The 60948-nt window shown below is 41.3% G+C and overlaps 2 protein-coding genes across 4 annotated transcripts; one reads left to right on the top strand and one right to left on the bottom strand.

Moving 5' to 3' along the window:
- Nucleotides 1-1185: 1185 nt before the first annotated feature.
- Nucleotides 1186-44856, bottom strand: TAMM41 (TAM41 mitochondrial translocator assembly and maintenance homolog). 2 transcript variants are annotated; one of them, XM_074959829.1, is made up of 9 exons: nucleotides 44680-44856; nucleotides 43073-43252; nucleotides 35714-35806; nucleotides 21811-21961; nucleotides 17996-18141; nucleotides 16172-16337; nucleotides 14403-14465; nucleotides 3632-3737; nucleotides 1186-3106 (listed from the first exon to the last, which is right to left on the bottom strand). In XM_074959829.1, exons 1-8 carry the CDS (start codon nucleotides 44815-44817, stop codon nucleotides 3661-3663), a joined length of 1014 nt encoding a protein of 337 aa, XP_074815930.1. In that variant the 5' UTR covers nucleotides 44818-44856; the 3' UTR covers nucleotides 1186-3106; nucleotides 3632-3660. The 2 variants fall into 2 exon arrangements, with proteins under 2 accessions (XP_074815930.1, XP_074815929.1); XM_074959828.1 differs by having other exon boundaries at nucleotides 1186-3737.
- On the top strand, nucleotides 28689-32765 carry LOC141991509 (endogenous retrovirus group K member 9 Gag polyprotein-like). 2 transcript variants are annotated; one of them, XM_074959826.1, is made up of 3 exons: nucleotides 28689-29539; nucleotides 30861-30927; nucleotides 31690-32765. In XM_074959826.1, the coding sequence occupies exons 1-3, from the start codon at nucleotides 28738-28740 to the stop codon at nucleotides 31847-31849; spliced, it is 1029 nt and encodes a 342-aa protein (XP_074815927.1). In that variant the 5' UTR covers nucleotides 28689-28737; the 3' UTR covers nucleotides 31850-32765. The 2 variants fall into 2 exon arrangements, with proteins under 2 accessions (XP_074815927.1, XP_074815928.1); XM_074959827.1 differs by lacking the exon at nucleotides 30861-30927.
- Nucleotides 44857-60948: the final 16092 nt, after the last annotated feature.

Here is a 60948-nt window from a genome sequence, read left to right as displayed (position 1 = left end):
TCTGAGACAGTCGTTGAAGCAACGGGAGCCAAAGCATTTAAGACTTTACTGATCAAAATCGGATATTGCTGACAAGGCACTGGACTGGGAATTAGGAGAGTTGGATTCAGTTCTCAGCTCTTCAACAGACATCTTCTTTTACCTTGGACATGTCACTTAATCCTTCTTCACTTCATAATGAATTAGGGGATACAGATATTCCTTTTGTCCACCCTTTGTTTTGTCTGTTTAGAATGTACGCTCTTCACATTTGTAAAACGTTTGCGTGTTTGTATGACGCCTAGCACAGTGGAACCCTGATCTTTGTTGAGGCCTCTAGATGTAATAGAATTATAAACACCCTCAGGTAAGAAAAATTGGTACATCCTATATGAAATATGAAGAGGATACAACAAATGGGTTAATTTGCTGGAGCAATTTTTTAGTTCTCTACTTGAATTATCTGGTAATATACATTTGGTTTGTACATTCTTGTGACTGTGATTCTTTCAGTCTTCACTCCCATGTTCAGTGAAAGGCACCTTATGAACCTAAATTATTTTTTCACACAAAACAACTGTGGATATTTTCCTGATATAAAATATTTTTATTTTTTCAAAGTTTGATTACAAAAACAGAAGACACATACACACAGGAAAATACAATTCTACAGAGAAATACATTCCTCTCAATTATTTTATCATGGACTAAATCCTGCAGGCTGGTGCACTTCCCCCACTTTAATGGGAATGCAGGATGGCTCATCAGCACACTGTCAAATTGGGACATAACTTTCCAGTGGGGTGATTACGCTCATCTGGCCCTCCAACATCACACTTCAGGATATTTGAACAGCACAGGAAGTAGGCTTGTGTTTGTCTTGTCATTATCTCCTATTCCTGCCTTTGTCATTCTGAATGGTGTCCAACATTCTTAAGAATTTGCTGCTGAATAAGCCTCATTTTTAAATCAGCAACTGATTTCAGAGAATTTTTACTCATTTTACTACAAAATACATCATTTGTGGGATTATTCAAGTATTTGTTCCATATCTATTTTTGGTTAAGATAAGTGGTATTTTGTACACAAGACTAGCAGGCAATCAAGCAGACCCTTTATTTTTATTCTCTCCCCCCCCCCCCCCAAAAAAAATCCAACCAAAACCTGAGGAACTAACTAGTTATGTGCCCCAGCTCCACTAGTCTGTCTTTTTTTTAACTCTCAACCCCCATCCTCCTTGTGTATGCCACTTAGATTATGAACTCTTCAGAGAGGGGACTTTGTCCTCTTACTACCTGACACACAATGCTAGAGCTACATATACAACTGTTTCCTAACCTGAATAACTTTTGTTGCAGAATATGCCACAGTTAAAAGTAGTGCCAATTATTTTCTATTTAAAGGTGATGCAAGGATGACACTACCTTTCACCTGTTACGTGGGGATGATATTCTTTTTCTTTGTGCTTGAAGACTAACCTGTTTGCCCAGTTTCACTTTTCTCTTGCATTTCTGAATATCCTAGGCTTACTGATTCATGGTCTCTTTCCACAGGGTACAGAAGCAGCTGCAAACCAACTTTCTGAGCCTCTCTAACATACCTAATAGTATGAGGCAGAGACTTACTATTATAATATTGGCAACTCATGGAAGGAATGGGTTTTCAGCCGTTCTCCAATATAAATTCCCTTGCCATCTTTTTACTTTTTTTTCTCTGAAACAATCAATATGGAAATTTTAGCCAAACATATTGTATTCCTGGAAGTTTGGAAACGTAAAGCCTACCACTACCAGAAAGTGCACACTACACAGAAATGTTTGTCCGGTTTCTTTGACCCTATTCCAAGATTTGTAACCAACTACTGATGGGTGACAAAATGACAGGAATATACATATAGGAAAGACAGTTAATAGGAACAATGGCTTTAGGAGGATATTCAATGTTCTGTATTATCAGTCTTATTCCAATAAAGTTTTAAATGGAACAATCTAGTTTTATCTACTGACTCTAGATTTAAATTTAACCACTTTAAGCTCTTCAGGATTTTAAAATCATAGATTGTTACATCTGTTCAATGGTGATGAAAGCAGAACTGAATTAATGAGCCATGTTACACTATGTTATTTCCTCAGCTTCCCACTCAAATTTCCAAGCTGCATGATATACTTAAATTACTCCTTGGAAATAGGTAACAGCTGGTTTTGCACCCTCAATTCCTTTTGTAATTTAAGATTTTCCTAAAACTTCCAATTAAATGAAATCAAATGATAAATCTGAGTAATTAAGGTTATGCAACAAAAAATGTAGTCTGTGGGAAAGTTGCTTTTAAATTCCTAACCTCTTTATATTATTGTTTTTCCCTTATTGCGACTGCCACTGGCTTTAAAACCAGATCAAACAGTGAGAAAAAGGATGCCCCTGTCAAGTCCCTTCATATGGAGAACACCTGTTAAGAAAAGCCATTTCTGAATAAACAATGAAGTAAAGCCACTTGATCCAAAGAGAAAAAGGAATTCTCAAACATTCCCATTATTTTCAGCAGCTACTCCTAATACACCATATCAAAGATTCTCTTTACATTAAAAGGTCAATGCCTCCACTGACCGCATCTTTAATAACTTATTGAAAAGTAATAGGAATATGGTAGTTGAATCTCTTTTGTAAAGCTGATCTGATTAATTGGAGGAAAATAGGTTCTATCCTTATGGCCAGTATTTTCACACACATTTTACAATTTACATTAATCAAGTAGTGTATACTGTAACTAATAACAATGTCCATGATTTTAACCAGGCTGATTTTAAAGCACTTTGTGAGTTGGTAGTGCAGAACACTTAAAATATATTGCGTAACTTACACATTACTTACACAGAAGCTTAATGAAAATTGACCTTGTTTTGAAATATAACCTCCCAGCCACTATTTAGTTGTGAGTTATGTTGCTGTCAACTAAAAGGATTGCCAAGAATTGCTGGCCTTTAAGATACCTTACCGGCTCGTAACTCTTCAGTTACCTATGCTCCCAGACATGGCACAGACAGTGAAATATATCCTCCAAAATGCTTCTCTCTCATTAAGTATTTTCTGGGTTGTGTGTGAGAAAAATGTATTCTTGATGGATCCCACTCTGCAGAAGGGTTATAGAGTAATATTGCACTCTTAAAATACATGTGCTCAAATGGATTTAACGTAAAAAAATAAAGAAAGAAAGAAAGAATTGTATGGGGAAAGTTTTAATATCTAGTTAAAACTCAACTGGACCCCACAATTCTATAAACTCCTCAGAAGAGACTGGAGATGAGAACAGGAGAAAGCTTGAGAAGAAAGAATCTGGACTATTTTGGAAAGGAAAGCTATCAAACATATAGGAATTTTATTTTTTTGCTTTCAGATGTGCAAACAAGCATTTCTGGCAAATGTATTTGAGAGTCAAATCATTAATATATGCAGGAAAACCTTAAGTATAATTGCAAAATAATTCCCTCTGCCATTAGCAAATTATCTGCACCAAATGAGATCCGCACCCCATGTGAGCAAGTATTTGTATATACATAGTATAATTGTTGCTACCGATCCACAGTTTACATAGGCAGTTACGCAACAGGTACCAATTGCACAATATTTGCAGAGAAAAAGAAGTCTGTTTATTTACCTATACATAGTATGTACACAACTTGGACATCAGGAAGCCTTCCTTAGGCATCCTTTTGTCATTTTATACATTTTCTTCATACTGTAAGTCACTGATTTCTTCAACCCTAAGAAAAAAACAAGACAGGCAGAACTTAGGAAGAGAAACAACTATTTAGTTCTTGAGAAAGCCTTAAACAAATCTTCAAATAAAATACTTCCCTGGAAAGGTGATCAAAGGCTATTTGTATAGCAACAGCAGATAGCTAACTTTTCCTTTTCTTGACAGATTCATGATATAGTAGCTAATAGAGGCTGATGGCACGTGAGAGATAGACAAAATTGACAAATTCCATGGATAGCAACCGCTAAGAATGATAATGCATGATTCAAAACAGGGTAGGCACTGTTCACCCTGAAGTGCTTCTGGTGACAATAAGAGTCAAAATGAGTAAAGGACTGTGAAGTTATAATTGTATACATGTATGCAGACATATCTGCCTGTTACTCTTAACACTGCTGAAGATACCTGCAGTGACAACTCAGGAGGCATTTGCATTGCATATCCTTGTGGAACAGCTTGTCAAGCATTGCTGTGTCCCTGCTCTCCACCACCCACTGCGTGTGTTCTGCTAAGTGGGAGAGCATGATGACATGGGAGTGAATGCCAAAAAGTTGATAGAGACCATAAGTAATGCAACAGAACATGCTGGCCCAGCAGAGGCAGAGCCGAATACTAGAAGGACTGTCTGGAGAAGTCAGGAAGCCGAGGGGCCGGGCCACCACTAGATGACATCTGTGAGCGGATCCTGAGTCCAACCAGCAAGGATTATCAGCTATTGGAGCAGAGGTCAAGATGATGATTAGGACCTGAATGAAAAAATTACGCTTCTCCCATTATAAAGAAATTCTTGAACATTTCTCTTAAAACAGTCCTGCAATTGAAAGAGCCATAAAGTGAAAGATGAAATTTGGCAAGGTAAAAGCTCTCAGAGGAAAAGTGCCTCTGAGTATTGTGGTGAAAATTTGTTCTGATTTGAGCTTTTTGGAGTAGAATGCTGCATATCACTTCTTCATTAAGTGTGTAAGGAAGGACATTGCACATGCATGCATGGCTAGTTTTCATGAAGGTATGCAAGGGCTGAGCCTGAGATCTAAAGCAGCCATTGCCTCCGTACTTGTGCACATTCTAGGTGTGAAAGGCTGAGGGTCTATTTCTGTGTACTTTGCAAGATGCACCTTTAGTGACTCAGTTCCTAAAGTTTGCAGGAGAGGGATCCTCTCTTGTGGGCCTAATGCGAAAGGGACATGATGTTCTGCTGTGTTTAACCATAGTGTACCAAATTATGAAATTTAAAACGAAGTATTGCTCATTTTTGGCAAGCCAGCAAAGCTTTGAGGCCCTGGAGAGTGACACTTTTTATGTATTTCTTACCTCCTCCCCCCAGTTTTTAATTTAAAAAAATACTATGAAATTCCCTACATTAAGATAAGAACATTGAAGTTACAGGGTTAAGCACTCAGAAGTCTGAAAATCAAGATTTTAAGGCTGCACAGTTATAGTTCTGCCCCCTTGTACGTATGCATCAAAATGTACTCTAAACTATATACTAGCTTTTCTACAACCTTATGTATGCATATCAGCTTGCAGAACTGTGCATTACTCTGTATGCCAGACTAAGAAAGTACATTGAAGTAATTTAACCATATTTGCTAAACATACTTCAGTATAACGGAACAGTGACAGCTTGCTGACACAGACAGGCAACTTAGATTCAGAGTTAAGTGTATCATCCACTGAATAGCATCTTTGGAAGGGTGGAAAGAAGATGATGTACATCTCATTCAATTATTAAAATATACCTTAAGCAGTAATCAATTTCATATAAAAAGTATTTTAAATAATATTTTAAGTCAAAGAAATACTGGACAATTAACATAATGAAAGAAGTGCAAGTGTATATACAAAGTTACAAGATATTACTTGAGTACTGAGCACTGTAGAGAAAGTATTATAAATTGCAGAAACAATGGGATTATGTCATTAAAAACTAAATAATGGACATGCAGGAAAAGGTTGAGTTAAGGATGTGCATGCAATCTTAATTTTTGCATTTATTCACTTGAGTACCTAACTGTTCAACCCAAGCATTAACAGAGAACTTTGTTTGGAATATGTATCATATGTACCATACACAATACTTTTCAAATTAAAATTTATATAGTTGCATGCATATGGACTCTAGAATACTGCAGTGAAGAAAAGTAAATGACAAATCTGTTATTTGCATTACGGTACCATCTAGGAGCTTTGGTCATGGACTAGGACTCCATTGCACTACGCACAGTAAAACAGAAAAAAGGATAGTTCCTGTCCCAAATAATATTATTTATAATATTATATATAATATATATATATATATATTATATATAATATAATAATAATATATTGCCTAAAAAAATATGACCCTGTTGACTACTGCCCAAGCTACCAGGGTACTGTACACCAAGAAAACACAAACCTGTAATACTGAAGTTGCTGTACGTAAAAATTATGTTCTGCCATTCCAATGAAATCAATGTACTCTCGCTATAACAACAGTATGGCAGATGGAATATCAGCAGTAAAGCAGTTAATATATCCCTGCAGGGCTCCTTTGCTGTATTGGCACTGCAGTCAGAAAAGCCAGCCAGTTTTATCTGCTTGCCAACCAGTACAGCCTCTTGCAGCTGTTGAACATTAAGAGATTTTCTTAATATCCTCCCTGCAGTGAGCACTCTACTGAACCCCACCCACTTCAGCCTTGAGACTGGAATCTTATGTAATAAGAGGTTTTATATATTCCTATGCCAACCCATCATGCTACAAAAAAATGCAGGTTCTTGCATATAGCCAATTGCTTATAACAGCCCTCTGGGTGATGAGTCACATCTGTAGTAAAAGTTAATGGTCACAATTCTACACCCGTTTCAGAATCTGTTTGAAGACATACTCGTGAGCACTTGGACAACAACTATCTTTCAGCTTTTACTATGAATCCATGATTACTTGGAGGGTGGGTCTCCTCCTCTCCCTCCTTCCCCCCACTTAAATTTTTCCACCAGACAATGCAGAACAAAGACTTAAAATAATGCACAACTGCAAACGTTTTTGGGGATTGAGCCATAAGAGGTTATAAGTGCTTCTGGCCATTAAGGGTCCCAAATCAATTTTTTTTGTAAGAGCAAGGGGTTAGCCCAAATATCCTGGAATGTTGAAATTCAGCCATTTTCCCAAACTTCCCCTGTAGCTACAGTAGAGGGGGTATTCTTCACTTCCTGTCACGTACTCATGTTCAGGATTAACATATGCACTATCACAGTGGCTCTCAACCTTTCTGGACTACTGTACCCCTTTCAGGAGTCTGATTTGTCTTGCGTATGCCCAAGTTTCACCTCACTTAAAAACTACTTGCTTACAAAATCAAACATACAAATACAAAAACGTGTAACAGCACACTTACTGAAAAAATTTTTACTTTCTTTTTTTACTATATAATTATAAAATAAATAAACTGGAATATAAATATCGTACTTACATTTCAGTGTATAGTGCATAGAGCAGTATAACCAAGTCATCGTCTGTATGACATTTTAGCTTGTACAGACTTTGCTAGTGCTTTTTATGTGGCCTGTTGTAAAACTATGTAAATATCTATATGAGTTGATGTATCCCCGTAAGACTATTGTGTACCCCCAAGGGTACACACACCCCTGGATGAGAACCACTGCACTATTAAACAGCTGCATTTACAGTGAAGTGGAGCAGTGGTTAATATTTGCTGTTGGCTGGTTAACAGCCACTGCACCAAACAATGGATGTCAACATATAAAGGCTGCTTGCCCATAATTACAGCAAAGTGTCCATAAAACATAAGGCAAATTTAGTTTCCAATTCTCAAAAAACATCTCTTATTTAGGACAACACTCAAGCATGTGTGTGGACTTCAATGGAACTTCAGCAACAGAGATTATTTAGTTTGCAATATTTTACCCATTAACTCAGTCCCTTAGATAAATAAATAAATAAATAAAATGAAGAGTAGAAGCAGAAAAGTCCCTTGGTATATCTGACACATGTATTTGTCAACATTCAATGGAATGTATGTTTGTCTCACAGAAACCTGTAGCTCAATGGTTCATTCCTGTCAATATAATGAAGTATGATTTTATTTTAAATAAAGTTTCCAAACTCAAAAATATCAACATACAATCACTCCTTAAGAGTAACTAAACATAAAATGTCAAAGTTTTCAGTTCTACAAGACTATACAGACTCCAGCGAGGAGGAAAAATAAATCAAACGATGGTGCCATCTCTAATAGAAAACAGACCAGAAATCTCCCCACAGACTTCAGAAATTATACAGGCACATTTTCAAAAGCTAAATAGGGCATTTAACAACAAACAAAAATACAGAGCTCAAGCTCTATTTGAAAACCACACTGGCAGAGAAAGATGAAGGATAGTCCTGTTAGATGGGTTGAAATTCTTTGTTATGTCTGTGTACTCTGCCAAATAATGTTAGCAAACAAACAGTGTGCCCGCTAAGTAATGACCACCACCCTGGATATGAATTACTGTACTCTCACTTTAACAGCATGGTATAGATTAGCTTGTTAAAGGCTGGATTGTAGGTGTTTTAGGATCCACAGTTTTTTTTTTTTAAAGCAGCAAGGCTATTACAAAAAGCAACAAATATCCTTTACTAGTTGTACTAATTAAACATCATTTAGTGATTATCTGGAAGCTTCTGGAGTATTGATATATTATCTCCTTTTCTAAAGTCAGAACTACCAATCACTGGCTTTCAGCTAGAATGATGGTAGGGAAAATTAACATCAACGTTGCACAAATGTACTAGGGATGAGATTCCAGACATCAGGCCTTGCCAACACAGTTGCCAGGAATAGAAGGAAAATGGACAAAGAGCTTCAAACCACTGATTCAATGGCTGGCATTGCCACTTATCTATATGCTTGCCAGTATCACCTGAATAGGACTGTGTGAGAAAGAAGGGTGTAAGGGACAGTTGGATACATAAGTGAAGATCCATAACACTTTTTCACATCTTTACTAGTTCAAAGTCGTCTTAGGAGAATTAGAGTTAAAAGAGAGGTATCTTTGTTAAGGAAAAAAGAGTAACAAAATCAGTATCTTTAGGTGTAACTGAATTAAAATGAACTCAGCTCTTTAAGGCCTGTTCCTAGAACAGATTTGTGGTACTGTACTATTAAAACAACTGCACCACTATGGATCTGCCACATATTTGTGTCCTGTATCTCAATAAATAAGAAAATGAACTGGTTGGAACTAAAAACAAACAGACGTTACTACTCTTTAAATATTAATTAAGCAGTACAGATTAGACATTCTGAAGTACATGTATTAGTGACAGTCCCCTAGCAGCAAATATCTGAAGTATTGATGAAACTTCAATCGAAATTGGTTCAAGGTCTCCTTTAAAACATACTACAAGCCTTTAAATTGATGGAACAATCACAAAGATTTTATGAGCCTCACACTTGGAGGAAAATATAAAGCAGTAGTAATAAGCAAAATAATTCTATTAATAATTAATTTCTAAGCAAACGAAAAAACATTCTTTCCTGAACTCCAGGAGAGATCTAGCATGATACAAATGTAAACTAAATATTTATTACATCCACAAACTTATGTTGCGAAGTCAAGCACTCTGAAGTTATGAAATATCCAGTGGCAACCTTAATCAGGTCCCCTGGTAAACCTTTAATTCCATGCTTATGTATGACTTTTTCCTCTACAGAACCCCTGCCTCAGTTCAGTGCACAAGATGGATGGGTTTCTGGGGATGAATCTGGACTTTGTAGTGAAAGAAACTTGTCTGTAGGACCCCTGCCCTTTACTGCAGAATTTGGAAGGGATGGAATGAGTTAGATAGAGGACTGCAGGAAGATACAGGAGTCTCAAGGTTTAGGCAGTTGAATACCATCCTTGAGAATCGAATTCTACTTCTGCGCTGCCACAGAGTTCCTGTGTGAAGGCACTTAAGCCAACACTTTCATAAGTGACCTCGAATTGGACATTCCAGACAGTGAGGAGGAACACAATGTGAGACACCCAGTGTCAGACCTGCAGAAGTGCTTAGTGCTCACAACTGCAACTGAAGCTGACTGAAGCTTTGCTCAAACATATAAAGTGCTATAAAAATGCTAAGTATTCTGGAAATTCAGGCTCTTGAGTTGGGCACCCAAAATTAGGAAACAATTTTGGCCTTCCTCTCTTCCTGCCTCCATTCTGAAGCTGTAAAAGGGGAATACCCCCACCTCATCTCTGAGGGATGTTATAAAGATAAAGTAATTGTGAAGCACAAAGACACTATGATGAGAACACCACAGAAACAAATGCCTAGGAGGAATTAATAATTATGTATGCAGTGCGGGTTTTGGCCTGGAGCTACACATTGCATGAAGATACAAAGAAAAATTGAGTAACTACACACTCACTGAATGATGCAGGGGTCCTGTGGGAAAAAACCCAGCAGCAACCTTAATTGGAATTTCCTGACTTTTAACGCTTATCTTTGCAACCTTAGCATTCTTTTAATTTTTTTTTTAAAAATTTAATTTCCTAAATGCTTTTAATAAACAAACAACAACAAAAAAATCATTATGTGGAACCACATTGGCCCCAACTTGGGTCGGCAGCAGGGCTCAGATCTTTACATCCATATCACTTAAGCTCACGGAGTAACTGAGAGGATAACAGCCTACTCCTGCTACGTGGACCAGCTCGAGAAGGGGATGAGACACTTTGCCATTGGGTTTGACAACTATTTGCAGACAGGAAAGGAATGTAGAGACTCACAATTCCTGGGTTCATTTTCAGGTTCTGGAAGGGAGTAGCTGTAATGGTCACTTATCCTTTTGTTCCTATGTCCCCCAGCTTCTGCCCTCCTCCCCCTGTGCTTCTATCCAACCCTACCTCCTTCACACACCACAGGCTCCTGCCTCCCTCCCACTCTGCTTCTATATACTACCCACCCTTCTCCCTCTCTGCTACTTCCCAACCTCTGGTTCCAGCAACCCCCTGCTCTTATTCTTCCCATGCCTCCCCACCCCTCTGCACTTAAATCAGGTAGCTTCCTCACTGCCTGGGCAAAGGCAGGAGGAGCTCTGAAAGCACAAGAGAGTCTCCCTACTCAGCCTCTGCAGCCCCAAGATGGAGCAGGCTCAGTGCAGACAATCTTCCAAGCATTTAGAAGTCGCCATTAAGTATGCGCAAATGCACATTTTACAGAGGTTCATAACCAGGCAAATTTGGTGGAATCTTCCTGGGGAGGGGAAAAGGCAAATCCCTGACCCTATCGCAACCCCCTCTGATAAATTTCAAGTCTCTGGATCAATGCATGGCAGCACTAGAGCCCCGCAACTCAGTGGGTGAAAGAATTTTTGTAAAAGGGGCAAAAACAACCTTTTTTCCTCAGAAACGGCTGAAACCACTGAAGCTGAAACCTTTCAAATACTGTTACCTGAGACAGACACTCAGCCTGGGAGATTTCAGCCCCAACAGTTAAACTCTGGCAGTCATAAGCCAGTGAAAACAGAGTCTTCCATTGAGAAATGTCACACAACCATAGCTATACAGACAGCTCTTCCAGCTCTGCCTATAAGAAGAAAAAAAGGATTCTGTGCTTCTTCCATATTGCAACACAGTTTAGAAAAGCTTCTCAGAAGCAGACTTCGCAGAGATATGGCAGTTTTTCTGATGCATGCTTTTTATAGAAGGGCAGGTTTGAGACTTCAAATTGTTCCATTCACTCCAATGTTAAAATTAGCAATAACCACACCTCAAGAGGTGTGGCTTTGGTAGTCATCCAGAAGTTCAGATCCTTATCCAAACTTCCTTGGTCTGGAGGGCTCATCTCCGCGCACTTTAAGGCAGGCCAGTAATCCTAATAGATCTATCCCTGTCTATTTCGGTGCTTCTGCTTTTGGCAAGAAGTAGGTAAGAGGTGTATGAAAAAGGGGAGGGAGGAAAGAAAAGAGAAGCAAACCTTTCAAGACTCACTGGGGTTTGGGTTTGCCTCAAGTTTGAGGCAAAGTTTCGTGCCCATTTTTATTTGGCCTGAACCAGCACACCCAACCCTTCGTTTCCAAAAGTAACATGGAAATGTGGAGAGGGTTACCAACTTTTTCAGGGATAAATGTAATCCCACATGACTGGCTACTTAAAAGGCAAAAATGTTGTTTATGGTAAGGTACAAAGTTAATGATACTGTGTATCTAGGCACAAAACCAACATTAGAGAAGAAGGTGAGAAAACAGATCTCAGGATGGCTCTGTTTCAAGCGCACAAAACTGAAAGCGTTGTAGAGACAAGTCGTCATAATGTGTTTTTTAGGGTCCCAAAACACAGGTAGCCACATCTTAGAAATCTCTGTAAGCAGCCTGAATAGGCATTGAAAAGGAGCCACCAATGGACTGTCCGAGGTGGGTCCTTCCCGGTGAGAGTTCAGATACTCATGTGGAGCAATGTGGGGAAGCTTGCACTGCTGTGGCTCATACTGTAGCAGTTTGTATACGAACAGTCTCATTCTCCCAGGCAGTCAGCTAACTTTCACAAGCACTGAATTCATAGACATTTTTGAAGATTTAAAAACCAATATTTTGTTTTAACCAATATTTTGCACTTCTATAGCACCTGCTATCTGTGGATCTCAAAGTACTTTATGAAGATGAATGGATCAAATGCTACATGAGGTAGTTAAATGTTATCCTTACTTTTACAGAAAGGCAAACTGAAGCACAGAAGGGTTTAAGTGACTTACTCTAAAATCACACAGAAGCCTACGTCAGAGGCAGGAATTAGACTCCAGATCTTTCAACTTCTATTCCTGTGCTACAACAACAAGCCCATCTTTCCTCAGCTTCAGATGCATTTCCTTCTTTTGACATATTTGAACTTCACAAGCCAGTTTTGTATGTCTAAAAATACCACCATATTAATCAGTAGTGAGAGCGAGAGAGATTCAGCCACTACCAGGCTCCCGTGATACCAAACCATGAAGCAACAACAGCTTCACGAATTGCAATAAAGACCCTATACACACAAGTAACATGTCCAACTCATTACAAAGGACACCTCTCCTTCAATCCAGAGTTGCTTTCATTTTTTCAGTCTCCTCAAAGTACTGAGAAAGATTAGGCAACAGGTTGGCTATTTTCTTTCTACATAATACAACTGGACTGTAAAACATCATGATTTACAAAAAACAAAAACAAAACACATCAACCCACAAAGTACAATCATCCCTATTATATAATTATTTTAGCCAAAATAAGCCAGTAATGGTCCTGAACATTTGAAATAGCCACAAGATTGAATATGAAATGTAAATTCAAGATAGGAGTGGCAGAAGCTCCCTAAAAGTGGGGGGCCATCAGTGCCCAAACCATGCCCCCACTCTGTCCCTTCTCCACGAGGCCCTGCTCCACCTCTTCCCCTTTTACGACTGGTAAAAAGTCATGGGGGTATGGCTCCCCTGTTACAGAGCCCCTGATTCAAGATGGATAACAGCTCTGGAAAGTCAGTCCTTCACTGTGTGGTACGGAGAATAACTTCTTAAACCATAATTTTTATCTAACCTACATTTGGGAGGTAGGGAACATGTACATGAGCTACAACCTACATCTAGTCATTGCTTTATGCAATTTAACGAATTTTCTTGAAGTGAAAGGTAGAGCAAACTCCAATGTGCCTACCAGTGACCCTGGCTTAATGAGGGTCCAACTCACCCGACTATTTTGATGGCTCAGGAACAGCTCAGGCTCTAATATATTTCACTCTAAATTAGCTGTGAGGTAAATATTTTTTAAACTAGAAGGCTCAGGACATCTTCATATTAGATCCACTGTAGGAGGCAGACAGGTAGCACACCAGGATGGGGTATCAACTATGGAGAAGGTGATGAGTTTTTTTTGATGAAGGAGGAAAAGTCACCCAATCTTCACCTGTTTCCCCACAGCCAACCAATTATTTTCCCTCCATCAGCTGGCCTTTCCCAGTCCAATGTATATCTTTTTAATTTGAATATTAAACAAAGTTAAGCCTTTTCTCAGGTGGCTTTTATCACTGAACTCTTTTTCTAAGACAGTTCACTTTTTTTTTTCTCCTTTAAGAACATGAAAGTATTGGTCTCTTAACTGAGGCTCACCCAGCTACAGAGCTGTTTTGACTACTGGGTGGATCTAATATTTGTTTCTGTCAGAGGGATTGGTCAGAAGCATATGATATGGCAAAATATTTATTTTACATGTAGTCTGAAACTTCTGTCAGTAAGTGCTTAGCTTAGTATAATTTTTAGGGCAAAAATTCTAGTCTCTGGTCTACACTGCAAATCTCTACACTAATTCTGCTCTCCCTGCATGTGTAGAAATCCTGAGGGAATTCTAAAGTTTCATGAACACAAGAAGAGCAAAATATCAGTACAAATTAGCCAAGCGCTCGACAGAGCAGAACTCTAAAGTAATATATATATACACCACATCCCCATCACACCCCGTTTCAGATTTCCTTTGCCTTTTGATGATTTCCCAATAATTATAGAAAATAGAGAGGCGATTACTAGTGAAAGTTTCCAGTGGCTTCTCTCTGTTTCCCAAGACCAAAAAGTCTATAATTTGAAGTTCTGTAACAAAGAGAGCTTGAGGTTTTAAGATTTGTACTTTCTGAAACCGAAAGGCCTATTTGTATATAATGGCATTTGTTCTTACCAGCTGTTAGTATGGTTTTAGAACTCTGTATTAGACTGGAAGTTCTCACAATTCCTGAAATGCCTGTGTATAGAGAAAGGATATAAACACACAGATGTTATCCATCTTAGTCTTAAAAAAAAGTTTAAAAAAATTGCAAGTTAAATATTTTTCCAGTTATACAATAAAGCAGCCTGTAAGTAAAACTTATAATTATCTTAACAAAAACTTTCTATTTTGCTTTGTCATGCTCATTCAAGAATTTGTTCCAAATGCTCTTTTAAAATTTTTTTTATACAACATGGCATTGTTTATATGAAAAAAGAATACTGAAGACTTGGTAGTAATTAATAGAGTTTGATTCCATTAATTCAATCTTCCCCATTATATTTCTGCACCCAGTTGCCCAGTCATGGGTGATTCAAATCAATCACGTTTCCTCAGCATGCACAGTTTCAGCAGGGTTTTGTCATTTTATATTTCCCTGCCTGGGCTTGTTAAAGAATTGAACAAACTATTTCAATATGAAATTGTGTTTTCACATTCTGTTTTACACCCTTTTCCCCACGTCCCGTGTCAGTCTTATCTATTTAGATTATAAACTCTTTGGGGAAAGGCCTGTCTACTTCTCTCTTTTGACACAGTGCCAAGCACAATGGATCTTCATTCTTGGCTAGTCCTTAGACACAGCTGTAAAAAAATTTTCAAAATTGTTTAGTCTATTTTAAAACAGCATTTAAGTTGTATTATGCAAATATACTGTCTAAATTATAATGCACACTTATTTGCATGAACTTTTGTGTGCAACACAGCCTTTGTACACTATCACATACTGAAGAATAGAAGAGTATTGGTCTCAATTATAATGTTTCCATCTTCATGTGCATTACTTTGCTGCATTACAAAGTAAGAAGTGAGATTTTTCAGATACAGTTTTTATTAAAACTGTATAATTAAAGTTTATTCTCCTTGACTGGAGAAATATGTGGGGAAATACCTGCACATAAAGAAGAAAAACGATCACTGCTCTGACAGACTCTCTATGGGGTCCTGGACAAATCATAACTGTGCTTGTTTCATTATTTTCTATGTCACAGTGTTGCAGCAAGGATTAGTTAGAGCTTGTCAAGTACTCTGAAGATATAAAGAACTGTACAAATCCTAAATATTTTCATTTATCTACAGAACAAGAACAGCATTGGCGGCAGCAGCACAAGCATCTATACCTGCTAACATGACTCAACAGTTTTTTTTGCCCAAAGTTTGATGTCTCTCCCAAGACATCCCACACGTGTGCTAGTTATAACATGAGGATTTTGCAGTTTGTTGGAGTTATTCTTCCAAATTCAAATGAACTGAGTAGCACAATACACATTTGCATACCACTGAAGCTCAATATCTGATTGAAACTATGCCTTTGTTCTGACAGGCAAGACAGCCCTGTCAGGCAACCAGAAAATTAAATGTTCTAATTAAATCAAGTTCTTGTTTAAAATGATTTCTTTTAGGATTTGAAACAGGAACTTAATATTTTTCCATGTTAATTTGGACAAGTGAAAGTTGATATACAAACATGAAGATTTTTGAGAACGTTTGCATCTATTGTATCCTAAAATTAAGCATTTGGGTACAATGCAACATCTCCGAATTGTAATTTCTCTCTTCTGCCTCTACCCCTCTAAACTGATGGGCTGAATTCTCTTAAGCTGCTTCCGTGTAGAACACCACCACTAATTCTTAAATATATCACTTCCAATCAGAGACTGCCTCTCATGCACCTACAGACCTACCCTGATGTACCACTAATCCACAGTCAGGGTCATGGGCCACTTTCAGTAAAACCTCTTCCACATCTCTGTTCTTCCCAGGAGGGTCCACAAAAGAAGTTATCTTTTGTTGAAGAGTCCTCGGCAAAGCCATTAACTGCATGAATTGACCTTCTGGACTTTTATCGATCTGAACATTACAAACACAAAAAACAAGGAAAATTGTGAACTCAATCACATGTAGTAAAGATGGTTAACACAAAATCCACATGTTTCCAAAGTGAGCACAGAAGGGTTTTGGCTATCTTTGATCCCTGCTAAAGCTGTGTTGATCATAAAGCTACAAAGTTGCATATATATGCAGAAAGATAATGCAGTCTATTACATGTGCACATACACAGAGCCATGGGCAACAGAAGTGAGAGCTCCCACTGCTTTTCCAGAGCATAATCTCAACCATGACCTTGAAAGGCAACCTAAGTGCAAGATTCAATTTTTAGGTAGCCATCCAATTTGCACATGCTATCTTGCTGATAGTGCAAGCAAGTCAGGACCACAATTGCTTATATGCATTTTTAATTTACTCAAATTATTCTTAAATAAACTACATGCAGAAAACAAGGAAAACAAATATAATCTCAAAGACCATGGAACTGTGCTGAATATTCCATGTGCTGAATATGTTCCATGTGCTGAATAAGTTCAAGCATTGAGCAAAATTATTAATGTCATATATAGGGATTCGCACTATTTTACGATTAGTTTTCATCAAAACTGTTTGAAAAATCTCTCTCTCATGTGCATTAAACTTTGCATCATGTCAGGTTTATGTAATTTGCAGGAAATGTTTTGGTCAACACCCTTTGCTCCACATTTTTAATTTTTTTAATTTCTGAACTTACTACTAAGTCTTTTTTTTAAAAAAAAAACCTCTCATCCAAATAAGAGATTCCATTCTTCAAAGCAACAGTTCACTTAAAATATTTATTCTATTGCAAAGTTCCTCCATGCACTGAATTAAGAGGAGGTAACTGTTATTGGGCTGCAACTTATGGTTTTGATCACTATATTTCAACAATCTTTAGAATGTACACAAGAACGTGCACACTAGGGCTGAGTGAACAGATTGGACAGGACAACACACTCCAGTGTTGTGATGCAAGTCCACAATCACCTGCAACATGGGATGAGGGGTAATTCAAAAGGGCCGGCATTTTCATCTGGTACTTTCTGCTCTGATGATGCACTTTCAAACCAAAGTGTTATTCTTGGTCATCCACTTCCTCCACGGCATTCTCGGGCTACCTGAATTCCAGGGATGGACTTCTGAGGTATGGGCTATGGTGGGATGATGCCAGGACTCAGTTTGGGTTTGGTTCATTGAACTGCGTGGCTAGAACTCAAACTTCTTTGGGTTCACTGAAACCTAGGCTAATTTGGTCGCAGATAGTAATACTTAGAATTGGACAATAAATCACTTACTTGTTGCAAACCACCTGTTTTTGGCCATCATACTCCATAATCTGCTGCTTCTGAATGGCAGTCATCAAGCCACCTGTTTTAAACCAGCCTCCTCCCCCTTGCCAAGACTCCCTCATTCAGCAGCCATACCCAATGAGAGGTTGAACGGCAGTTTACTGTGCATGAGAGCTAAACCTCATTCTTATAGATTGGTATTTGTGCCAAGTTTGCTAATTGCTGGAAGTAGTTGAGTAACAGAAGCATAATAAATGTAAACGAGAAAAACTAGAGAAATTCAGACTGGTGCATTGTGCGATTCTTGCTCTCTGTCTAAGTAATAAAGCAATTCCACTTGTGGGTTTAAAACGTACAATGTAAACCATTTACCTCTAGCCTGCCCAGCTGGTGCTTATACACCACTTGAGGGCACTCCTGTAATATGTTACTGTAGAGCTTCTGAAAATGGGGCACATTTTGTTTCACTATGTTTAGCACCTTTGATCTGTCTTCTCCAATTATCATTCTGAAATCACCTAAACCAAGGAAAGAAAAATAGTTAACTGACAAAAAATCAGAAACAGAGAACACGAAGCCATGGAACACACAGGGGATTATCATGGCATAGAATTAGATACCAATCATCTGAAGCTGTTTATGCTCTGATTATTCCAAAACCACATGCACTCCTCAATGAGGATTGTCTTCTAATAATGAAGTACTTTTCATACACCTGCCAGCTCAAGGAGAATAGCCTAGAGATGGCATCTGGTTCACACCATACTGTGCTTCCACTAGCCCACTGTGCTGACATTTTTACTGAATTAAAAAAAAAACAAAAAACACACAACACCATTAAGTCAATCCCATCTCTCTAAAATGGTTGAAAAGCCCAAATCCTTAACAAATGAAGTTCTTAGCACTCACATGACAATTTTAACAGACAGCCAAGTGTAAAGTTATACTGAGTAGTGCTGGTGCTTTAGATCCTAAAATAAGCACTTTAGAAATACCATAGGAAGAGAGCAAATGCTTTGCACAGAAGTCAATGGCAAGTGCATGCATATATCTGAGGGCTGAATTTAGACCATAGTCAGCAGCAGTGTTAGATCACATGACTAGGGTCACATTTCTCTAGGAATGAAATGCTTTGTAACGTATCTTAACACAACAAAGGACTGAATATCTGTAATTTACACTTTTACTCATTTCCATCACCCCCCCAATTTCCTTTTTCAATACATACTGGATAGTCAGTCCATGTAGTTCCTAATCCAATCAGTGGGTTTCAATGCATAGCAGACCCACTTGGCTAGCTCTGCAGCTCCTTCCCCTGCTTGCTGATGCTTCTAATCATCACATCTGTCCTGTCTCTTGTCCTCCCCCTCCTCCATTTATAGGAGGATAAAATTTTCTCCTGCTACATCCCTGAGGTGCAAAGTTCTGGGCTTCTCTCTTGGAAGGCCCTGCTGCGCCACATGCCATGTACGCCCTCTGACCCTCACACCCCACCCCTCTTGCTCCCACTCCCAACCCTGCACACTGCTTCATCTTTCAGCTACCATTTTTCTCTTCTATCCTCCTCTCAGAAATGAAGACACTACTAAGTATATCTTAGACATGGTAATTTTTCTTCCCTTAGGCAACATTTCATGCCTTTGTGATCATAACCACTAATATATATGCTCACCCGCTCTGATCAAACATTTGCCCTGCCCCCTAACCCCACTGCTCTTTTTCACTGGTAAGATTCTTCTGTTAAGCACTACGCACCACTTCTTAGCTTTTTCTACTGCAAGACTGACATTACTTGTAATCTGGAAGTGCCTAGAGCAGTGGCTCTCAACCTTTCTGGACTACTTTTCTGTACCCCTTCAGGAGTCTGATTTACCTTGTGCACCTGCAAGTTTCACCTCACTTAAAAACTACTTGCTTATAAAATCAGACATAAAAATACAAAAAAAGTGTCACAGCACACCATTACTGAAAAATTGCTTACTTTCTTATTTTTACTATATAATAGAATATAAATATTATACTTAAATTTCAGTGTATAGTATAATAAGCAGTATAAACAAGTCATTGTCTGTATGAAGTTCTAGTTTGTAATGACTTTGCTAGTGCTTTTTACGTAGCCTGTTGTAAAATTAGGCAGACATCTAGATGAGTTCATGTACCCCCCTGGAAGACCTCTGTGTACCCTCAGGGGTACACGTACCCTGGTTAAGAACCTCTGGCCTAGAGGGTCCAAACGGAAACAACCTCATCATGCTAGATACTGCACTCAGTCTCCAAAACAACCATCCAGGAGACAGAGCTCACTCTAATTTGAATTACTGCACAGCTAATAGTATTATGTGAACAGCAACAAAATCTTGAATCAATTTTTGTTTCCCCACACTCAAGAGCTGAATATCTCAAGGCAGCAATTTAGTTTTATTATTTAGTTTAATGGATACTATGCACTCCCTTAGCCTGTTCTCCCACAGCCTCCAAAGAAATAGTCCAAACAAACAGCTCTAGCTGAGAGCAAAACAAAGCTCCGTCATGCCAAGCACAGCAGAACTTATAATCACTGTCTGCCCAAGATGCAGTGTGTCTCAGTGGTTTAAAAAGTAACTCCATAAAGCTCATGAACAACTTTATTAGGTAAAGAAATACAAAGAATCAGTGTCAAATGTACCATGTAAGATACTGGTTGTCTCAAAGGGATTGAGCAGGCAATATATAAAACAAGTTTCATTTACTGGGATTGTGAAAATAGTCAAGATTTAATACAACAGCAACAAAGCAAATAATAGAATCATAGAATACCAGGGTTGGAAGGGACCTCAGGAGGTCATCTAGTCCAACCCCCTACTCAAAGCAGGACCAATCCCCAATTTTTGCCCCAGATCCCAAATGGCCCCCTCAAGGATTGAACTCACAACCCTGGGTTTAGCAGGCCAATGCTCAAACCACTGAGCTATCCCTCCCCACCTCATCAACATTCACCTAATTTCTCAAATATCCCAAAATTGAAATTTTACCACTTCAATTTTATTCAGGCAGTAAAGCCAGTTCCAACATTTTTTAGTCAAATAAATGATCTCCTACTTTTGTATTAATTGTATCATTACTTACGATAGTCAAGAATTATCCTGACCGCCTGTGGTCATTGCAAATCCCACAGCACTTTTCAGAGAAGACTCAATCAGATTCCAACTGGGGTGATTATGTAACCCACTAGTAAGTGTGCCTAGCTAAAACACCCTTTACCACTTCACTTAGATACAGTATCCTTTTTTCACTTCGTGATGGTTCAATGCGTAATACTTTTCACCCCAGAGGGTGCTGCATTTCAGTGGTGGGTGAAGTGATTCATATATAACTTGTGGAGTGCTTTGAAGTCTTTTAAATGAAAACTTCTCTTATGAATAAACTCTTTTCTAATATTTTGGAAGAATGGAATAGAGGATTGCAAGAGGGAATATAAAATTACATGAGGATGGATTGTTTTAAAAACCGATAACTGCAAACTTGAATAGGATCTCCATAATTAAAATGGCAACTACATCTTTAGAAAAAGCTGTTGATAAAAAATAAGATGCTGAAGAATTTGATCACAAAACATAATATTTGACAAACAATAAATCTCTTTAGCATCTGTCAGAATACTGACTAGATAGACCTTACACAGCGGAGAAGGACACCACGTGTATTTTCAGGCCTTTGAAATATTAAAATCTAAAGTTTGCTGAGGTAGCACATAGTAACATAAGAACAAGCTCATCCCCTTATTATCTTCAGGCACAAACTAAATTCTCAAGTGTGTTTTCAAGGTCTCCTGAAACACAGCAACTATCACTCAGCCTTACCTGAAGGGCATCCCAATATCTCCTTTGGAACCAAACTCTCATGAAGTTACTGGAGCATGAAATATTGTAGGCACAATGCAGTACGGTGGAACCTTGTTCCAGTTGAAATTGATAGAAAAACTCACACTGCATTCAAATGCAGGATCAGACCTTACACATCCTTCCTTAGCTCAACAAATGTATGAACAGTCACAGACTCACTGAGCCACTTCTATACTAGAGCTTACCATATATTAGACTTCCTATTATTTGTGGTATTATTTATGCAGTATTACAACTTAAACTACAAGGTATGACATCTTACCAAAGACTTTTTTCTCAAGAGAAACTTTAAATACATATACTAACCAGAGTAGGAGAGTCCTGCAATCTGCATATAGAGGTCTTCTTCAGAGAAACTTTCTGGCAACATGAGAAAGGCTGCTGTGACTGCACTCTTCAGATTGCTAAGCAGGGCAGCCTGCAGCTTGCCATTTTCATTCTGTGTCAGTATTTTCACCTGAAAAAAATCAAAATATTTGGGAGCAAGATTTCATCAGGAAAATACCATTGAAGATAGACCAATAATTATTACTCAATCCAGTATGTAAAAATAAACTACATTTATTTAAAACCATTCACATCATTATGATGTAATTAATTAACCCTAGAGCAGGGGTGGGCAAACTTTTTGGCCCAAGGGCCACATCGGGGTTGCAAAACAGTATTGAGGGCTGGGTAGGGAAGGCTGTGCCCCCGCAAACAGCCTGGCCCCTGTCTGACCCCTCGCACTTCCCACCCCCAGTGCCCCACTCAGAACCCCCGACCCATCCAACCCCCCCATCCCCTGACCACCCGCTCCCGGGACCCCCGTCCCTAACCGCCCCCCAGGACCCCACCCCCTATCCAACCCCCCCCGCCCTGTCTCCAGACCGCCTCCCCACTGAACCTCTGCCCCATCCAACCACCCCCTGTCTGCCCCCTGCGACCTCCTGCCCCTTACCCAACCCAACCCCTCCCTCCCCCTGCCCCCTTACCTTGCCACTCAGAGCGGCAGGACAGGCTTATTTGAAAGCCTGGGAGGTAGGCGGGCACAAGCCATGCTGCCTACGCAGGGGCATAGCTGCAGGAGAGGGGAGACAGCGGGGGGGTGAGAGGGGCAGCGGAGACTAGCCTACCCGGCCGGGAGCTCAGGGGCCAGGCAGGATTGACCGGTAAGCCGGATGTGGCCCGCGGGCCCCAGTTTGCCCACCTCTGACCTAGAGAGTGTCCATTTTCTATGTAAACGTTCCCTTTGCAGTACTAATACCGTATAGTCACAAGACAGCAATGACTGAAAGCTATTAGCTCTTCTCTTGTTTCTACAGAGCTCTTTGCCTTCCCCTCTTTTAGAATCAAATCCTGGGGTTAATCAAAATAACAATTCTGAGCGAGTGTTAAAAAGACACATCTGGTGAGGAAACAAGAAGTGACAGAAAACCTACTAGACTAGTGTGAGAGAGAAGGAAGGAGTGAATAACGTGATAAGAGTGGAGCTCTCTCCCTGGTAACCAGGAAACTCATTCTCCCTTTATCCTTAACAGGCACCCTTGTGGTTTTTTTGGTCATCTATCATATGACAGGTTAGGAAATCCATGAAGTAGACCCTTACACAAATGAGTTCTCCTCTTAGGGCTGGTCTTCACTACTGGGGTAAGTTGACCAAAGTTACGCTACTCCAGCTACGGGAATAACTTCGGTCGACTTACCCTGGTGTCTTCACTGCGCTGAGTCGACAGGAGACGCTCTCCAATCGACTTCCCTTACTCTTCTTAGAGAGCTGGAGTACCAGGGAAGACCAGAGAGCGCTCTGCCATCGATTTAGCGGGTCTTCACTAGATAGTGATCATCAGATAGAGATTAAGGGAGAGTCACACATGCAAGCAGCGTGGAACACGGTAGTCAAGTACATCTATACACCTGAGAGAAGTTTGCTCTTCCAAGGCAAAGCAGTGTTATTTCAAATGATTTGACTTAACTATAGACCCTAACACCCTGAATAGAAAATGCATGTATTGGGACACAGGAGGCTGGTTGTTACCAGGATAAAACAAATCTTAATACAGAACCTTATGTCAACAAAGCTACTTTGGGCTACAGGAGAATAAACTTTCTTACTGTGGTTTCTAAATGCTCCTGTTGTTTCTGTTAGGCAACGCTGAATTGCTTTGCTTATAAGAAACAGATTTTTTAACAAGTGAGAGTGCTCCTGCAAAGCTACATGCATATTTGCAAGGGGTGACTATGGGTACAAGTCCCACTGAAAGTTAATGGGCTTGTGTGCCCAAGTTACTTAGGCGCTTTTGCAAATCCCACCTTGTGTCCACAAAAACCTGTCATTGGAGTGTACAATTTAGCAGCTAAGCATCTGTGTGATTATTTGCCATAACTCTGGTTTGTTTAAAGAAAAGTGGAGTTAGGAGGTGTGACTGGTGCATTGTGCATTGTGCATTTTTGCAAACACAGGCATTGTGCTATCCTTTGAACATCTTGCCCCAAATACGGTACAAAGAAATCCAAGGCCTCCTCCACCTTAATCACCTGTTTCTAATGGAACTTCCATATGATTTAAGAATGGAAAAGAAAGAATGAAAAAACACCCAAAATCAGATTCTGTAAATGAAATTAACAAAGGAACCATCTAGTTAAAATATTTAATGCCTTATGTAGTTAGGATGTGGACAAAGAAAGGCCTGACAAACAGATTACGGCTGAAACTCCACTTTAAAACAGGGCTGAAATCAGAACGAAGTCCCAATACACTATGGCAAATGTGACAACATATGCTTTTTTTTTTTTAATTTCCCCCTGCATTTGAAGTGTGATGTAAAATCTAGACAATTGTTTTGAGGGTAAACTGGTTCACAGACGTTTAAGACAAATGTTTTTTATTTACCGTGCTTAATACTTTAGAGATATTGGCTTTACAAGCAAATATTTTAGGGTATTATTCTTCTCCCACAAACTACTGTATTTTTTCCTAGCATTAAAAGTGATCTGAGAAGACAATGATGAAGTGTTAGACTACACCGGAAGAGTTACTGGTGAGCCTAAAATGAAGCTGAAAACATTTAAAACCATAGAACAAATTTTCTGAACACCTGCAGACTTATTCAAATGTGATCCACCAAACAACAACATGGGCTAGTCAAGGTGACAAACTGACTTATTGGCAATGCCCTAATGTTAGGGATTTTTGATCAAGCACTTTGGAAACTCACACTGACCAACTCAGAAATATATACTTTGCTCATCAATGCATGGAACTTCAGAATCTTTAAAAATGGATTGGAATATTGGTCTGGGCTGTGCAAAGAAACTACTCACAAAAAAATAAGTCACCAGAACTTTAATTAATGGGCAGAGAATGAGACTGATTCACATGAGCATCTCATATATAAGTTTAGAGACAAAGTTAAAGAATTTCAGGTGACCTAGTCTGAATCTTTCATGTGAAGAAAGCAGATTCATTGAGAGGTTAATTGAGGGATAGTCTAGGGCAGTGGTGGGCAACCTGCGGCTCCCAGTAGCTGCGGTTCACCGTTCCTGGCCAATGGGACCTATGGGAAGTGGCGCGGGCCGCAGGGACATGCTGGTCGCAGCTCCCCACAGCTCCCATTGGCCAAGAACATTGAACTGGGAGCTGCAGGCGGCTATGCCTGTGGACAGTCAACGTAAACAAACTGTCTCACGCCAGCAGATTACCCGGATAGGCCGCGTGTGGCCCACGAGCCGCAGGTTGCCCACCACTGGTCTAGGGCTCCTAGGTTCCACAGTATACAAATACATGTTAGGTTATCCTTTTACCTTCCAGGATTCTAGGGGCCTGAAAATTAGGTCTATTGCACACAAAAGACCATGTTAACAAACCATCAAGGTTGCAAAGTCAAGTGCTCGAAAGTGAGGAAATGCAAAATTAAGGTTGATAGTGCAACCTGAAATTTGGCTCCCTTCCATGTATGCCATGATGTGCATATTTTTCCCACAGGACCCCTGCCTCATTCATTGCACAGAATGGACAGTGCTCACTTAATGAGTAGCTATTCAATGTTTTGTTTTCTCCTCGTTCAGTGGATGGTCCTAGACATTATTTATTCTTCTTATGTAATGTCTCCATCACTGGAGTTGTGCAACCATGGCAGCCCATTCTGTATGATCCTCTGCCAATTTCTTTGTGGATGAATAGTCCTTTTGATATACCCCACCCAGGATATCACATTGTACATCCAAGGTCTTTTTCTGCCTTGGGTTCTGCCATCAACCTGCCTTTCCAGTGCCTATAGACATAAATCTCCCACTAAACCCCTTAAAATGTGCCCTACAAATCATATCTTTGTCATAAGACCCAGTGTTTGTTGAGTTCCAGTCACCCCAATGCTTTTTCGTTGGTTTCACAGTCTATCCACAATATTTTTAGAACCCTTTACACCACTATAATTTGAAGAATGATACTTCCTGTATTATCTATTGTTTCAGTGTTTGTGTTTCACAATCATGATTTACCATACACCAAATATAAGTTTTTAGGATCAGAATTTAGTCTTCAGATTTATGTGCCTTTTGCTCTCGCTATTCTGGTGCTGACTTTGGTATCTGAACTTCCATCTTCTGTAATGACGCATCCTAAGCAGCAATAATTTCTACGTTCAACTCTACACCATATTCTTTGCCTCAGACCTTCTTCTGAATCAGGCAACAGCACATAGTGAATGTTATTCACTCATTTTCCATACACCTTAATACCATCTTCTGTTTCTTCAATTAATTGAACACTCAGTATAAATGCTGAATAAAGCTGGTGACATTACACAATCTTGTCTCATTCCTCTTTTGAGGTCTAATAAAGATCCTCAACCACAGATTAATCAAGTAAACCTGCTAATAATAGATGAAGACATCATGGCAGCAATAAAGAGACTTCCAAATAGAAAAGGACCAGGTTGCGATGGAATAACGGCTGAATTGTTAAACAGCATAGAGAATGAAGGCTTGAAAGCCCTGTCAGAGGTAATTAAGAGTATGTTTGAGACAGGTGAATTGCCAGAAGACTTTACAACCTCACTGTGTAGCCTAATACTCAAAAAGAACAATGCTAAGGATTATAAAGAATACAGAACTATCAGCCTAATATCACATGCCTCTAAGTTGCTTTTGCAAGCTGTTCAAGACCTAATGCAAGGGAAGACTAATAAGGAAATAAACAAAAAGAAAAAAAAACACTTCAAACGGAAAGGGCATGATAAACACCATTATGAACATGAAGCTAATATTAGAAAGATCAACCATTTCTGTAGAAATGCATGCTGCTTTGATTGTTACATGTATAAGCTGTGCTTGGTTGTTACTGTAAGTTTTCTCTATATATACACAATGACACTGCAATATATATACACACACACACACACGTAACATGAAAATGACCAATGTCAGAATGATACTTAATGAAGCTTTTATTCATCTCAGAAAATTCACTGAAATGCCACTTGTTCTAAGTAACATTATCTGGTTAGGTAGTACTGGAATTTTTTATTTTTTTTTTTAAATCTAGCATAATTACTTGAAGAAAACAAGCCAGTTATGAAGAAGCTAGTATTGTGTTTATCTGTTTCTTCAACATACGGCTAAATAGGAAGTTGGCTAAACACCACTATATGTTGTGTTCAGAGTGAAAAGTCAATAGACTCTTGAGACACAGCCAAAGAGGCCTGGGAAAGAGAGAGTCAGCATTTCTAAATAGCCATTTGTACCCTATTAGAGATGTCCTTATTTGAACTTAATGGATATCATTAACACTACAGTAAGAATATTCAGTCGAGGCAACTTATTTTTAAGAAAAAAATACTTGTAGCAAGAGTCAAGCAAAAAAGGTTCAAGCCACAGCAAATGCTTCTGAGCACAGAGGTGTACTTGTGAAAAGGTTGGGTAGTTCTGAATCAGTACAGGCAACCTCCTTACAGCACAACACTAGAAACATGTTATTCTTTTGTAAGATTTGCCCCTCTACAAGAGAGGGGATGGGGAAGTTCATATAAATAGTTTAAGTCACGATTAATACGCCACCAGCCTTGTATCCAGAGAACTTGCTTTTGACACACTACTTTGCAACCAGTGCTGTCTTGTAATATAAACAATCCAGGTTACTGTATCACCAACAAATTTAGAAGTAAAAATAGCATCCTTATGTAGGATTCATAAAGGTTTATGCGCTTGGCAACATTCAGGGCACACCCGGAGTGTTGTGTAGGAGTAGTGCACACACTGCTCCATCCAAGGGCATCAACCTTGGAATCTCGCCAAGATGATATGAATCGTGGGAAGCCTCTCAGGACTGGGCTCAAGGCCCGAGAGCAAGGAATGCGGTAGACAGAAATTGGTAAATAAGAATGTTAAACAAAGCCAGTGTATTCCTTTTATCTGTTGGAGAATGTAATGCGCGGGGGGAGAGAGAGAGAATAAAGGGGAAGGTGAAAAGCTGACAGGGGAAGCCCGTTAGCAGAGACCAGCCTGCTTGCTTGCTAAAAGCTGTGTTCTGTCTTGTCATTGAACCGCCACAACTGGCGCCCAAACGTGGGGCCCTCAGCACTCACCTCGCCCGGCAAGGGTTTCAGACGCGTCACTCATCCGCCTCGTGGATCCCGGTGAGTATTTTTCGTTGTGGTAAGTATGGGAAGCTCCCTCTCTGCTTTGCAAGTGCAACACCGCAATGAGCTACAGTATTTGCTGCGTAAGGCTCAGCATGACTGCCCCACTCGAGAACTCACTCTCCTGCTACAGGAGGTGAGTGCCCAATGCCCGTGGTACCCTGAAGCCGGAACCCTTAAGCTAGCGGACTGGGAGCGGTTGGGCCAGACATTGCACAAAGAGCCTCGGGCGTCCGTGCAGGCTTTACATGCCTGGCACCTCTGCCACGACGCGATACAGCGTGTCGCCTCGGACAGGCCCTCCCTCGCGAGGCTGGTGATCTCGCCACGCCCGTCCGCTCCTGCAGCCACCCCCACTCCTACCGATGCAACACGGTGTGTCACCTCAGAAAGACCCTCTCCCGCGCCAACAGAGGGGCTGCCGATCCCACCACCCCTGTCCGCTCCTGCAACCATCCCTCCCCCTGCTTCGCCCCCAGTGCCTCTATTACCACTGCCTCCCTGGCCTTCCCCACCGGAGCCGGTGTGTGATCGCCCTCCGCCCGTGGGGCCCCATGCTCCGGGGCCCCCCGGGGGGTCGTCTGCGTCTGCTCAGAGGCTTTCGCTGGTGCAACAAATGGTTCACGCAGCGAAGACTCGCTCAGATCTTACAGCAGAGGAGCTGGCTGATCTGGTCTCAGTTTGTCCTGTGACCTGGCAGGATGATGGCCAGGGCAACCAGGTTGCAGACTGGGTCAGTTTGCCTTACTCGGTGATCAGAGAGGTAAAGAAAGCGATTCGCGAGTTCGGCCTGACTAGCACGTATGTGCGTGGTCTCATTGAAGGGCTAGGTTCTGGGTACACCCTGATCCCTGAAGATTGGAAGGCGCTGTTGCGCATGATGCTGACACCCAGTCAGTATGTTATTTGGCTTAGTGAGTATCGGCAGATGGCGGAACGCCAAGCCCAGGTATATAGAGAGCAAGGTGTCATTTATGAGCAGTTGGCAGGGGAGGGCCAGTTTGCTACCGTGCAGCTGCAGTCTCAACTCCCTCAGGCCGTCTTCCCCATTATTTCCGCCTGCGCCCAGCATGCTTTCCGGAAGGTCCCGGATTCAGGCAGGCCTACTAAAAGCTTTGCCAGTATCCGTCAGGGTGCATCAGAGTCCTTTATGGATTTTACCAACAGATTGCAGGAGGCTATCCTCCGACAGGTGGATAACCCTGCGGCAGCTCAGGAGATCCTGTTAAAAATGGCGGTTGAAAATGCGAACGAGGATTGCCGCCGTGCTCTCCAGGCTGCACAAGCCTCTGGAATTCTAGAGCTGTCGGACATGCTGCGGGCGTGCCAAAACATCGGAACCCAAGCACATAAGGCTGGAGTTCTGGCTGCCGCCCTGCGAAAAACCGGGAAGGAGGGGAAGCGTTGTTACCGCTGTGGTAAGGAGGGTCACTTTCAGCGGGAGTGCTGCTCATCGACGGCGCCCGCCCGCCCCTCAAAGAAGTGCCCCAAGTGTCAGAAGGGCTATCACTGGGCTAATCAGTGTCGTAGCGGGTCGGGAAACCACACGACGGGTCCCCCCCGAACCCAGGGCCAAACGGGGGTGTTTCCCACTCAGACAACTGTTCCTCTGCCTTACAATCCATAGATTCCATGAGGGCAGCGACTGCCGGAAGTGCAGGGCTTGATTTGATTATGCAGGAGGACGCTGATTTTCAGTTGCCAGGGGAGGTTTGCGCCATACCTACACAGGTGACGGGACCTCTCCCTGCCAGATTTGTGGGTCTGGTTCTCCCTCGCTCACACGCTGGGAAACAGGGTTTTTTTGTCATCCCAGGAGTCATCGATGCTGATTACACTGGTGTTATTAAGGTTCAGGTGTGGACCCATCTTCCGCAATCGCTCCCGCGTGGACGGTCAATTGCACAATTGATTTTAGTCCCCTATCAGGTGCCAGCCGCAGAGGATCGAACCCGGGGCGGGAACGGCTTTGGATCGACGCTGTCTCAGTCGCCGTCTCACAATACGTCCTCTCCACTTGTTGCTCTGACAATGTCGGTCTGCCCCTCGAAACCTCAGTTAACACTTCTCTTAAATAATGTTCCTTTTACAGGGTTGGTGGACACTGGAGCTGACGTTACGGTGATTCGTGATCCGGAGTGGCCGGTCGGTTGGCCAACAGTTCCTTCTAAAGAGTTGTGGGGGATCGAGGGTAGCAAACCCGGGCGCCAAAGTTTGTCTTGGGTCACGGTCTCTAAACCAGGAGGCTGTGCCCTTGCTACAATCCGCCCTTTTGTACTCCCTGTCCACCTCAGTATTTGGGGCCGCGATTTACTTACAAAGCTGGACACCACCCTCGATATTAATATATAATGGCCCAAAATCCTCCCTCACCCACCTTGCCATCCGCATTACCATTGGTATGGCAATCCTTAGAGCCCATATGGATTGACCAGTGGCCCCTCCCTCTAGAAAAGCTGAAAGCGCTTCATTCACTTGTACAACAATATTTGCATGCACAGCGCTTGGAGAGCTTTACTAGTCCTTGGAATTAGCTGCTGTTATTTTGGCCTTTCAATTTTTTGCTGATTGTCCCTTTAATTTGATCATGGACACGCATTATGTTTATCAGGTAATTGATCATTTACCCCTTGCCCTCATTACCCCTCAGGTCGATGCGGACCTTCTTGGCCTGTTTTTGTCCTTACAGTATTTCATCACCACTCGTAATTTCCCTTATTTTGTTGCTCATATTTGCAGTCATACCCCTCTGCCTGGGCTACTCATTGAAGGCAATGCGCGCGCCGATCGCGCGTTACGTGGTCAGGTAAATTCCCTTTTTTCTGACCCCATTGAAAGCCATTCCTTTTTTCATCAGTCTGCCTTTGTTTTGGCCCGGCAGTTTCATATTCCTGCTGATCATGCACGTTCTATTGTTCATTCCTGCCCCCACTGTGCCGCTGCTGCCCCTACCTTTTTTTATGCCGTTAACCCTAGAGGTACCGCAGCGAATCAGCTGTGGCAAATGGACGTCACTCACGTGCCACAATTCCACCCCTATTCGTTTTTACATGTTTTCATTGATACCTATTTGGGATTCCTTTGGGCGACCCCACAGCGTGGGGAAGCCACTCCCAAAGTTATTCACCATTTGCTAGCCTGTTTTGCTGTTATGGGTCACCCGAGCCAGATAAAAATGGATAATGCCCCAGCCTATTGCTCCACAGCACTTTTCATCTTTTGTGCCCAATGGGACATCCGTCTCAAACACGGGATCCCTTATAATTCCACAGGCCAAGCTATTGTTGAACGTGCAAATCGCATGCTAAAAATCTTGCTCGACAAACAATTAAAACAAGGGGAGCTGCGTCTCCGAATCTTAGGAGACATTCAGCAACAATTGCATATCCTTTTGTTTACTTTAAATAATTTAACGCTGAACGCAGATCAGCAGACCCCCGCGGATCGGCATTTTCACAAATGGAAAGACCGCGTGTCTATTACCATCAGCTGCCCGATCCGCAATGGTTGGGCCCAGTGCCTTTAATCACTTGGGGTCGGGGATATGCTGCTGTGTTTCTCCCTGCAGGACCGTTGTGGGCTCCGGCCTGGTGTGTGCGACCGGCACTGAAACAGCATGGCGTGGCACCAGGGCTGTCGAACCCCATACCGGATTTTCAGCTGACCTTGGAGGAGACCGCGGTGCCTCCCGGGTCGACAACGGCGGGACGGAAACAGAAGAGGCGTAGCGTCCCAAGCCAGCCCGTGACATGAGGAGCAGTAAAAGCATTGGTCGCCGCGGCTCAACGAAGACTGGCAGCAAACCAACAGCCAGAGACTCTTGAGACTTTGTTTGTGGCGATTCTCGCCCAAATTACTGCTAATTCTGTACTGATTGTATGCCTTTTGTGCCTGCTATTTCCTGGAGGGGTTGATTCGGGAGCGCTTTCTCCGTTACAGGCCCGAATGACATATAACCTATGGGAAAGATTGGCTTCAATAGCAAATGTTACCCACTTTTGTTTATTTGATTTTGTAGCAGCTGAAGAATTGTTAGGTACGTGCCTTATTCCAGTATGTCATCACCCTGAGGAAATTGGGAATGAGATGATGCTCGCCGCTTACTCGAACCTCTCTTCCCAGTACTCTAGCATGGCTAATCGGGGCCAGGCCAATCACACTTTACCTTCTTAAGCTTATTTTTTGCTGCTGCTGTGTACAATGTATTCCTTTTTGTTAAGGCTTTGTCGAGACCCGCCCTGGCAGGCTCCACGAGTTATGACCTTGTCTGTCCGGGAGTTAATTGGCTTGCAAATGCAAATTGATGGCTACCATGAGATGGCCGAGCACAAATAAACAAAAAAGGAGGGGATGTAGGATTCATAAAGGTTTATGCGCTTGGCAACATTCAGGGCACACCCGGAGTGTTGTGTAGGAGTAGTGCACACACTGCTCCATCCAAGGGCATCAACCTTGGAATCTCGCCAAGATGATATGAATCGTGGGAAGCCTCTCAGGACTGGGCTCAAGGCCCGAGAGCAAGGAATGCGGTAGACAGAAATTGGTAAATAAGAATGTTAAACAAAGCCAGTGTATTCCTTTTATCTGTTGGAGAATGTAATGCGCGGGGGGAGAGAGAGAGAATAAAGGGGAAGGTGAAAAGCTGACAGGGGAAGCCCGTTAGCAGAGACCAGCCTGCTTGCTTGCTAAAAGCTGTGTTCTGTCTTGTCATTGAACCGCCACATCCTTATTATCCATGTTTACAGACAAAACAAAATTTCACTACAGTTGTTTAAAAAAGTTTGTATCAGAAGTTCAACAGCAGAAGTGAAACTGTGACCAACAAGAACAACCTAAAATGTGAAGCCTACAAAGAATCGGAACAAAGGTTTTTGCTCAGAACTTCTCTAAGTAACATTGTATAAAACTCCTCATTCCTATTAAGTAGCAAAGTCTTGCAGATTTTAGTTCTAGACATGGATGGGTATGAAAAGGAAAGATGGTTTGAGGCTTCAATGAATATAGCTCAAACTTGAGCAAAAGAGCAAACCCTGCAGTCCTTACTCAGCCAGAACTCCCATTAGCTTAATGGGAAGGACTCAAACCAATAATTTCTTCCGCCTATCAAGCTTGAAAGGCTATTTCTCATGGACAGTCCTAAACATCAAGTGTCTAACTCCATTGTGATGATGGGGGTGTGGGGGTGCATGGGGGGGTGGAATTTATCCTAATTGCAAGTTCATCTGTAAAAAAGTGAAAGTTCCAAAATGCCACAATAGCCTATAACAACAAATGGTGATGGGAAAAGGTACGAAAGGGAGACAAGAAGACTGAATTAGTTCAAAAGGGCCTACTGATATAACTCAAAGACTGTGTTATCATGATGCCTGGGAAACCAGAGAAGTGTGGGACTGGAAATCAGTGAATCAAAATTCATGTGTCAGAAATTAGGCCTAACTGGTGGACAAAATAATGAGGGGAAGGACTATTCCGCCCATCATTCCCATTTGGGGTCCTCAAAAAGAGACTTGGGGGGGAAAACTGGCTACCGCAACAATGGCTGACTGAAAGAAGGGGAAGGAATGACCTTCATTATCATGACTGCCACCTCCACCATCTCCTAGGATCGCAGGATTCAGTGTGACAATATTGTGCCTTCGTCATCCTGATCCTAAGACGTGTCCTGAGTCAACCAGGCCAAGAGAGGACTCAGCTGACCAGCTCCAGCTCTACTGGCTCCAGCTGAACCGCAACCATCACCCAGGATGTGAGGCTGTCACAATCCCTACACCCCCATATGTGTTTTCCTTCCCCACTTTAAGTTTAGCTCTTTCTTATTTCTCTTCATTTGCCCTCTGTTTAATAAGAGTCTGGCTAAGACAGTCAAGACTGCATATTTTGCAACACTGCTATACACCTGTGACCAGAAGGAGGCAGCTAAAAGCAATGCCCTAAACAGCACAATGTTGGTGCAAGTTTGCCAAGTCACCAAGTGGCTGATAAGACCATGTACTGTGCCAGTGTTTTTCCAGCAGTGACACAGGAAATGAGAATCAACACCAGAGACAGAGGCAGAGGCTGCATTTTTCATCTTCGCTGTTCTTTTCTCTCCCCTCTTGTGTGCATGTCTTATTTTGTCTTCCAGAAAATACTATAACGGCAGCAGCTCTAGCCCATCTCAACTACCTTCTTCTCTTTTCCCCAAAAATAACAGTTAACGCTATTTTTATTACCTAAAAGGACTGTCAAAAAACAGGGGTTTCTTTCCAAAAACTCTTCTGCTAAAGGAAAAGGGAACAAGAGATGTTGTTAAAATGAAAGCCTTACTTCATATTTTATATTTCAAATATTTGAATAGTTTTTCTTTCATTATCTTCAATAAAAAATGTTTAAAAGGATGTTTAACGTTGTGTTTGCCATGATACTTAGCAGGCTGAGGTCACTGTATATTAAACCCCAAACCTTATTTTAAACTGTTTAATGTTGGACAGTGACAGGGTCATGCTAACACCTTTGACTCTTCAGTATCTACATTCCATCTAAATTAAATACAACTCTGCCTTCCATTATGAGCGTACAACTCCCACTGAAGTCAAGAAGGGATGCAGAAAGTGAGGCTTGCACATGATAGAAAGGCGGAATATCTCAAAAGCTGTAGCAAAAATAAGTAAAAATGAAAATAATTTTTTTTTTAATCGTTGAAGTTATTTGGAAATTCAGAGATCTTTCAGATTTTTTTCAATGTACTATGTGTCTGAAGATTCAGACTATGTTTATCTATATATTCCAGCATATTACATGGAAGACTCCTTACCTCACTTCAGTAATTTAAGCAAAACGGAGAGGAAGAATTCAGCAACTGAGCTGAAATACTTCCTTTTTAATTGCTTGCTTAAAACTGATTTTTGTATTATTATAATCAGCTCCCTATATTTTATTACAAGTTTTCTCCAAGTTAACTTATATCTGCTGCCATCTAGAGGTCTGAAAGAACATTTGACACATACAGTCATTTAAAAGTGTGTGTCAAACTTTTCATGACACTGACCTGAAGACAGACTATCCAAGCATCTCTTATGCATCAGTTTGTACCATTAAACGAAGGTATTATAATAAGACAGTTAACTAGAAAATACCTGTACAACAAAGCAGCTTTCATCCTGAAAGATATCAAAGTGCTTAACATTTTTTGAACTAAACTAATAATTTCAGCTACTCCTGAAATGGATCAGTCCCTGGGTAGGAATGTGGCAGCTATTTAACAGCACAAATCCTACATAACAGTTCAGATTAGGAATACCTAGTGGCAGAGGGATTATATATAAATAGAATCCAGTTACTCAAAATGTATTCTGGCCAAGAGACTCAGGTTAATATCCCTAGTTTTTAGGTGAAATGATATGGGACACTGAATACTCTCTTTTACTCCCTATCAAAAGACTGGGCTTCTAGTGGAATTGGTTCCTTGCAGGAACATTTGCTCAGTACTGGCTCAAAGAGCCTGACCAACTGAAATCATCAACACTACTTTCTGCAGCATTTGATCATCTTCCACCTCAGTAGTTTCCTGTGTTTCAAAGACACAAGCCAGCTGAACAGAATAAGATAGTTACCGGCTTTTGCAGACGTCCAGCAACATAGAGTTTTTTCCAGTGAAGCAGATCGTCAATCAGCGCATCAGTGCCAATTACGCCATATTTTATCATCTGAAAAAACAAAATAGAGGGTCTCACACAATTGTTTGTTACACACTGGCTGCATCAGGTAAAAAAGTCTGGTAAAAAAAAGTCATTAATTCACAGAAATGTAAATCTCTTAAGTAAAATATAAACACAAATATTAACGGTTTACTGGTCAGAGAACTAAATAAAAATATCACACTAACAGTTGCCAACCCCACAGGACTGTCCTGGAGTCTCCAGGAATTAAAGATTAACCTTTAATTAACTATTGTCACGTGATGAAACCTTCAGGAACGCATTCAACCAGCGTTGGCAACCATTGTAGAACTCTACCTTGCAAGGTATCTAAAATGTATGAAGTTTTCTTTCCATTGGATCCTAACCAAAACACAAAAAGACCTTTATTGACCCTCCAGACAATGCACTGAATGGGCATGGACATCACACTACTCTCTCTCACTCAGATGGTCACTTCAAATCATGGTTGAGATACATTGCTCAATCATACTTAAAAACAGGCCATTTATTCTGTGATTCTGCAAATAACTCACTTGATTCTTTCATTACATGTATGTACAGTACCCAGCACAATGAGGCCCCAATCCCCGAAGGAGCTCTCTAGTTGCTACTGCAATGCAAATAAATGGATTATTACAAAGTGCCTTTTATTTCAGCAGTAATTCCTCTGATAATGATCAAAATCCTCTAATAAGAATTTGATCCAACTGATTTATTTTAAGTCTTGCATTTATGCTTTCATTTTTAGCCAGCTGCTTTTTCCTTAGGACAGTACTTAGAGAAGGAAAGACAGCCATGTGGTTACAACATAAGACAGGGAGTCAGGAAATGTGAGCTCCATGCCCACCTTCGTAATATGAGAATGATGTTCACTTCAAAGAAGGGGTCATAATTTACTAGTGTTTCTAAAGAACTTTGAGATTCTTCAATGGAAGCTGCTATTCAAGTAATAGCAGCAAGAAATAAAACCAATCAAGTCCTATTTATTGCTGTATGCACCTGTGTCAAGGTTCCTTCCCCACTCTGAACTCTAGGGTACAGATGTGGGGACCTGCATGAAAACCTCCTAAGCTTACTTTTACCAGCTTAGGTTAAAACTTCCCCAAGGTACAAACTATTTTACCCTTTGCCCTTGGACTTCCACTGCCACCACCAAACTTTATCTGGGTTCCTGAGAAAACGTTGTTTGGAAACGTCTTTCCCCCCCAAAATCCTCCCAACCCTTGCACCCCTCTTCCTGGGGAAGGTTTGGTAAAAATCCTCACCAATTTGCATAGGTGACCACAGACCCAAACCCTTGGATCTTACAACAATGAAAAAGCATTCAGTTTTCTTACAAGAAGACTTTTAATAGAAGTAAAAAAGAATCACCTATGTAAAATCAGGATGGTAAATACCTTACAGGGTAATTAGATTCAAAACAGAGAATCCCTCTAGGCAAAACCTTAAGTTACAAAAAAGACACACAGACAGGAATAGTCATTCTATTCAGCACAGCTATTTTCTCAGCCATTTAAAGAAATCATAATCTAACACATACCTAGGTAGATTACTTACTAAGTTCTAAGACTCCATTCCTGTTCTGTCCCCGGCAAAAGCATCACACAGACAGACACAGACCCTTTGTTTTTCTCCCTCCTCCCAGCTTTTGAATGTATCTTGTCTCTTCATTGGTCATTTTGGTCAGGTGCCAGCGAGGTTACCTTTAGCTTCTTAACCCTTTACAGGTGAGAGGATTTTTTCTCTGGCCAGGAGGGATTTTAAAGGTAATTACCCTTCCCTTTATATTTATGACAACCTGCAATTGAGGGTTCCCATACACTGGTCCCGTGATTTATTTCGTTTTGAAGGATTCTACCAAATGCAAAGTATCCTCTATTGTTAAAATGGGTAACCCAGCTGAAAATGTCACTGTCACAAATCTACCAAATATTAAGTGAGACTGTTACATATAAATACAGATATTTGTATATTCCAGAAACAAAACACTTAATTAAAAAAAACCAATCATTAAGATTGCCAAGTGACAACACTGACATTTCAATACCTGCCACATTTATACAACCCAAGCAAGGAAATAAATGTTAAGATATATAGGCACTGTAAGCTTTACTATGACCAAGGTGTTCCTGACAGGCAATGGCACAACTAGGGACAGAGTCCCACTACCCAACAAAGAGCACCTGGAAGGATGGTGATACACCAAGCCTAGGGGGATGATGCAAGCTGCACTGTTCATGCTAAACCTGCTGGATAGGAGATGTAGTGCAGGGAGGAAAACCTGCTTCCTTGCCACAACAGTGAAGATGTGATTTTACCAAGCAGATAAAAGGATTCAAAGAAATATCAAACACCTGAAAACACGTAAAGAGAACAAATTTTGATACTGCTCTCTAAAGGCCCTTACTCATTTTAAACGAAGTTTTCAGTAAACGTTTCAGTTGCAAGGACACCTAGAATGGTGAAAGCCTGATGATTTATCCTTTTCACAGTTAAAAGAGGAATTCCAAATGAGACTTCTAATGGGATTTGATGCTATCTTAACACAGCACAAACAGACAGAACCAAGACTGGATATGCTGGTTGTTCAGATCAAGACTACAGGCCTCTGCTGCTTAAACTCATAGATTGGTTGGCTGCCAGCTAGAAATACCCCAATGTTCTTAACTACAAATAGTCAATAAAAAGCAACCCTCTCACACAGACATAACATTTAGACTGGAAACAAAGTGCAAATTTTTAACAGTAAGGGTAAATGACCATTAGAACAATTTACCAAGGGTTGTGGTGAATTCTCCATCACTGGCCATTTTTAAATCAATAATGCATGTTTTTCTAAAAGACATGCTCTAACTCAAACAGGAATTAATTCAGGAAAGTCTTATGGCCTGATATACAGGAGGTCAGACTAGATTATGACAGTGGTCCCTTCTGGCTTTATAATCTAAGAATAAAAGCCTCTTGTTTACCCCCAGCAAATTTTATGAAGATTCACGTCAATGCTAACCCCACTTCAATTGCTCTGATGGAAGTCTCACAGTGAGACTCTGGGGGCTTCAGAGGTTTATGTCAACTTGACAGTTAAAGCAGCTTCTCCTATTGTAATATAATGTTGGAATAAAAGAATAGGACGTAAAAGTTGCTATCTTCTAATATGCTGAATTACTTTGTTCAAGTTTTCAAAAGGTTTTAATCTATTTTATTCCTCAGTGCTTTGCATGTTTTCACACAGAAGCTAGATGATGCCTATCTAGCATAACCAACTACTACACATCCAAAAGTCACTATCATTCTTATTCTTCAATTTCTACACAACACGGTACTATAAGACCTCCTAAACACTTGCAGGCAGTAGAATGGCTTTTATAGAATGAGCTGCGGAAGAACCTCTGCTGAACTCTGAAAGTGCAAGAAGTGGATTCCAAGCCTCAAAGGAATTTACCATCATTCCAAGGTACCCGATACAGAAGTTCAGGGGAAGGGAAATGGATAAAAATAAGTAACATACCACTACTCAGTTTTTATTAAGTTGGGCTCTGAACACTGAGGCTGGTACAATAATTTCAAAAGGCGGCTTAGGCTAAATGTCCCACAACTCATGAAGGGATGCAGTTTGATTTCTACCATCATCCATCAACATTAAACCTCTTCAGCAAATTAGCGATGTTATATACACTGAGAAGGGAGGGAGCGGAAGGCCCCTTCATGAGAGCAGATAATCCCACTGAAAAAGAACACATTAGTGGATAGCACAAAGAGTGAGCAATATATAGGAAGACAGAAGAGATAATATGGAGCCCCTTACTTTTTTAAAGCATTGTCGAACATTAACCAATTAATTTGCACAACATCCTTGTGACTGTCCCCATTTTACAGATAGGGAAACTGAGGTACAGGGATCAGTGACTTACTGAAGGTTACCATCTCCTGCAGGTTGGGGGAGCAGAGAAAGCAAGCAAGAAGGTTAGATGAAAATAAGTTGTGACAGGAATGGACTGTGTACCAGAGAAACTTTATATTGAAACTATTCAATTCACACTCTCCCCAGGGAACCTACTGGTAGCAGCACTACCTAGAATGGGAAAATCCATTAGAACTCTAAAGGCAAACAGAAATTGGCTGAAGTCCTTTTCTCCAGAAATCAGCAATCCTTTCTAGACCAAGTGGATTGAGAAGATAGACAATATGCTATTAACGTGTCCTTTCTAGAATCAAAATTAAAACAAATTAACTCTAGGATCAATAATACTGAAGCAAAACTAAATTATTATATATATTCAAAATAAACCTAGTCCAGAAGCACTTGACCCTTAAGAAAACTGAGTGATAAATTAAAGAATAGTCAACTATAAAAATTAGTGCCAATAAAACTGTGATTCAAATGGCCACACAACAATTATGTCAATACTTAATTCTCTTGTAGCTATATTGATTTGTTGATGACGGCTATATTCTTGTGACATGGCAATATTCTGATCCCAATAGGTTTTCAAGTTTTTTAAGTAACTAGAACAGTTTCAAATTTCAATGTACTCTCAGTTCAAAAGCTATGTTCATAAAAGCTCTATCAACAGATAAAACAGTACTGATCTTAGTACTAAGTGATTAGAAGAGTTATACGCTTAATTGGTAACATTTTGTACAAAGTGGCAAATCATTATGAAAACCTCTTGATATTCGACAGTGACGTTAACGATGATGAACTCTTTCAGTACTAATGTAAATGTAATGGGCAGTTACAATGGAATTTCATAGTAGTCAGTGTTAATCAATGACTACTTACCGTGAAGTAACATCACAAAATGAAGCCTTCACAGTAAAAAAGATTATACACCAAGATTTAAAGTATTTAATTAAAAACTCTACCACCCAATTCTGCATGAATTGAGTTCATGCAATCCTAATCTACCAGAGAAGGTAATTCCAGCTGCTTCTCATAACAGTTTTTTCAAATTCAATTATTGCTTGAATATTTTAATTCTACTATACGTGGTCTGTGTTTTATGTCAGGGTATCTTGCATGTATGTTTTAAAGAGCTAACTCAATACAATGCAGATTAATTTTATAATTCTCCTCCATTGTCCCATTAATCCTAGAAAACCATGATGAAGAATTAACCTGACATTTTGGTCAGTGTCTTTTTTTAATTATATGGCATTATTTAATGGAAAAGCTCTATAGAGGTTAATAGAGAAAGGGTGAAATCCATAGGGTTCCAAAGAAACTACACTAAAAACATAAAGAATTTAACAGGAAATTGTGACAGGATCCCTACCTCTGCATGATAGATTTGTTTAAGGATTTAATAGAATGGTTATTATTTTCTACTAAGTGCCATAAGTTTTGAAAAAGATTGACCAGTGCATACACTCGATGGTATGATAGTTGGGATAGATCAGAGTGCATGGTAGGATGTCACAGCAGAACAGGAGCTATGTTCTGCAACTTTGGGAGGCTTAAAACAGAACAATAAAATGTTAAATTTAGGACCAAGTTATGTGCAGAATAATCCCTACCAATTTTTGCTATTTGGGGCAGTCAATATATAATTCTATCAGAGTTGCAGGTCAATTTCAATAGTTAGAAGAATTCACTCTGAAGAGTTTGTTTCCTGTCAATCATAAGTTAAAGTAAAGCAGCCTAAATAATGTAACATAGACAGCAGATTTCTGTACATCCCAGGATTCCAATGATTACTAACAGGGTCAAAGTAACTCCAGAACCATTCTTAACAGACCATGCATGAACATAATGGAGACTGTCCAAAAGCGGTCATCACCACACAAGGGTGTAGGTGTGAAGGGAAAAGCAAGAGTGATAGGTAGGAGTTATAACAGAAGTCTTTATAGCAAAGATGCTGTCCTGCTCCCCTCAAAGTCAAGTTAAAAAAGCTTTACTTCAAGAGGACCAGGATTGGGCCCATAATTCATACCTCCTCCAAGTGCCTTACACACATGAAATACATTAGAGGGCCTCTCTCTCTGCCTCCAAATCAGTGAGATGGGTTTTTTGGTGAATGTCTAGTCCAGGGGTGGCCAGCCTGTGGCTCCAGAGCTCTTCAGAAGTTAATATGCAGCACCTTGTATAGGCACCGACTCTGGGGCTGGAGCTACAGGTGCCAGCTTTCCAATGTGCCAGGAGGTGCTCACTGCTCAACCCCTGGCTCTGTCACAGGCCCTGCCACCACTCCACCCCTTCCCACCCTCTCCCCTCAGCCTGCAGTGCCCTCGCTCCTCTCTGCACCCACGAGCCTCCTGCACACCACAAAACAGCTTTTCAGGGAGGGAGGGGGAGGTGCTGATCTGCAGGGCTGCGGGTAGGTGGGAGACACTGGGAGCCGGGGAGGGAGCTGATGGGGGGCTGCTGATGTATTACTGTGGCTCTTTGGCAATGTATACTGATAAATTCTGGCTCCTTCTCAGGCTCAGGTTGGCCACCCCTGGTCTAGTCACTTATCCCATGCTCACCCTGGTACCCCAAGCCTGAAATTCCTTAGCAAAGTCATAGTTGGCTGCAAATGTAGTTTTTCCTATGTCCTTCATTCCACTTCCTGCTTTTGGTGAAGAGATGGAATTTGATTTTCTTGTCGTTACCACAGGTTGAGAACAACTTGAAACAGCACTGAGGAGGTGGAAAGTCACAAACACACACGTCAACATTACTTGTTTGGACGCAGATGTTGGAGTATGACTAGATAGAATAAATATTACTCCCTGTGTTAATATGAGAGGGAATCAGAGGTTAAATAAGACAGATGTCAATTATGTTATGTTATATTTGCATGGACATCAAAATACAAACAATCCACTCTGCTCTGTGAATTGGCCAATCTCTGAATCTAGATCTCAGTTTTCCCATTTGTAAAATGGTGACAATACTTGCCTCCTTCCCACATTGAAGGCTGTAATGTGTTTAGAATTATCGCTGAGAAAAAGAATACAAGTTCAGCTATTATTGTGAACGTGCTTTACTTTAACTGCTGAGTCTAATTGTTGCTTTTATTGAGCACAATGTTGTCTCCTGTTTTCTTTCCAGGATTTAACACATTACTCTGTAAAACAGCTTGAGACACTGAATATTAAAGATGCTATGTAGAACTGAAGCTTTTATTTAAGTGCTTAAGTATCAGTCAAGGATCAGCTAGTATCTGTAACATAAATGCAAACTGCAATTTGTATTTCCTGAACAGAGGCTACCCTAGGCTAGTCATTCCAATATTCTAAATGTAAACATTTGATCTATAGAAATTAGTCACAACCTATTGTACTTACCCTACCATTACATCGCACTAAAGTATTGTAGTAAATCCCTGCTCCACAGCTCTGTATATTACTGATTTGCTTTGGCCCAAAAAGTTTTAGGAAAGAATAATGACTCCTATTCTTTAGCAGGTTCATCATATGCCAAGTGACAGAATCATCCACAGCAAACACGAAGTCCAGCATATTGTGCTACAAGGTAAATAGAAAAAAAGATACTGTTACATGTAGTTTAGGAAACAAGCTATATCCACTCTAAGATTCTACTGATCTTCACATAATGCCCAGCGATGATAATAGCAGACAGTAACACACAGCCAGAACATAACCAATCCATAATTTGCTTAAAAAAAAAAAGAAAAAAAAATCAGTTAAGTCATGTCCAACACATTTCTATATAAGACAAATCTTTGCATGAGAATCTAACCTAATTTTTTTTCATTTGGAGTTCTCAATGCTTGGCAAATTACACAAAAACCCCAACTCTCAGTAGACTTTTTTTTTTTTTTTTTATTATTCAAACTTTACCTGCAATCAGTTGTTTCTGACAACAAAAGATTTGTGATGAAATAACAGTTTGAACGGAACTCCAAACCCAGGAGACTTGTTACCTAAACACAACATAGACTAGCTAGTTAAGAACAGTTTTAGTTATTATATAACTAGTTATTATATGTAACATTTTGAGATATGCTGAAAGTTCTTGAGGAATGACTCTCTACATGCCTCGCCATTTCTGGACCGGTCTGAGCTGCTCAGCGAATCAGTGATCGAACAGAGTTGGTACAAAGTTGAACAGACTTGTTAAATCTTCCACGTTATTCGCTCTTCCTCCCTTCTTCATGTTTGTGGGGAACAATATTAAAAATGTAAAATTCTTATTTTTCTTCCTTTGCATCTTGTGGGGAGGAGCAAGAAGAGGGAGACTTGATTTAGTTTGCTTGGAAAATAAAACCCAGTGAAAAGGCAAACTATGCCCATGCACAAAATCATGGAGTTTGGCCAATTTAAAAGAAAATAAAAGCTTCCGGCAGTCAGAGATTTAAGGTCGCCCCGAGCATGGGACTGTGTGCCTGACCACGTTCACTAACCCACTGAAGGTCTTATTTTTTATGAATTTATCTATTTTTTTAAAACAGAGTTATACTTGTGGCCATCACAACATCCCCATGGCAATGAGTTCCACAGGTTAGTTGCTCACTATGTAAAAAAGTACTTCCACTTGTTTGTATTAAACCTGCTACCTATTAATTTCATTGTGTGACCCGTGATTTTTGTGTCGTAGGGAAAGGGTAAATAACACTTCTCGATTCACTTTTTCCACACTTTTCAGCTCGGAAAAAGAGACGACTAAGGGAACTGCCTCTCTGGGTGCATTCCAGGGATATTAATCTGTTAAGGGCAATGCTCCTGCCTGGTCCCCCAGAGTGCACTGGGGGGGGAGGTGATAACAACCCGTAACCGGGCAACGCCCCCCTCCCTCCCGGTGCACGGGGGGGCGGGGGTGATAACCCGTAACCGGGCAACGCCCCCCTCCCTCCCGGTGCACGGGGGGGTGGGTGATAACCCGTAACCAGGGAAATGCTCTGCCCGGCCCCCAGCTGCACATTCCCGCTTACCACGCTCTGGCTGGGGGCGGTCCCCGCCTGCCGGAAGACCCCGGACCCATAGGCGAAGGCCAGACTGAGCTCCTGGGGGAAGTGAGCCAGGATCCTCCGGAACTGCACCCCCGAGCCGGGCAGCGCCGGGAGCGCCATAAGCGCGGAGCCCGCCAGCAACTGGCGCCTGCGCCCTGCGTGCGGGGGCGGCTGGGCGGAGCACGGCGCGAGCCCGGCCCCTGCCCCGGCCTCGCCGCCAGCAGCTGACAGGAGACGACGGCGCAAAGGAGCGAGAGGGGCCGGCGCCGCTTGGGGAGGCCAGCCAGGCCCACAGCGCCCCACCTACGGCCTGGGTCGCAGGAGCCGGTGGCGCCCGGACCGCTGTGGTGCGTTTTTCCCTTCGCCCCACAACCCAGTGTCCCTGCTCTCCCCAACCGAGGGGCCCTGCGCCCGCCAAATCCCCACTCGCAGCCCTGCACTACCCGCTCCGACCCCTGCGCATGCACACCTAGTATCCCGGTCCCTGCTGCACCCCCTATCCAGGTCCTCTGCGGTTCCCATGCCCCTGCACTCCCAATTCCCCACCCGCAGGCCCTACACCTTTCCTACACCCAGGGCTCCTGCACATCCAGATTTCCTGAGGTTCCCCTTTACCCGCCCCTGGGCTCCTTAACTCCAGATTTCTACTGGTTTTTATACTGTGCAAAGAAAGTAACAGAACGCCACTAGCCATCACCTTCAACCCCCAACTAAAACCTCTCCAGCGCATCATCAAGGATCTACAACCTATCCTGAAGGACGACCGATCGCTCTCACAGATCTTGGGAGACAGGCCAGTCCTTGCTTACAGACAGCCCCCGAGCCTGAAGCAAATACTCACCAGCAACCATACAACAAAAACACTCACCCAGGAACCTATCCTTGCAACAAAGCAGGTTGCCAACTCTGTCCACATATCTATTCAAGGGACACCGTCTTAGGGCCTGATCACATCAGCCACACCATAAGAGGTTCGTTCATTTGCACATCTACCAATGTGATATATGCCATCATGTGCCAGCAATGCCCCTCTGCCATGTACATTGGCCAAACTGGACAATCTCTATGCAAGAGAATAAATGGACACAAATCAGATGTCAAGAGTTATAACATTCAAAAACCACTCGGGGAACACTTCAGCCTCCCTGGTCACTCAATTTCAGACCTAAAAGTCGCAATTCTTCAACAAAAAAAACTTCAAAAACAGACTCCAGTGAGAAACTGCAGAATTGGAACTAATTTGCAAACTGGACACCATTAAATTAGGCTTGAATAAAGATTGGGAGTGGATGGGTCATTACACAAAGTAAAAACTATTTCCCCATGCTAATTTTTCCCCCTACTGTTACTCACACCTTCTTGTCAACTGTTGGAAATGGGCCATCCTGATTATCACTACAAAATTTTTTTTCCTCCCGCTGATAATAGCCCACCTTAATTGATCAGTCTCATTACAGTTGGTATGGCAACACCCATTTTTTTCATGTTCTCTGTGTATATATATCTTCCTACTGTATTTTCCACTGCATGCATCTGATGAAGTGGGTTTTAGCCCATGAAAGTTTATGCCCAAATAAATGTGTTAGTCTCTAAGGTGCCACAAGTACTCCTCATTTTTTATACTGTGCAAGTTCTTATTGCATAATCACCCATCACCATGGCCCAGTGTCCCATCCCATCCAAGCGGTCCAAAGGCAGGGTGCTGAGTTATATGAGCACGTGGTGCCCGTGCTCCAGGAATATTCCGGGCACAGGGGCCCAGCTCCACCAATGTTCGGGGCCTGGTCTCTCCCCCGCCCCAGCGTGCCTCCCCTGGAGTGTCTCCTGCCCCGGCCTGCCACCCCTGGGTGATGTAAAAGGACCCTGGGGCCCCCAGCCACCGCCACCAGCAGCACAGCAGGGCTAAGTCGGCTTCCTGCCTGCCCTCGCTCCGCACCACTTCCGGAAGTGGCCGGCACATCCCTGCAGCCCCAGGGTGGTAGTCTCCGCGTGGTGCTCCTGCCCTGAGCACTGACTCTGCAGCTCTCATTGGCCGGGAACTTCGGCCAATGGGAGCTGTGGGGACGGTGCCTGCAGGCAGCAGTGCGTGGAGACGTCCCAGTCCCCCCGCCTAGGAGCCGCTGCCAGAGGGGGTGCGGGTCGCTTCTGGGAGCCACCCAAGGTAAGCACTGCACCCCTCACCCTCTCCTGCACCCCAACCCTCTTCCCCAGCCCAGAGCTCGCATTCCTCACCCCTCCCGCACTCCAAACTCCCTTGCAGAGCCTGTGCCCTGCCCCCTCTCCTACACCCCAACCCCCTGCCCCAGCCCTGAGCCCGCACCCAGCACCCAAACTCCCTCCCAATGGCCGCACCTCTCCCACGCCCAAACTCCCTCCCAGAGCCTTAGGCAGGTGTGCGTGGTGGGGAGGCGGGACTTGGACCCATTCTGGACACCACCAAAAATTATACAAACCTGCCGCCCCGGTGCGTGCTCCCTATGGTCTTGTGTCTGCTCCAGGCAAGCGAAAGACAGCAGTGTTAATGCCAAATGAGTCCGCATGAGTCTGGTCCACAACTGCTTCCTCTCCACCAGCCACAGGACCAGAACTGATAAAGAAGGCTTGTGGGTCAATATCTTCCCACCCATAGGTCCAGCATCCCACTCCCAGTAAGCTCTGAAAGGTATCCCTGGTTCAATATTTCTCACCCCACCAGACCAAAGCAGACTAAATGACACTCCCTTGCAGAATCCCGTTTCAGTGGCCAATGCAAAATCCTCCGGACAGAGATACAAACCCTTGTAATTACCTACAAGTTCCCTATGGACGTGATCAGTTAGTTTACAACATTTCTAATTTTTTAGTTCACAGAGCATTCATTTTTTCCTTACGTCACTTATTCAGCTTTAGTTTCATCTTTTGCTGTGGTTTCTTCTCTCTCTTTTCTTCTTCGGTCTCTTTCCTTCTCTCCTGTTTTCATAGTACATCTTGTTTGCTTTTAGAGGCTTCTCAAGAACTTTGGCAGTCCTATTCCTTTTCCCATAATGAAAAGAAAAAAGTGTAATTGCCACTTCACTTTCCTTCACTCAGTTGTTTTGTCTCACACTTTCTTAGGTGATATCATCTTTTACTGAACCTTTCTTAGTTTTAATTATTAAGGCCCTGATCCTAATTTGTGACCTAATTTGTTTTTTGTCAATGTTATGCTTTCCCGTTTCTGACTTTTTAACTTTTAATTTTATCTTTTCTGTCTATCAGAATATTCCCTTTACATATTGTAATTGGGAATATTGAGAAAACTATGACATATGACATCTGATCACGGAAGCCTCATCTTGCACTTAACTGGAAACAAGAGATTAAGTCTCATTGATTTCAAAGGGACCATATGCATGTTTAAAAGGTAAACGTATGCATAAGTATTTGCAGGATCAAGGCCTTTATACTTTATTGCAGTAAATAAGTTTCTGATATACACAGTGAAGTCAGGGCCTATGCAATTACGTTAATCTGCAATATTAGATGTACAAAATGCTGTGTGATTAATTAGTCCACATTTCATGTGAAACTCTGGCCACACAGACCATGTCAACAAACAGGCTGATCCAACGCCCATTAAAGTCTTTCCATTTATTTAATGGGCTGTGACTCAGACCCTGTGGACGTAATCTTTTTACTCACTAAAAATTTCCCATGTATTATTCATAATTATTATTTGTTAAGCACTCATGATGTACTCAGTGCTATATATGACATAAATAAAAATAGCCTCCACTTGAGTTTATAAATAATGGGTTTTAATCCTGCTTCCATTTAAGGTATTGAGAGATATGCCATTAATTAGAGATCAGAATCAGGGCCTAAAACACGAGTAAGGTCTTACCAAATTCACGGCCATGAAAAACGCGTCACGGACCATGAAATCTGATCTTGTGTGTGCTTTTACCCTATACTATACAGATTTCATGGGGGAGACATTTCTCAAATTGAGGGTCCTGACCCAAAACGAAGTCACAGGGGAGTCACAAGCTTATTTTAGGGGGGTTGCAGTATTGCCACCCTTATTTCTGCGCTGGCTTAAGAACTGGGTGGCCAGAGAGTGGTATAAGTATGATGCTCAGGGGGGCCCTGCAGGGGATCTAGAGTCAACCTAGGTTTAGGAAGGACTGGGGAAGATGCTTTCCTTACCAGCTAGGGAGAAGACCTGGCTGGAGTTACCTGAAGCGAGGGACATAAACAAAACTCTTAAGAAGGGGTGTCATGGGACTGCTGAGCCAATGAGGATGCAGTGAATTGGTGATCATGTAGAAGAACATAATTTCTAGCTTTGAAATAGATAAGGTGTGTGAAGTAATATATTTTATTGGCAATGTCTTTTATTCTGTTGTCGGAAGAGACAAGTCTTTGAGATTCACAGAGCTCTCTTTCTGGTCTGGGAAAAGTAACCATAGTGTTACTTTTAATGCAAGGTGGAATGGATTGTTAAGCATAAGGGGTTAACACATTTTGCAAGAGACCACATAAAGTGTAGTAGGCTATTAACACCTCCGCTGTCATAGGACAAAGGAGGGTTAGTAAGTTATGAATTGTTGTAATGAGCCATTAAACCACTGTCTCTGTGGAGACCATGATTTTTGGTGTCTAACAGAGTTATGAATTTAAGCTCCCAAGCTCATTTTTTGAAGGTGTTGTTTAGGTTTCCTTTGAGGATAAGAACTGATAGGTCAGATATAGAGTAATTGCTTTGTAAAGTGTTTGTCCATGGGTGATAGGGTGTTTTTGTCTTTTATCCTTTTTCTGTGAGAGTTCATTCAAGAACACAGTGATTGTCTAGTTTCACCCACATAGTTCTTGTTGGGGTATTTGATTCACTGGATGAGATACACCACAGGTTGTGATAGGCATGTGTAGGACCCAGGGATCCTGAAAGGCGTGTTGTGGGGGGTGTTTGTTCATCGTAGTAGCAGTGGAAAGATGTCTAGGTTTTGCATTTGTTGTTTTGGCCAGGTCTGGTGCTGCTTTGAGCTGGTGTGGCGTGGACTGTGGGTAGTTTGCTTCTGATGATGAGCTTGGTGAGACTGGGGCGTTGTTTGAAGGCCAGAAGAGAGGATTCCGGAAATATTTCTTTCAGGGTGGGGTTCCCATCAAGTACTGGTTGTAATTGTTTGATAATCCTCCATGTGGGTTCCAGTGGAATTGTAGGTGACAACTAGGGATTTTCTCAGAGGGGTTCTTTTTCTGTGTTGAAGTAGGTTCTCTTTGGGTAGCTTGTTCTTTGATGCGATCTAGTTTTCTGATGGACTGTCCTTTGGTGAAGGCGGTTTTAATTGTGGTAAGATGTGTATCCCAGACTTTCTCCTCAGAGCATATTCTGTGGTATCTGAGTGCCTGGCTGGGAATTTCTTGGTGTATCTAGAGTGATTACTGGATCTGTGGAGATAAGTGTGGTGATCCATGAGTTTCTTGTATATAGTTGTCAGTCGGGTTCCATTGCTGAAGTGGACTCTGGTGTCCAGGAAGTTGATACAGGTGTGGGAGTGTTCAAGACAGACTTTGATGGATGGGTGGTGGTTGTTGAAGTTATGGTGGAAATCTGAGAGTGAGTTTAGGTCTTCTGTCCAGAAGATGAAAATACCTTTGATATATATCAGGTATATCATTGGATTTGTGGTGCATGTTTCCAGAAATTATTCCTCAAGGGAGCCCATGAAGAGGTTGGCATATTGGAGAGCCATTCTGGTACCCGTGGTTGTTTCCATGATTTGGACAACATGTTTCTTGCTTTGAAATAAACTATTATATTCTATTAAACAGAAAGAGAGAGTGATTCAAAAGCACCAGTTGTGGTGGTTTATTTGGCTGTGGAAGTGAGGAAACTGAGGCAATGGCAGAGGCTGATAGTGGATGAGATAAAATACTGCCCCTCTTGCCTTCCCAGATGCATAAACCAATATGCTGGGGATTTATGTAAGGCTCCTAAATGGGTTGGAGACGTTCACGTAACTTGATGGCTGAGTCTTCAGCTCTCTCACTGCTGTGGCCTAGAATTCTGTTTTCATGATGGGATCGTATGCATTGCTGATTTCAGTGTGAGAAGCCTGTGTTACACCTGGTAGTGACTTCCATGTTTCTAATGGCATGCTTAATTTTGTAAATGACAATGTCTCATGTGTTGATGTGAGTGCAGAATTATTCAGCATTTGAATCTAAAGCTGACTATCTCATTCTTTCTGCCAACATCTGCTGCACTTTGCAACCTCAGACCTGCCTAGTTTAAGTCTCACTTGTCACTTTTTGCTTTGCTGACTGCTCTATTATGAGCTAAGAAATTGTGCAATTTCCCAAAAGTACTTGCTTTGAAAGTCTGTTTGTACCGGAAGCCTGGCTGTGCTCGATTCCCTGTGTTACAGGCAAATATAAAGAAAGATACAGGGTGGGTTTTTGTTTGATTGCATAATCTTATAAAAATTATTCAGAAAATGTATCTTTTTCTTTTCAATCAAATGGATGCTAAATATCTACTACACTATGTCATGCCCTACCACATGGAATAAAAATCAGCCTAGATGCAGCTGGGTTTTTCAATTGTGCCACTGGGAACTAAATATATGTACTTCAAATAGCAGCTTGAATAGCTCCCACTTCACTGGAAAAGTTTTTCTCAGGCAAGTTTAGGTTATGTATTTTATCTCTCCATTGCCAGTCACTCTCTCTCTAATTCATTCTAGGTCTGACTTTGGCATCATGCTAAACAATCTTCTACATAATTGACGCATCTTTTAACTACAGTTTGTGGAAAATTAGTGCAAATATGTTTGAGTATAAAATTGCTTATTTATAAATGACATTTACTTATATTTAAATACTATATAAGAGCATAATAATCCTCAGTCAGTAGTTTGTTTCATAGCTACAAGTTTGCTTTGAAGGAGTTTGAGTAATCTAAACTGGTCAACCTCAACTTTTCCTTTATTTTATGAGTTTCCTATACTAATCATGTTTATAAACTGTAGGCTTGAGTTGCTGTCCCTCACTGTCAATCTCCGAGGGTGGCCATTCCTCTTCGCTGTCACGCACCTAGAATGGGAATCTGTACAGGGGGAAATTAGCTGTCTCTAGGGCTCAAACAGTCAGGCAGGGTAGAGCAGTGAACAGTTCAGGGGCCCAGACCCTGGGGCAGGGCAGGGCACCAAACACAGTCTAGGGGACCCCAGCAAAGGGGGAGCACCCAACAAGCACAGGTCTCCTGACCTAAAGGGGGGGAGGGGGAAAGAGTACTGCCACTCCAGGAGAGAGAGGTAGCAGGGGAGATGCAGACCCTCCCAACTCCACTGTGTCCCAGCCCAGAGCCCTAGCAGCGGCAGAGTTGTCTCCCATTGGGTCAGCGGGGAATCCACCTACAACACGCTGATTGTATTTCTGGTGGTACCACTGCCAGATGGTAGTCTGGTTCCCCTGGGCTACTTCCTTTTCTCCCTCTCGGGTACACTGCGAGCGGCAGTCCCAGCAACTCCTCAGCATCTGGCGGGTCTGGCCGTACAGGCAGCTTGGGGCCCTCCTCAGGGCAACAGAAGGCTTCTGCATCCACAGCAGAGAGGACACATCCATCTCCTTTAGCAGCTGCCTCCCAACTGTGCTACAGGGCCTGTCTTTTATACTTCCTGTTCCTGTCCCGCCCCTCTGCTCCCAGCGTGGAGAGTGTGGCCTTCCTGGTTCCGCCCACCAGAAAGCGGCTGGCCACCCCTCACTGTCAATCTCTGAGAGTGGCCATGCCTCTTCACTACATAAGCTTATAATAATTAACTTTACTATTGGCTTCCTAAACAGACAGAAATATTCCATTGACATCAATGGAGCTGCAGGGTTGATGTCAGTGGTGAATTTGGCCCTATAACTGCAATGCAATCAAAATATCCCTACTACACAGTACTTAGCAGGTGTCTTGGTGGGGGCAGAAATCAAACTTGATTTTTTTCAACAATTTTTACTTTTCTTAGTATGGATCATAACTACAGACCATCCAATAATCCTTTGGAAATCACTTAAGAAGAAAGTTTGTAGAGTAACACAATGAGCCAAATTAATACTTGCTGTAACTTCATTGAAGTCTGTGGAGACACATTAAATGGTGAATTTGGCCTACTTTCTATGTAAACATATATAGCTACAACCAAACACCACTAGGTGCCCTCTATTATTAGTTATACTACTCTCTGCCATGCTAATAGCAATACCAGAACAACCGGTGTTCATTAACACATGTTAAATCTTTTCATGTGGGTGAAAAAAGCATTTTATACTTTATCATAGTTAATTAAGTGTTGGTCACAAGAACACATGACCATCCAGTTAAAAATAAACACTTTTAAAAGAACAGACATCTGTGTGCTCTATTTGGTTATGTCCTCAAATAGAGGGGTTGGTCACAATAGAAGATTCATGAGCAGTTTTGAACTTTAGAATGCCACTGCTGTATTACATGACTTCCATCAGTACAAAATTAAAATTAAATAATTGGTTGGCCATTGACTTTTCTTGCACTAATAGATAAGAAAATGCTAATGTTCTAATAATAATATATTGGCCTGAGGAGATTGCTGCCTCTGAATGTGCAAGAGCCAAATTCAGCACTAGTGTATGCAGGTGCAGCTTCCTTCATCCTGTTGCATCTTTGCTGAATTTGGCTGTTCGTAAAAATAATGGATCTATGGATGATTAAACTCGTTATAGGCACTTCGTTATAAAAAAATAACTGCAGATATATATGCAAGAGGTATTCTGAAATCTTGGTGGCACAAGCAGGGGTAGGGGTGGGAGACTAGGCTCTGTTGATGTTACTTCGCCTTGGTTCTATTGATGGCTGTTGTATATTGAGTAAATGTATTTTAAATGGTTGGGTTACGAATCAACCAGTAGTGAAAGTATTCCTACTCTTTTATTTTTCCCCCCTCAGGAATAAATTGCAACTCTTTCCCCTGATTACCATAGACCTGCATCTTCACCCTTTCATAGGAGTTCTTCCCTCCTCTGACCGCTGGCCTTTTAAATCTGGGAGAGACAAGCAGCTGCAGCTCTAAAATGCACAATTTGTATTTGACTGCTACAGGCTGCACCTTTCTCCTTTTCCTCTATTCACTGTAAGTACCTATTATGTTTCCTGCTGGTTTGCCCTCTCTCTTATTCCCTTTGTAAAATCTCAACAGGATAAGTCATGGAGAGTGACCAGGCATGTGCCACCAATATTTTAATATGGGACTTGGACAAGAAACCATCCCCCGCCTCCTCTCAGCTTCTGTTAAAGCTTATGTACCTAGGGTTCCTATGGCTTGAAGAGATAAGGAACTGGGGAATCTCTTTCTGTTTAAACAAATCTCCTTTTTATAACCAAAGTATGAGGTAACATCACTTGGTAAACAATTCTATTAATACCTCTTGCTGTAAGCATTTATATTTTGTTCTTGAGAACGATGCTGTAGACATTGGTAACTGAATATACTGATAATTAAACATATCATTTGAAGAGGGAGGAGATGTGAAAATCCTGTTGAGCGGTTTGGGGGTATCTTCCACAGAGAAATATCTGCTTTTGATGCAATTTGGTCCATTCCATAGCCAACAAAAGGTTCTTCTGAATCATACTTATAAGCATCATCTTTCAGGGGAGGTTTAGCAGTACCCAGAGAGGGAGTGACTCTCCAACGGGGGTAAGGAAATTATTTAGGTGGAATTCTCACAGGAAGTTCCTGGAAGCTTCCAAGAGGCTCCTCCAGCCCCAACACAGAGGATGACACAGACTTCACCACCTCAGTCAACACAATTACTTCCTCTCTCTCTTGCTGATATTAACGGTTACCAGGCAACAACAGAATTAGTTTCCAGGAGCCAAGATAATTTTTTTTTAAAGTTGTAGAAAGATATAGCTCTCCCTCTACCCCAAGTTCTGTCTGCCTGATTATGCTAGTCAGGAAGGGATTCTGTACTGTGTGTATGGAGAGGTCTAGGCTGGATATTAGAAAACACCATTTCACTAGAAGGGTGGTGAAGCACTGGAATGGGTTACCTAGGGAGGTGGTGGAATCTCCACCCTTAGAGGTTTTTGAGGCCTGGTTTGACAAAGCCTTGGCTGGGATGATTTAGTTGGTGTTGGTCCTGCTTTGAGCAGGGGGTTGAACTAGATGCCTTCTGAGGTCTCTTCCAACCCCAATATTCTATGATTCTATGTGTGCATGTGTGCGCATGCATGTATGTATGCACCCACAATGATATCCTCTAGTGACTCCCACACAGAGGTTATGGTACCTAATATTGCCTGATAACGGATATCTCTGTCTGCAGTTAAGGAGGATAAAGGACCTGGGTTCCAGTGTCTGTGACTTGAATAGAAATTTTCTAAATCACATACCTTTTGCGCTGTCCCTTCCTTGCTCATTTCTGATCACTGGAAGTCTGCCCACATGTATTAGTGGTATGTGTGGTGGGTGTGGGACATTGTCACTTTTCTCTGAATTTTGTATGTACCCTATCTTGAAGTGGCGTGGCTAGAAATGTTTTCATGGACTGAAGGTCTGTAAACAGCACAATATAAAATTTCGGGGCATGAAGATGCTGTTGGGTCTGGTGTTATCCATTTAGCTGAGGGAGCAAGCAGCACTTAAAATGCTACTAAAGTGGGATGGCTAAACCTGAAGAAGAGCTTTGTGTGGCGCAAAAGCTTGTTTTTCTCACCAACAGACAGGCGCCGGCTTCCTTTCCCTGGGGGTCTCAACCTCCACTCAGCCCCAGGCATAGTTCAAAATGGATTCTATGTGGATGAAGAAAATTTAGATCCCTCCTTAGCAAATAGTTTTTAGTAGTAAATGTAGGTAGGTCTCTATGGGGCAGAAACATTGCTGCTATATTAACAATCAGTACTAAATTACTTTTTTACACTTATAATCCTCTGCTTATACTCATTAACTTTACTAAGTGTTACATTAAGAAATTCATGATTGTCTAGGACGTCATGGTTTTCACTATTGCACACCAAAGCCATTTGGCACAGTAGTGACAAAACAAAGATCCTTGTGCCCCAAAAAGCACAAACTAAAGGAGGATTTGTAAGCAATATAGGACCTATGACACAAAGCTGAGCAGTTCTGACTTCAGAGGTTTACAAATACACACAACACATTATAATACTTAGAAGGGTGAGAGTACAAAGAAGTAGGCAACTGATTAAAATTCAAGAGCAATACAGTATTATACAAGTATCAAGCTTGACCCAGAATAACACAATATCCCTTAGAAGGACTTCCAGGTATATCCAGAGATAATAAATTAAGTCTATATAAAGAGTAAAATGTTTAGTTCTGACATTTTGGGTATTTTCCTTGTTAAACCAATAGGTCTCATCTATCTCTTATTCAGAAAAAGGGAAAGGAAGAATGGTCTGCTTAAAACACTGTCCTGAGATTCAAGAGATCAGGATTATATTCCTGGCTCTGTCACAGATTTTTTGTTACTTTGGGTAAATCACTGAACTCTGCCTCAGCTCCATCAAACAGAGAATACCTGTCATGGAAGTTGTGAGGATAACTTCATTAGTGTTAGTGAGGATCTCGTACCACTGTGACAGCCCCATATAACAGGCATAGTCAGAAGATTATCCATGTTTATATGACTCATCTGCACTTGTGGGCTGAGCCAGTGGCAATACCTTTAAAACAGCTCTAAATACATAGTCTTTTTTTTCCACCCGTTCCCAGGCATGCGGATTATAATAACATTTGTGCCCAGGAGGAAATTTCCCTGGAGCTGTTTGGCTTATAAAGCAGCAAGAGTTTGAAAATAATGGTGAAGAGTAGTTACGTAACCAGAATTGCATCAATATGCCCTTGACTAGCAAGAATGATACCAGCTGTAGTCTCGGGTGAAGGTGTACAGTTTGCATGATCCTGAGCTGCCACAAAATGATCATATAGTAATGTCAGTTTTGTTGGACAGTGTGGTACACTGATATCCTTCATAGGGGCTTTTAGAGAAAGGATGCAATACCATGCCTCCCTCTGAACTTTGCTTATACATGCAAGACCTTCAGTTACAATCAGCTGTTTCCTAAAGCTGTGCATTAACTGCAGACTTTGCTTGGCTTTCAATCTTGGGAGCCAATATTGTACATTTTTTTGCACAGAAAACATCTGCCCTTTAAGAAAGCACTATTCTGTCAAAATAAAACTTCTGTGTTGAAACATAGCACTGAAAATGGGCCATTTTTCAAATCTAAAATGTTCAGTGGAATGTTGATTTCTTAGAGAAATTGTGGGGATGCAGCTGAGTCACTATGACAGTTCAGTTACCACCTATTTAAAAAGGAAGTTTAAGAACTTCCCAGGCAGCTATTTAATCCTGGTACAACTTTTACATATGATGAAGTGTTATAGAAGAGGCCAAAATACAATTTTTTACCTGAATGCCAGCATTTGTTTCTCCTGTGGAAACTTCAAGCAACAAGTCATGGTATCCCCTCATATGTTATTAAATGACACGAGTGGTCATCTAAAATATCTCCCGCCAACAAAATAGGAAGGAAGGAATGAAAGGATAAGCTATGGTATGTGGCTCCTACTTGTTGCTTGGGAATGTAAGAAGATAACAGAATGATGGGGTACTGACCCCAGCCCTGAGTGGTACTGAACTTTGAATGACTGGCTAGTGCCAGTGTTCACACTTCATGTAGATACCTCAGAGAATGAATGGAGAAAAATCTCCTGGAGAAGATTTTGGAAGCAATGAGGAATTGCAAAAGGAATAAGGCTTTCACAGACATTACTTATAAGTGTGTTTATTGGCTTCCCTTACATTTTTGATCTATTTAGTGAGAACTACTAGAAGAAAATGCTGCATGCTTTTTATAAAAGGCTTATTAAAAATTAGAGGTAAAAAGAGCCCTAGTCTAATAGCAATAAGTAATGCCAAGGTGTTAGACTAAGAGTGCATTCTATGGGTGGCTAATTACATTCACCCTTTAATCCCCTTGCCTCACAAAGTATATAAGATGCACATCAGTAACCAACTAATGCCCACCCTGGCAGGGTTTATTGCTATATTGAAATACATTTTTAAGTGGTCAAATATTGAATGTAGTTTAGTTTAAAATTCAGACCTTATTACAGAAATTCAGTCTAGCGATTCCCACTGCTTTGATTTTACTAGCTTTACAGCTCCACAGTGGTTCATGAATAGAATGGTCTTTTTTAATACATTCATATATTACAAGGTCAGAAGGGACCACTCTGATAATTCTAGTGAGACCTCCTGCATAACACAGGCCATAGAACTTCCCTGAATTAGTTTAAACTGGAGCATATCTTTCAGAAAAACATCCAGTCTTACTTTAAAAATTACCAGTGATGGAGAGTCCACCACAACCCTTGGTAAATTGTTCCAATGGTTAATTACCCTCACTGTTTAAAAATTTGCACCTTATTTCCAATCTGAATTTGTCTAGCTTCAACTTCCAGCCACTGGATCTTGTTAGACCTTTGTCTGCTAGACTGAAGAGTCCTTTAATGAAATTTCTGTTTCCCATATAGGTACTTAGAGACTGTTCAAGTCACCCCTTGAATTTCTCTTAAGCTAAATAGATTGAGCCACTTGAGTCTGTCACTATACGGCATGTTTTCCAATCCTTTAATCATTCTTTGAACCCTCTCCAATTTTTCAACATCCTTCTTGAATTGTTGACACCAGAACTGAATACAGTATTGTGGAAGCGGTCATGCCAGTGCCAAATACAGAGGTAGTATAACTGCTCTACTTTACCGGATATTCTTTTGTTAATACATCCAAGGATTGCATTAGCCCTTTGGCCACAGCATCACACTGGAAGCTCATGTTCAGCTGATTATCCACTCTGACCCCCAGTCTTTTTAGACAGGTTTCAGAGTAGCAGCCATGTTAGTCACTGCTTCCCAGGATAGAGTCCCTCATTCTGTAAGTATGGCCTGCATTCTTTGTTCCTTTGTTGACTTTACATTTGGACATACTAAACACACATTTTGTAAGCTGAGCAGAAGCAATCAGTGAGCCAGATTGCTCTGCATCAGTGACTGTCTTGTGGCTCTTATTTGGACAATTTAGGAAAACTCACTCAGTCATAGAACACTTAAAAGCCAATCTGATGTGTGGCACCTTTTAGCAATTTATTGAACAGATTTTTAGATCTGTCCATAAACAAGACAGCTCCAGTATCTCACATTAATTATTTATGACCCCAGTTACCTTAACTCCTTCAAGCTGAATCTCTGTGTATATCTAAACCAGGATTGAAATTCACTGCACAGAAAAATAAATGAGAATGAAAACGATCATTATGCAGAATAAATAGCAGGTGACAGTTTGAAAAATCAACTGCAATTTGACATTTCAAACTAACTTCCCTTCATTGGATGCATAAGGGCACATACAAGAGTTTAGTTGTTACAATCCCTTTGCAATGATTGGTACCACTGAACAGTATTTGTATTATCTCTCCCTTTAACCTTACTATGACAACTACAGCCTTTGGGGAGCCTTCACACATCCTAATGCAACAGATGGAATATTTAAAATATTTACTATTCTAAACCACACTATTATTCCCATGCCCAGTAAAAGCCACTACAAACAGTGGTCAGCTGCTATCAAAGACATTTCCTACTTTAATTATAAGGGGAAGCTGTAAGGTAGTCTCATATACCATTGTGTTCTCAGCAAGGGAACTTTGTTAGAAAATATGTGCTTAAATGGCTGTTTCCTGATGTGGCATCAGTGAATTTGTGGCCTGGAATTGGAGGACACATAGCAAATCAATTTTTAATGTTGACCACTGTAATTGATGGTAACAACATGTAAACTCTGAAGGATTCTTTATAACATTTAAAAACCATGTTAAAAAGAACATCTTTTAGGTTGCAAAATCAAGAACTTGAAGTTAGGAAATGCCTGATTATGGTTACCCATATAACCTTAATTCAGTCCCCTTTGTGCATACAAATTATGATACATCCTATGATTGCATTAGTACGCACTTGTTTTTTTTTCCCTACAGGAGTCCTGCCTCTGCCAGGGCCCAGGATGGATGGTGCTTGGGGCATGAGGCAGCTTTTCATTTTTTGTTCTTATCATCCAATTAGTGGCCCAACCTTACTTACTGCACACCATCCAAGCCCTGTGCTGGACTGAATTATTCATCTCCTCATGGCCTTTTCTAGAAGGTTCATCACCATAGTATCGGAGTTCCTCACAAATAATAATGAATTTATCTCCACATCTCCCCTCTAACGAGCTCTATCCCCACTTGACAGATGTGGGGGCGGGGAGTAACCATACAGTGAGTCAGTGCAAGGGCTAGGATTAGAGTGCAGGACCTCCTGACTCCTAGCTACATGCTTACAGCCCCAGACCACACTACCTTACTGGCAGAAATGTTGAGCATCCACAGCCCCTGTTGACTTCAGTTGCAGTTGTAGTACTCAACAATCTGGCAAATCAGGATGTAGGTGTCTCAAGCGGGACACTCAGAAAATGAGGAATACACAGTAGTGACCACCTGCCAACATTTTGGTGTAAGTGACTTGTTTAGCTTCACAAAGGAAGACTGACAGAGAGAAATGAAATCTCTTGTGGCACTCACTCTCTTAACCATGATAATATTCTTTCTCTTCCTGCAATCCCATGCTTTGTTCACTACACTGTCCAACTTCTAGAGCAAATGAGACAAAGATCCTACAAATAGCTAAGATAACCAGCTGTAGTGAATGAGGCTCTCTCTTTGGGAAAGGTGGATGTGTGTGTCATATGGCTGGTGTCAGTGGGACTGACAGCTTCCACTGACTTAGATACAACACCAGCTAGTTAATTTTCTGATCTTATAAATAAAATGTAAATTAAAAAAATCCTGATCTTATAATGTGAGGTATAGTTGATGGAATTCTGTCTCTGTCAAGAGCAGAACCTCTGCAACTGGAGGCAATTTACATCAGGTGCTTCTGCCCCATAGCATCTACAGCCATGATGTCATAAATCCCCAAAATACATGTCATATGACACCTTTGAAAAGTCATATTTTGTAAGTGTCCAAAATATTTTAAAAATGAATATGTCTGTCTTTAATGTTTCACATGACTTTGGATGTTTTCAGAGGATATTTAGAGTATGTAGCGAGGCGTGTTTCATTCATATATTAGGCCTATTGCATCTGGATCAGATGAGTATTGTATAGGGCTAATGTTCTATTTCTTGGCTGCTTTAAGT

The sequence above is a fragment of the Natator depressus genome, chromosome 7 (genome assembly GCF_965152275.1).
Source record: "Natator depressus isolate rNatDep1 chromosome 7, rNatDep2.hap1, whole genome shotgun sequence".
NCBI lineage: Eukaryota > Metazoa > Chordata > Testudines > Cheloniidae > Natator > Natator depressus.
This window is presented reverse-complemented; position numbering and strand designations above follow the sequence as displayed.

Bases quoted from the DNA above. Each gene is read 5' to 3' on its own strand.
- LOC141991509 (XM_074959826.1), top strand. From the start codon at position 28,738: ATGGTTCACGCAGCGAAGACTCGCTCAGATCTTACAGCAGAGGAGCTG. The intron at 29,540-30,860 runs GTAAGGAGGGTC...TCATATTTGCAG, and splicing joins GAAGCGTTGTTACCGCTGTG to TCATACCCCTCTGCCTGGGC. The intron at 30,928-31,689 runs GTAAATTCCCTT...TTCTCCCTGCAG, and splicing joins ATCGCGCGTTACGTGGTCAG to GACCGTTGTGGGCTCCGGCC.
- TAMM41 (XM_074959828.1), bottom strand. From the start codon at position 44,817: ATGGCGCTCCCGGCGCTGCCCGGCTCGGGGGTGCAGTTCCGGAGGATC. The intron at 35,807-43,072 runs GTAAGTACAATA...TTGTTTTTTCAG, and splicing joins TAGTGCGATGTAATGGTAGG to ATGATAAAATATGGCGTAAT. The intron at 21,962-35,713 runs GTAACTATCTTA...GATTTTTTTCAG, and splicing joins CTGGACGTCTGCAAAAGCCG to GTGAAAATACTGACACAGAA.